This window comes from Vidua macroura, chromosome Z, assembly GCF_024509145.1.
Source record: "Vidua macroura isolate BioBank_ID:100142 chromosome Z, ASM2450914v1, whole genome shotgun sequence".
Classification (NCBI taxonomy): Eukaryota; Metazoa; Chordata; class Aves; order Passeriformes; family Viduidae; genus Vidua; species Vidua macroura.
The window spans coordinates 79,325,251-79,386,910 of record NC_071611.1 but is presented as its reverse complement, the minus strand read 5'-3'; the positions used below and the strand labels follow the sequence as shown (position 1 = coordinate 79,386,910).

General features: G+C 50.2%; 2 protein-coding genes across 2 annotated transcripts; both read left to right on the top strand.

The window, feature by feature from the left end:
• The first annotated feature begins 16,632 nt into the window (after positions 1–16,632).
• On the top strand, positions 16,633–19,222 carry LOC128822418 (uncharacterized). Its single transcript, XM_054004119.1, has 6 exons — positions 16,633–16,662; positions 16,712–16,855; positions 17,210–17,313; positions 18,253–18,391; positions 18,544–18,737; positions 19,105–19,222. The coding sequence occupies exons 1-6, from the start codon at positions 16,633–16,635 to the stop codon at positions 19,208–19,210; spliced, it is 717 nt and encodes a 238-aa protein (XP_053860094.1). The 3' UTR covers positions 19,211–19,222.
• Positions 19,223–22,846: 3,624 nt separating this feature from the next.
• Positions 22,847–33,929, top strand: LOC128822417 (serine/threonine-protein kinase PAK 3-like). The gene is made up of 7 exons (XM_054004118.1): positions 22,847–22,930; positions 27,096–27,205; positions 27,628–27,745; positions 28,574–28,673; positions 29,105–29,277; positions 33,192–33,389; positions 33,810–33,929. The coding sequence occupies exons 1-7, from the start codon at positions 22,847–22,849 to the stop codon at positions 33,927–33,929; spliced, it is 903 nt and encodes a 300-aa protein (XP_053860093.1).
• The last annotated feature ends 27,731 nt before the right edge of the window (positions 33,930–61,660 follow it).

Here is a 61,660-nt window from a genome sequence, read left to right as displayed (position 1 = left end):
GCCACAGTGGCTTCTGTAGGGAGTCCAAAATGTCTCTCCCAACACCAAAGGAGGAGGAACGTGTGTTACAGCCCGTGCTGAGGCACACACACTATAATACACTGCTCGATTGGACAAGGAATGCACAGGACGTACTCAGCAGCTTCAGGCACCTCCTCAGCAGCCTGACAGCCAGCCCTCTCCCACAGCTCCAGCCTGGCTCTTCAGGGGCTTCCCGTGGGACCTCCCTCCTTCTGAGGGGAAGCTCTGGGCTTCCCTTTCTCTTTGGGCCTGCAGCGCCATTCCTGCCTTCCTCAAACCTGCGCTCTGGTAGCCTCTCACCAGACCGCTCCCTGAAGACACAAAAATCTCTCCAGCACTGTTTACCAAGGGCCAGCTAAGAGACAATGCCACCCAGACAGACAGTGTCCAGAGAAACAGTGCCCAGAAGGAGCCCAGAGGAGTCCAAAACAACACACAAACTCTCTTTTCACACTCTGTGCCTCTTGACTCTCTCTGGTTCTTATCTTTTCTCGCCCAGGCTGCATGATGGCAATTTACTGCATCATCTCAAGCAGCCTGTTCTCCTGCTCCTTCTGTACCTCTGCCAGGAAATTTTCCCCTTGTGCCAGCAGCTGCTGTGCCTCCAGACGCTGCCCTTCCGACTCCTGGTGAGGGGAGGAAGACACCTCCACATGAAGTGCCAGCCAAGCTCCCCAAATAATCAGTGGAACCTTCATGCCTCGCACCACCCCCCACCTGAAAAGTGCACGTCAGTAGTGACTTTGTGCCCTCCAGCAATGCTGTCCCAAGCAGAAATTCAAAAGCAGGATCAGCAGGTGCGAGGAAAAGGAGATGCCACCTTCCTTTCCTGCTCTGATGGCTGCCTGTTTCCTGGCCCCTCTCCCCTCAGGATTTCTACCTGTTCTCACAGGTTCAGTTCTCCAAGTGCTCAAGTGGTCCTTGTCATCTCCTTTGCTTCCTGCATGACTTGGCTGCAGGGATGACAGCGATCAGGCTGTCAGAAGAGGCTTAAGAGAGGCTCTGCTGACTGGAGAAATGGATGCTGCCCAAAGGGGAAAAGGAACAAACCAAACCAAATTAAAAGAGAGAAAGGAAAAAGGAACCATTCTTTTCCAAACTGACTTCCTAACAGGGTCAAGCTGGATTCCTCTAGCCCCCAGAAATACACAAACATAGGCGGCCTGAGGTCACCATCAGCACATGAGCCTTCATGTCCAGGATGCTGGTAGCACAGGCAAACATGGCCCAGAACTGCACTAGTCCGTTCCTCAAGGTGTCATCACTTGCTGGCATTTTTGTCCTGACAGCACTGTGGGATTGCTGCTTGCTGTCCAAAGGTTTTGTTCCTTTCAGGAAACTCAACACACTTATTCCAGCTCCTCTTTTCTACAGACATGGGCTATTTGAGTGTCCAAAAGAGATGTGGGGCATTGGGCAGTCCTCAAGAGACTCCCAAGGGCTCTGAAATTATTGACCGCATGTGTTGTTCTCAGGAGCGCTGGACACGCAGGTTTTCAGCAGCAAGCCAGGAGCAAGGACACAAGCAGCAGGGCACAGCTGGGCTGAGCTCTGGCTTGCAGGAAGAGCAGTGTCTGCCTTGGCATGCCCCCCGCTCCTGTGCTGGCTGCCATCTTCCTTCTCAGCAGGAACAGCCAAGGAAATGGCCTGGTCACCAGCTCCTTGTCTGCCACAAAACCTGGCAGCAAAGCCGCAGCAATTCTCATCTACTTGAGCGGGCCAGGCAGCACATGGGGCTGGCACAACTCCTGCTCAGCTGTCCCCGTCTGCCTGGCAGAAACCTCTAAGGCTGGGGCAGGAGGGACAAGCTGAGTGCCCTCGGATGCTCACAGTGAGCTCCCCCACAGCCCCTGCCTTCCCACGGACCAATCTAGAACCGCTTGGTTCTAGACTGCTTTTGTTGTGTTCTTCAAGCCCCCGTCCCTGGCATTGCAATACTTCAGTTCCTTTGCTACCAGGTAAACATGAATACACCACCTGAGAACAAAAGAGGGTCACAGAAATGACCAGAAGCTGGGAGCTCTCCTCTGAGGAACGGCTGGGAGAGTTGTGCTTGTTTAGCCTGGAGAAGAGCAAGCCCCAAGGAGACCTTTCAATATTCGTAGGGCCTTCTAAGAAGAATGGGGACAAATCTTTTAGTAGGGCCAATTGTAAGAGGACAAGTGTAAATGGTTTTAGACTACAAGACACTCAATTGGCTCTAAGGAAGAAAGTGTTTACGAGGAGAGTGCTGAAACACTGGCACAGGCTGCCCAGAGAGCTGGGAGGAGCCCCAGACCTGGCAACATTCAAGGTCAGCTTGAATGGGACCCTGAGCAACCTGATCCACTTGAAGATGTCTTTGCCAGTGACTGGGGTTTTGGACTAGATGACCTTCACTGGTCCCTTCTAATCTCAGTCAGTCTTGGATCCTACTTGGTTTTCATTGGAAAAGCACCCAGAGTGGATATTACTATGTGGGGGGGCCCATCGGAAGCCCTGGAGTTTGGCCGAGGAACAAACCCTGACAGGGAACAGCTCTTTGGGCTGCAGCCGCTTTGCCTTGTACCTGCAGAAGTTCCTTAGCAGAACCTCGCCTGTCCACATCCATCTGCAGGCAGCAGCCCAGAAATTCACACAAGCCAGAGGGCAGCCTGAGCTTGTGCAGGTCTGGTACCCCTTGCTTGCCTATCAGGTAGTTAGCCTGAAGCCAAAGGAAACATGAGACTCTACGTGATTCTTCCATATCCTTCAGTGCTCACCTCGACCCCATCTTTTAAGCTCCAGCCTGCAGTGGCAATTTCTTGCCTAGCAGATGCTTAGAGATGAGCCTTCCCTCCCAAAGGAAAAAAGGCTCCAGTGCAGCCCCAGCTCTTCCAAGCTGCAACAGGTCTTGCCTTGACAGCTGATGCCAGCCCCAAGGACGTTTTTACAAATGGGCCTTGGTGGAAGCACTTTAAGCTGTGGGCATGGGATTTTGTCTAATGGACACACAGGAGAAGGACACCGCTCTCTGAGCGTATTTGCACCTTACCCTCTCACTGGTTTCCCGAATATAAGGAGCCTCTCCTTTGGCCATTTCTATTCCCACGATGCCAAGGGACCAGATGTCCACTTTGGGGCCGTATGGCTGTCTTCTCACCACCTCGGGTGCCATCCAGCAAGTGGTCCCGACCATCGACCTCCGTTTACTCTGCTCAGGGCTGAGCGGAGAACAGAGGCCAAAATCGGCTGAGGAGAAAAACAAACACTGCTTCAAGTAGGGAACCAAGGAAAAGGCTTCCTCACTCTACGTCTCAGAATGCAGTGCTGAATCGAGCTGGAAAAGCAGCTGGGCTCTCATTCCTCAGGGCTGCAGCCAAGGACATGGGCAATTGTCCACTTAGCAACCCCCCCACCCCAGGATTCCCACCCTGGCTTTTCCTCAGGCACTGGAACGTTTACACTGTAACTCTCTCCCTTTGGAAGGAACACACAAACCAAAGTTACTCTTGCTACCTTCTTGCTCTCTAGACCACTCAGCCCCTTACAGCTGCGCCCTGGGCTCCCAGAGTGCTCCCTGCCCTCTCACCAGCACCACTGCTGGGCACCCGGCAGCCGCTCAAAAGCAGCCCCACACCGCCTCCCCGGAGCGCTGCGCCTGACCCAGAACACCCACCCAGCTTGACGGAGCCATCCCGGCCCAGAAGGATGTTGTCACTTTTGATGTCTCTGTGGATCACCTGGTTGGCATGAAGGAAAGCCAGGCATTGCAGGCTCTGGGAGAGAAAAAAGAAACAGGAGGCCAAAAGTTAGCCTGATCTGATTTCATCACACCCAAAAGGACACTGCTCCTGAAGATTCACAGATCTCAAAGGAGCAGTGAGCGCTGGCAAGAGGAAGTGCTTGCTGCTGCAACACGAGGAGGAGAGCAGGATCTTTCCAAGGCAAGGCATATTAGCGCTTGAGAGGGAAACATCAGTCCTTGCTCAAGACTGTCCCCTGCAAAGCCAGTCAGAATGATCCCTGCTGCACTGGATGCGCTCTCCCTGTCTGGAGGACAAGCAATGGTTTGCCAAAAGAGAAAAAGTTCCTGCCTTGGGTACAAGGGGATCACTGTCGGGTGGGAGGCTGGAGGACAAGGGTTATAGGGCTTCCTTGACAGCAGACTTGGAAGGAGCTCATTTGTCAGTTTTCAGTAGCAAGCAGCATGGTGGGTGCCGTGCCATCCTTTGAAGTTGGGACTGTGACAGATGAGTCTCTCTTTGGCTTTGCTGCTGGTTTAAAACTTGGACACCAGCACCTTTGCACTTACAGGCAAAGAAGGCAATGCAGAAAGGGTTTGGGCAAAGGCTTGGAGAGGCAAAGTGCAGAACAGAAAATAGAAATGAAAACGAGACAGGGAGTTCAACAATGGTCTAGAAGAGTAAAGAACAGACTATAGTAAGGGCAGGGACACTGGCAGGCAGTTCACTCCCAATGCTCTTTCTTCTCCAAAGCATAAGAGCAACACAGAAAGAAAGCTCTGAACATGGAATCACTCGCTTTGCAGCGCTTTTGAGGGACGAGCCTGTCCAAGCCATCCCAAGCACAAGCAGGGCCCCTTACCTCCCGACACACTGTTGCTATGTGTCCTACAGCCATCCTTTTCATGCTGACCACATCAGCTAAGGAGCCTCCATCCATATACTCCAACACCACCAGGACATCCTCACTGACAAGGTAGCTGCAAGATGAACGCAACAGCGTGGAGCTGAATGTGAGCAGCTGAATTGCCGGATGAAGGAAAGACTGCAGCTGAGTTTTGTTTCCAGGTCACTGGTAAATGAAGACGGAATCAAATGAAGACACACTCCACCCAGGCTATCCAGTGCTTGCCATCTGTGCCGTCTGAATGAGGAAGGCACATCCGTGGAAAAGGAGGCTGTGGGTATTCTCAGCTCAGTCAGAGAGAAAGAGAAAGGTTTTCTAATCAGGCAAGAGCCTGGGAAACATGCTGATGGCTTAGTAAGAGAGCCAGGTTTCTGAGATCGATCTCCAAGCTATTTCTGCCAGGAAGCATTCATGGGGACAAAATGCAATCTCCTCCCATGCCTTGTGCAGGACTAGATTGATGTTAATTGAAAGATCCATTTTCTACCAGAATATTTACCTTTCTATGTAGGTGACAATATTGGGGTTCTTATATTCCTTCATGACCAGGATTTCCTTCAACACATCCTCGCAGCCCTGGCGCTGGAGATTAAGTTGCTTTACGGCCACCTACAATGACATTGAAAAGCCATCAGGAGCGGACATTACGAGAGCCTCTTTCTCCGTGCACTCACAGGCCTGGATGCCTTGTCACCTCGGTAGAAATGGACACTAAACCATCAACCACAAAGCGCTAACAGCACTCTCTGCACCTGCAGACTTCTCAAACAGACTTTGTTTATCACTACTATTATCATTTACACATCTTTTGCAAGCCAAAAGTAATTTTGCTCCTGTGAAGATAAATTGAAACCACTGGAAATACGTTAGCATTTCTAGGGGCTTTCACCAGCCTTTTGGAGATGGCTGCTATTCTTGACTGGGTGCCAAAGGAAACACACACCTACATGACGGGGAACATGCTGTCCAAAAAAGAACTCCAAGGCGACTCAAAGTTACAATCCTAGCACATCCTAACTTCTTCAGTTTGGGTTTCACAACTCTGAAGAACAATCTTGAACATGGTTTACACCGTGGAATTATTGTCATTTGTAATTCGTTAGTGGCTTTAAGAATGAATAACCCTTTATGTGGTACCCTATGGATGCACGGCAGGTCATAAGCAGGGCTTTGGGCTTTCGGACGCCTCCTCCACCTCCCTCCAAGTGCAGTTCCTGAGCGCAGCACTGCAGGTGGATAATGAACTACCAGAAAGATGCAGTTGTATTTGCCGAGAGCCAAAAACAAGAATCAAGGACTATGAACTTATCGTCCCAAAGAGCAGCGGCACTCTCCAAGACACCATGTCTTCAACACAGGATCAACACAAGGTTGTATTATTTAAGGCTCTTCATCAATTTCTTCTCACTGATCTGTGTGTGTGTGTGTGTGTGTGTGTGTGTGTGTGTTCCTAGGTTCCCTAGGACTGAAAGGCAAAACTCTGCTCCAGGCAAGATCTCTCCTTCTTTAGGACTTGCATTATATTTTCAAACTGAACCACGTGATGGAAAACAATGGGAAATCCTATCTGTGTCTGAACCTGGGCTTAAGAGGAATTGGGCTGGAATGACGGCTCTTGCCATCTGCTAATCTATGCATGTTCATCCAGGAAGTCCAAGCCAGCGTGTCCTTCTCTGAAAGGCACCACCGCCATCCTTGCATTCATTCAGGTAGGGAGGGAGGACAAAGTCTGTCCCAAATGCATTTTGCAGCCTGCCTCTGGACAGGCTGCTTCTGTGGGACAGCCTTTGCAGCAAAGAGTCAGGCGGCCCAAAGCTTTGGCCACGGATCACATCACAAGGGAAAGCACTCAAGGGCTGCAAAATCTGAATGGGCTGTTGGCACTTACCGCTCGTCCTGTAGCAGCGTTGAAGGCCTTATAAACGGTTCCAAACCCCCTGGAAACAGAACAGTGGCTAGAACAGAGAAGTTGGTCAGTGCTGAGAAGCAAAAGGCAGCCCAGGCAGGAGCTCTCTGCTGCCTGCAGTGTCTCAAAACCACCGGGCTTTGTCTACTCTTCAGCCAAAGGCACAGCAGCCCAGCAGCCCTCTGCCACGCAGAGTGTCCAAGGGAAAAGCTGGGTGCAACCAGAAGAGAAAGGGCTGCTACAAATCTCAAATGTACACACTAGACTGTGCATGCGGGTGTTTTCTTCGCCTTTTCCTTCTGGCATCTGTGCCTGTGGCGTGCCTTTCCAGGCAATGAAACATAGAGTCCTGCTGGGCCTTCTCACCACTCTCTTTTCATCCTACCTGCCAAACTCAGGCAACACCACACAGCCTTCCTTATTTTCCTGACCACGGAATGTTGTTTTCAGCAAAATACTACTAAGAAATGCTACTGACAGCTGCTATCTGACAGCTATCAGGTGGGACATTGCTCTCTCAGGTTCTTCTTCCTTCATGAGTGTGGCCAAATTACTTGGAATCATTAAAAACCATGTCTCCTGGGAAAATAGGCAAACTGGCGCCACATGTTTGAGGGACAGGAAGGCTTCCAGGTCCTGCTCCTTGAGGCAGGCAAGATGTCATCAGCATCCAGTGATCTTTCATGATGCCTTGTACTGCCTCAGCACTGAGACAGGGACAGACTAAAGCCAGGGGCTGAAGATGCTTGCAGCTTGCCTGACTTCCCACGTGATATTGCAGCACCAAAATACCTGGCCCATGGTTCTGTAGAAGTAAGCGTGGCTGCACTCACCCACTGCCAATAGGTCTCCATCCAGTGTACTTCTTCTCTGGATCTCCCACACTCACCACACGCCCTGAGAAACAAAATGCAAGAAGCACACTTCAAAACAGAGATCCTGACTTCCGGGAGATCTGAAACCCAGCTCCACTCACATCAACAAGAACAACAACAGCAGCCCCAGCAAGACAGGCAGCTCTGTAGCACACCTGGCCTGCACAGAGCCTGATTCTCCACACTCCATTGAAGGGTTGCCTTGAGAGGAAACTAAGCCCATGGAAAAAGCATCAGAGCAGACAGAGACCAGAAAAGAACAGGCACCAAGGCAGAAAGAGTATTGCAAAGTGAATTCCGGGAGAGGAAGGCACCTTCTCTACCTCTCAGCAGTTTGCCTAAAGAATGCCTTGACATTTTTAGAGAGCAGCAGCTCATGCTATAACCAAGAACAATGGCTCTAAGAATTAGGACCCTCTTCATTGATGAGCAGGCTAAGTTCTGAAGATGACTTTGCCCATTCCCCATGTAGTGAAGAACTACAAGTCCTTGTCTTCAGCCTGGCGTGCAGCAGTCACTGGCACTGGACTCAGCCCCTTGAACACCACCCACGTGCCCCATCTTCCCAAATGGGCACAGCCCAGACGGGGAACAAGGACAGCGCCGCTCCTCAGGCCCTGCCGTGACACAGACACCTGCACAAATGAGATGCTGATCCTTTCATCAGTCCAGGCAAAGCTGCAGCAACGGGACGGCAGCTGCAACCTCACAGCTAAGGAAGGCTCCAGCCTCTGCAGTCACACCAGCTGTCAGTGGCAGGGCAGGTATGACAAAAAGCTCGGCAAAGCCCACAAATGGCCACTGACAGCCACTGTGAAGAAGACAGAGCCAGACTGAGCCCCGTTACAAGCTGCTGACCTCACTCAAGACAGAACATGATTGTCTTTGACTTCAGACCCACGGAGCAGTAGATCAATCCACCTTTTGTCCCAACAGCTGGTGGCAGACGCTGAGTAAACCGGGCTCTGTTCTGTACCTGACCGGTTATTCTCTGACAGCACTGCACTGGCAGCTATTACCAGTGGCAAGAAGCAACTCAGTTGTACTGCAGAATCAGCAAGGCCTTGGTGTGCTTTCCTAGAGTACGATCTGTACAGGGATTGAGGCCAATGCTTAGTATTCCAGGAGTATTTACCAGCGGGCAGTAGCGGTACAACGTGCCTGGTACCAGAGGAACATGCAGCAGAGGCTTCCTTCTTTGATGCATCTTCCTAAGCATACAACTAAGATATCAAAGAGGGACTGTAAAAAGAGTATCCTGTTTTGCTTCTTTTGGGGCACTTTGAAAAGAACTCTTCCTCTCTGATTCCTCAAGATTCTTCTAAGAATATCATTTTTTAACTTTTAGGGCGTACTGAAAAGACCTCTTCCTCTCTTAATTGTGCTGACACCTGATGTTCATTTCAAGGAGGTCAGCCTAACCAAAATGGAGGATTCTTATCAAAACCAACTGTGGAAGGAATAGGAGACGTACTAAGAGTCATAAAAACAACACCAGCACTAAACAAGCTGCACAGCCAATCAAATTCACTGATGTATTCTGTCTCCAATGACTGGTGACAAGTCAGGAGTCTAAAGGGAATCTAGGAAGCCAACTGTTCTGATCCGTTTGGCCAGACTAGCACACACATGTTCACTCGGTCACTGCATAGGTTGCAGGCTACTGCGGCTCAGGACACAATCCCTGCTTTTGTCTTTATTGCACAGGGAAGCTCAGGCAAAGCCCACCCACGCCCAGCTGCCCTCAAAGGCAAAAGGAACGCCCCAAATGCTCCCTGGCTGCCTCCGAGCACAACAATGGCTTCTGTAGGGAGTGCAAAAGGTCTGTCTGACACCAAAGCGAGGAAGAACATGTGCTACAGCTCATGCTGAGGCACACACTATAATGCGCTGCTCGATGGCACAAGAAATCCCCAGGACGTACTCAGCAGCTTCAGGAACTGCTTCTCTTTCTCCCGGCTTGAGAGGGCCGAACTGCTCACGCTCGGGTTTTCGGGCTGCGGAGAGGAGGCTTCTTCGGAGGATGCTGCTGCAGCGGCAGCTTTGATGGCACATCCTGCGTCCATCTGGGACAAGAAATTTGTGTGTGTCAGAAAGGTGCCTGGCAGAGATGCCCCAGACAGAGCATTTCAAAGGCAAGCCCTTAGGAACAGCACTGGTGCTGTTAGGCTGCAAGCTGAGCTGCCAACTCTTCCACCTCCAGTCAAACCCAAACGAGCAGTCAGAGACCACAGCTTGTCACAGTCAGCCGTAGTAGAGAGTGCAAAAGGGAAAGAACAGTTTCACACTTCATCCCGTTCTGAGGACTGCATTCACCATGGACAGGGACAACTTGCTCAGAATCTGTGTGGGTCACCATGCTCGCCTGAGCAAACCCCTCAAAAAACAAAGCGAGCACTATGAGGCCAGCAGAAATACATTCAGAGGATTGCTGGCCCACCGGCCAAAGCACTAGCCCTGCTGCCCAGGGCAGCAGCTGAGATTCAGCGGCCCAGTAAGTGTCCTTCTGACCAGCTGCCATGGAGACCACAGAGCATGGCGGTCAGAGACATTGCCCCCATCCACCTGCTGCTCTGCAGGGGAAAGGCAGCAAGGGCAGAGACCACTTGTTGCACCACTGCAGTGCCTCCTGCTCTTTCACTCACCTGCTTTTCTTCAGCTGGGCTGTACTGCAGCAGGACCTTATGCATCCTTTCCATTTCTTCTTTGTGCCTCTTCTCCATGGCCTTCATCTTCCCCTGAGCTTCCTGCAGCTCTGCCTGCAGCTTGATATTCTGTCAAGAGGAATCTTACTGGCATCTGCAATCTCGCTCAGGTTTCCTCTTTTGCACTCTCAAAAGCACTTGTGTTCAGCCACTTCCTTCTGCTTCTCTACCCAGCTCTAACCCTTCCATCCTAGCTCTTCTGCCTGCTGCTCAGCACTGGAGCCTGCCAGGCTCTGTGCTTCCAGTGCCTGATGAGGGGAAGACACACTTCCAGATGAAGTCCCAGCAATGCTCCCCAAAGAAAAAAATGGAAGCTTCATCCCTCCAACAACCCCCGTACCTGAAGAGTGCACACTAGTGACTTTGTGCCCTCCAGCACTCCTGCCCTAACAAGAAACCTAGGAGGAGGCCCAACACGTGTAAGGAAAGGAGAGGTCACCTGCCTTCCCTGCTCTGATGGCTGCCTGTTTCCTGGCCCCCCTCTCTTCAGGATTTCTGTCTGTTCTCAGAGACTCTGTTCTCAAATTCCCCCTGCCCTTTGATCAAGGAAAAGCTGCAGATGGACTGCAGGACGAGGACGAGGCCAGCACCTCGATGACCCAGTCACAAGACAGGCCACCAGCTGAAATACCAGCAACACGGGGCCTGTTGCAACTGCTTCAGGCTCAAAGGGAAGACTTCTGTCCACTGTGGAAGGACACAAAGCAAGGAAGCCAGTTGCTGGCACTGCACTTGGCAGCAAGGTCAGCAGCAGTCTGCTGCATGGCACGAGGCTGTGGGGAAGACGCTGCCCCTTCGCTGCCATGCTTTGGGTGGCGACCACCCAGCCTCCTGGGGAACTTGGCTTATGCCCGTGCTCAACCTGTGGCTGCATATACTGTCCCAGCATTGTCCTCTGGGTCTTCACAGGCCTTCAAGTAGGAGCCCTTGAAGCCCTCTGCTGCCCGGCCCAGCAACGTGTAGCCTACAGCAGGTGCTTGCGACCATGTCACTGACTCAGGCTGCTCTTCTGCTAAGCCAGCCCTCCAAACTTGCCTGAAAACTTCAGGGATGTATTGTTCTTACCAGTTCTTCCTTCGCTTCCTCAGCAGATTGCCAGAGTCTCAGAGCCTTGCTGCACTGCTCTTCTGCCCAGCGGAGCTGTTGAGCCATGTCTTCACATTGCTGCTTGCTGAGAGATCTTACAGCCAGCAGCTCACGACGAAGGCCCTTCACATCCTCTGCAAACATGACACACGGCAACAGTCAGAGACTACACAAGCAGAGGAATCTGCTGACCTTAAGCCCTTTCAGTTTCAGGCCAGGAGGAACCTGCCCTCAGCTCCTTCACTCCTCAGAAGCCCTGCAGACAGAGCTGGCTTCACAGCAGCTGCACTAGGCAGGGCGATCCCCAGAAACAAAGCGCACGAGCCTCTCACCCAGTATCGCCTCCTTGGCCTGCGTGGCTGTGCGCACTTGGGCTTCCACACGGCTCCTGGCTATCTCCAGCTCTGATACGTGCTGCTGAGCCTCCAGCAGGCTGCTTTGCAGGCTCTCCTTCTCTGACCTACAAGTTGTGAAGACGAAGAGCAATTGTTCCTGGCACACAGGGGCAGTTTCTCCAGTATGATGTGCCTTAAGAACCCTACACCTTAGTATGGAAAACAGCTTGCATGGAAACTCAGGTACAGCAGGACAATTTTACCACTTCAAATAGCAAAGCAAGCCCCTCCAGGTGACTGGGCAGCCTTTCCTCATGATCTAGCCCAGCACAGAAAGCCCAGCTGCGTTTGAGCTCAGCGGACAAAGCTCAGATTGCCGTTGCCTGACTTATCACACACGGGTGGCTGTGCCCACAAAGTCTCTGCCAACGAGCAAAAGCCCAGCCTCTGCTCACAGCCCTCAGCTCATCAGCACTTCCAAGTCCCTCTGCAGGGGGACAGAACAGTGTTCTCCAGGCCGACCCGTCAATGTTTCATGCTATCCACGGTGTACGTATAGGTACTTTGTTTGCCAGGCACTCTCTAAGTAAAATGGACTGAAGGAATTCACCAAACGATATTATTGGAGTGAAACCTCCAGCTTCTAGCAACATGAGTAGGAAACCAGAACCAGGTTTTTATCTGAACAAGAACTGTGTAGGAAAGGGAGAGACAGACAGGTATCCTGCCATTTAAATCACTGGAAATTTGTGAACAAGAACACTTCGTGCCTTGGCAAGCCTGGAGAGGAGGCACCGGTGCTCGGGGCGGCTTTGTGCCCAGCCAGCTCGTGGCAGGGCTGTGGAATCAAAACGCCTAAATCCTGCGGTGCATGGGAAGATTGCCTTCCCGGTCAGCCTGCGCTTAAGCTGTGCTGTGCCCGGGCGCTGTCCATTGCCCTGGCGCTGTCCTTACGGACGGTCAGTCCCGTTTGTGGCTCCGCGCTGCTTCGCAGCTGCCCGAGGCTCTCCCCCCTCACAGAGGGGCCCCGCCCCGCCCCAGGCGCCCCCTGGCGGCTGCCCCGCCCCGCCCGGCCCGCGCAGGGGCGCTCCCTTCCCATGGCGCCCCCCAGCGGCAGCCGCCCCTCACTGCAGGCACGGGGGCGGGATCGGGCCCTGCTGCTCGTCCTGGCGCTCGGCTCCCTTTTCCAAGAGCGAGCGCGGCTTGAAAGGAAGCCTTTTCCAACTGTGTCCCTCTGCTTTCCTTTGAGGGGGCCGAAAGTCTCCCCTGAAGGTGGGCCTAGTGCGTCCATAAGTGCTGACGCAGGAAAAGGCCCATTTGTTCTCCCCCCAGCTGCCACTACTGGCTCAAAAGCAGCGCCCAGCTCTGGAAGGAGAAACAGCCCGCGGCACAGTGGTGCCATCCCTGTCCAGCCGGAGCTCTCTGGCAGAGCAGCAGCAGCAGCAGCAGCAGCAGGGCTTGCCTTGGCTTCACCTGGGAAGCCAGAAGCCTCCATAAATCAGCAGGTTCCCAGGCTGCATCGGCTCCTGATGCTGGGTGAATCCTGCTAGCTCTGACTGCTTCCAAAAGGTTATAAAGGCAGCAGTATAGACATACATGCAGAGCAACCAGCGTCCAATACATGTGTAAAACTATGGGGGTTTGTGTGCTATTATGAGGGCTGTCATGCTGATAGTGAGTGCCTCCTCCACAGCTTGTGTGCAGTACCATTGCTGGGCCACTTTCCTCCCCAAGCAGTCACCGCCAGCTTCGTTCTCTGGCTCTGTTGCATCTCAAAGCTCAGTTGCCCAAGCTCCTGTGTTCCAGCTCTCAGGCTGGAGCACCAACCCGTGCTGTTGCACATGAACAAATGGTCTGTCTCCAGTTCACTGTGCTGGCAGAAAGCACTTTTGCTAAGACGTAGGACGTAGAAAGTAGAGGAAAAAATTGGCTGGAAACTCTTGGGGTGGGGGCAGGCTGCCAGAGCTTTCTGTTGCTTTCATTTGAGGAAACAGCAGTGTTTTGTGACTGGGGGGCAGAAAACGGTATGCATAGCTCTGTGGACTGTTTTGTAAGCAGTGCATGCTTGAAACTACTCCCTGATCTCTAGCCCTGAGGAAATGAGGGTCACCCACCAACATTTTAAAGCTTTGGGATTAGGACACTAGGACGGTGCAAATGTGGTGTCTGTAGATGCAAAGGCATTCGTCATCTAATCAGTCATTTCTTGAGAATTGTCCTGACTTCCAGTCTGACACACAGAGGGAATTTGCATCAGGACAATATGCAGCCTAGAAGGAAGCTTCTGAACTTTGGAAGGCTTGTGGTTGCTCTGTTTTCCTGAGCCTGCCTTCCTAAGGTGTGCCCACCAGCTGAGCTATTTGGTCTCTGCCTCAGGGTCTCCTCCTTTTTCGGTGGGACTTGCCCATTTTGCCACATTGGTTTCCTCCCCCCACCAGCTTCTCCGGTGTCCCGCACTGGGATTTGATTTCCTGTTCCTTCTTTCTGTGTGTCCATTAGAGTCAGATCTCTGTGACTCCCAGATGTGTGCCCAAGAAAGCTGCCAGAAGTGAGTCACAGGCCCCAAAGGCTTCTTTGAGGTGCTGTGATTGTGCAGCAGCAGTGTGCTGTGTGTGCAGCAGGTTGGTTACTTGGCTTTTTCTCCCCACTTAGGTGTCATTCTTCCTTCAGCGAGCCCTACAATTTGCTGGTTGATGTCAGCCATGCAGTAAATGGGCAGGAATGGCAGGCATTCCAATCTAGGGAACTCTCTGGGATATTAGCAAAGCACAATTTCACCCACAGAATTTAAAAGCAAATTTAAAACTGGCTTTAGTCAGAAACACTGCTGGCCAAAAGGGCACGTGGCCTTTGGTTTCCTCACATCCTGGTTGTCTCTCAGTGTTCAGCTTGGTGTACAGGGTGGGTGTATGTGCTTGGTGCCTGTTTTGTGTTACTCTTGGTTCCTTTGAGCTGTGGGTTTTGGACTGCAAGGGGGTTTTGTGCTGCTTTGGGGCAGAGGAGAACTTTCCGGGCTTTTCTTCTGTCTTAGCTGCTGAGAAGGTTGGGTTGCCATGCATGAATTCACAGACCAACCCAGAGCAGCTGCTATTGTGATGTCAGCAGAGGGCTGCCACGTCACAGCGCTGTCAGCAGGAGGTTTCCTGGTGCCCGCAAGGCCTCAGCGTCCAGAGCAGCCCTTGGCACGCTCGTGGCAGGAGGATCACCTCGACTGTGCTGTTCTCAGATTACAGCGGGTGTCCTTTTGCTTCTGTATTTTCTTGCACAGTCCATAGAGTCGTGCAAGTGTCCTGTTGCTCCCCTTTTTCCTTGCACAGTCTGGGACTTGTGCAAGAGGGGGTTTTTTTCTATTTTTTTTCCTGGCCTACGGACTCGAGCAGCACTGCTCAAACGATGGAGCGAGTCCGTAGAGCAGTCAGCAGCGCCTTTTCATTGGCGGCTTCTCGGAAAGCTTTTCATCGTTTGACTGGTAAATAGAAGTTTTTCCTTGGGGCAGCACGTTGAAACAAAAATGGCATAAAGATGCCGTGTGTTTGGTAAAGCTCCTGTCAACAGCTTCACCTAAAAAGGGGGTGTCTCTTGCCCAGCAGGGTGTGGGAACCTCCCAAACGCAGACTGGGGGAGCTTTGCAGGTGTCCTTCTAGAAACTGTTTGGTTCTCTCCAGAGCTGAGGAAAAGCATCTTTTTTCTGCATACCATCCTTCAAGGACGTGCCCAGGGTCTAAGTGGACCCCCTGTGTGTGCTACCAGAGCGACTGGCTTTGCGCTGAAGGGCAAAGTGCCGAGCAGTTTGTGTGTGCTCCTGAACCCCGGAGCTGGGCCTGTGCTGTGTCCCAACAGAAGTGCAAGCGCTAAGAGGGGCTTGGTGGGAGCTTTTGTGGGGAATTGTTTACAGCAAGCATGTGGGACATGCTGCATGCAATTTACAAAAAGAAAGAGCAAGTCCAGGAAAGAGAGGAGAAAAAAGCTGCTTTAGCTGCAGGCTGCACAATGAGCTTCAATGTAGGCACTGACTGCTAAGGAACAATTTGCATCTTCTCAGCCAAGTTTCTAGGTCCTTAGTGGCAAAGCCGAGCAAAAGGTAGACACAGCCTAGGGTATTGGCCTGCAGTCTCGCTTGCTGTGCTAAAGAAGTGTTGCTCCTGGAGGGATTGGTTGTGAAAGGAAAATGCTCTCTGCTTGGGTGGACTTGTTCTGTGGGATTCCTCAAACAGATTTCTAACAGCACCTGGTTCATTTTCCCTTGTCCCCGGCAGGTCGCCTCAGACGTGGAAGGAATCAAGGGCACGTTTCGGTGAGTGGGACGGGCACCTTTGACATTCCTGGTGTCTGAGGATTGTGGAGAAAGCTGTGGCCTTGGCCTGTTGCAGTAGAGTGCCAGCCTGGCAGGCCGAAAGAAAGTCCACTAAGTCAATGTGTGCATGAACACTACCAAAAGGATTCCATCCGTTTCCTCCTCTCCACGGAAGAGGTTATAATTAATGAAAGTCAAGCTTTGCAGACAGGAGGCTGCATGCTGATTGTAGGCAGGCTGAAACATCTCCTTCAGAAGCATATGCAATCCCGTCCAAACATTAGTCTCATTAGTGCACTTGAATTGAGTTTGAATGACTGAGCATCCCACTTGTCTCCAAATTCATGACTTCTGCTGAAGAGAGCTGAGGATAGAGCTCAGGAGACATAAGGTTCTAAATGACAGGTTACTCCCTGTCCCTCACACTGCTGCCTGTCTGCAGAGCACCTCCTCTGGCTCTCTCTCTTCCTCTGGAGGCTAAAGGGGAGGTGTCCTGTCAAAGGACAACAAACCTCCACGTGTCGTCAGTGCAGGGCCTGAGCATCCTGCACCAAGGAGTGGCAGCTTTGGTTGGGTCAGTGCAAAGCTTTGGTGCAGTGCAGAGCTGCAAGGTTATGAGCAGGCAGCACTTGCCCTTTGTGGCTGAAGATGCTGTGGGCTGGAGTCCTGCCGTGACCTAGCTCTTCAGCCCAGCCACTGACCCGTGGGAAATGGGATCTGAACTTTCCCATGCAGGCACCATTTTCCTGGCATTCTCACAGGGACTGGGAACTTCCCTTGCTGTGAGATAAGCGGTAGCATGATGTCCCTTAGTGCTACTGGTGCAAAAGTCAGCCCCTTTGTGCACAGAGCCTGTGCAGGCTCCCTGTTGTCAGCAGAGGGAGAGGTCCCAAGGCGCAGTTCACCGCCTTGTGGGCTACGGAGGAGCCACTGCTGCCTGCAGGGACCTACCCCTCTCCATGCCCTGTCTAGGTAGCTACAGTCACTGCTTCGACTACACCCTTAACTGTGACATGAGCCAAGTTTGTTGAGAAGAATCCTGAGCTGCTCTGCATGGCAGAGACAAGGTCTGTCTGTGAAGGGCTGGAATGCAGTTCCTATTGGCTGCTCTCCAAGGCCTGAAATCCTGAGGGGAAGCCAGCTGACCAGAGCTGAGCAGGGAAGTATTCCCTGCTTCTACTCAGACACTTCCAGAGCAACTCAAGGGTTAGTTGGGACATAAACACCACCTAAACACCACCTCAACAGCCCCACACACAACAGATTTTGCCTTCACATGAGCTGTGTCTCTGCTTGCTGCTTCTGCCAGCTCTCAGGAGCCAACTTCCCTGCTCCTTATTGCTGCTTTGTGGTTTTTCCCTGCCCATTCCTTGCAGGTCCCTCAAGGACAGGTCCTCGCCAGTCAGGACTCCTCGGTCCAGGCAGGAGAGGCGGAGCGGCAGGAGAGCACGGATAGAGTGCGCGGCGCTCAGGAGTTCAGGTATGTGTTAAGCTTTCTCGCTTTCTCTGAGCAGGGGTGGGCATTGCTGGGCTTTCGGAGGCCCAGGGTCAAAGAACAAATTTGGCTTTCTCATAGTTTGACTTGCTCAGCACAGCCAGGAGAAGGCAGCCCAGGGCAGGTCTGGCTGCCGACTGACCTAGAGCATAGCTGCCTCCTGGGACTCACTTCTCAAACCTTGACTAAAAGCATTCTGAACTAGACGAGAGTTAAAACAAGGGAGGTTCAGGCTGAGCTTAAGGAAAGCAAAGCATTGACCTGGAAAGACAATCATGCAGCAGAACAAGTGCCTCAGAGAACATGTACAGATTCCACCCCTTGAAATTTGGAAGCCCCAGGTGCATAGAGCCTTGAGCAGCCTGTCCAGATGCTGACCCCAATTGCTTGGAGCTGAAGACTAGGCTAGAGGCTTCCTGGGGTCTCTGCCAGCCTAAACCATCTTGGGATCCTGTGATTATTGAATTGGAAAATCGTACCCACCACCTCCCCAAGCTGCAACTTGCAGGCTCTTTCCTTGTTTCACTAGTGAAAGCAAGAGTAATTGTGGGACTACTCATTTGGACTTACCAAGAGGGTCTTAGCCGAAGGAAAGCTTTTGCAAGTCTGGTATCCACTGTATGGGAAAGGAGCGTTAGACCTAGCAGGCAGGAAGCTGTTACACTGAGAGTACCAGAGCTTTCTGCAAATGTTCTGTGGCTTCTGGAAGCTTGTTTGACTTCCTCAGTGGCAACTCTTTCACCTGCACGAATGACAAAGAGAGATGCTGGTCTAGAGAGGGAATTGCAACATTCTCTTGAGGTGGAAGTAGAGGGCTGTTGGAAGGCCCCGAGACTGCCTTATGTGGGGCATGGTATGTAGTGCTGGTTTTGCAGGGAGACTGTGTTGCAATTAAAGGCTTGTTTGTCCGTCCCCTTGTTGTAGATGGAAGCAGTTGTCTGCATTTGAGGGAAAGCACCATTCCTCACTAGAGAGGGTGTTTGAAGTGGCGGCACAGACAACAGAGGAATCACAGCCTCAGAGGGATCTGCTGAAGGAAGCAGTTCCTCTGGCAGCGCCAAAGGTACACTCACCTTAATCCTAGGCAGCACCTGTGGGAGAGGGATTGGTCCTAGCCAGGCCCCCCTGAATGCTGCTTCTGGCAGCAAGCTAAGAGCGAGACTGTGTTGTTGTTGTTGTTGTTCCTCTTGGAAAATGGTGCCCCCCCACTTGCAGGTTTGCCGCCCGCAGCGGCCAGCCCACAGGGGTCTGGAGAAGCTGCTCCAGGAGTTCTCTCGCCAAGGGCACGCACTGTCCCAGGTGTGCAGAGAGAAGGCGGTGCTGGCGCAAGAGAACGCTGCCCTGGAAGCCCGACTGGCAGCCACGGAGCGGGACCTACGAGGCGTTTCAGAGCAGCTGGCAGAGGCCAGGTAAAGGCAGGGAGGGGACATGATTGAAGGTCTGGAATTACAAAGGTGGTGAGCATTATGTCAGGATTTACTGCCTCCTGTGTGCTCTCCTGATGTTTCTCAGACAGGGAGGCAAAGAGACATGAGAAAAAAGTAAAGGATACTGTGATCTGAATGTTATTTTTCTGCCAACTCAAGCTCTCCAAGCTCTTCTGGGTGCCTGCTTGGGACCTCTTGCACATTCCTGTGAAAAGTGCAAAGCAAACCAACTTGGCACTGAATTGAGTACCAAGGAAACTGTGCAGATGTTTTCTGAAACCAGAAGTTTCCCTCTGGTTTTGCTTTCTCCTTCGGTGCATCTGAACATCAATTTTTCCTTGCCAAGTAGTTTGACATGGGATTTTCAGAATTCAAGGCTCTTACATGGGAATGTTGTGAGTAGGGTGCTGATGCTTCAGCTGAAGATGGAAGGTCATGCTGAAAAAAAATCTTGAGACTCTTCAGAGCTCACTCTTGTGGAGTATGATGCAGGACCTAGAGTAGCTTAATAGCAGCAGCAGCAGCAGCAGCAGGGAAAGGTCTTGTGACTTCTCAACAGTCTCTAGGGATTCTTGCTGAGCACTGATACTTGCCCACTTGTCCACCCACCTCTGTAACCTCTGTCAAGGTCCCTTTGGCTGGTCCCTCTTCCTTTTTAAAGAGTGCCAAGTCATTTGGGCACTACTGGCTTAATTAGCCATAAATAAAGGTAGCAAGTGTTCTTGTTCACAAACTTCCAGTGATTTAAATGGCAGGATACTTGTCCATCTCTCCTTTTCCTACACAGTTCTGGTTTCCTACTCATGTTGCTAGAAGCTGGAGGTTTCACTCCAATAATATTGTTTGGTGAATTCCTTCAGTCCCTTTTACTTAGAGAGTGCCTGGCAAACAAAGTACCTATACGTACACCGTGGATAGCATGAAACATTGACGGGTCGGCCAGGAGAACACTGTTCTGTCCCCCTGCAGAGGGACTTGGAAGTGCTGATGAGCTGAGGGCTGTGAGCAGAGGCTGGGCTTTTGCTCGTTTGCAGAGACTTTGTGGGCACAGCCACCCGTGTGTGATAAGTCAGGCAATGGCAATCTGAGCTTTGTCCGCTGAGCTCAAACTCAGCTGGGCTTTCTGTGCTGGGCTAGATCATGAGGAAAGGCTGCCCAGTCACCTGGAGGGGCTTGCTTTGCTATTTGAAGTGGTAAAATTGTCCTGCTGTACCTGAGTTTCCATGCAAGCTGTTTTCCATACTAAGGTGTAGGGTTCTTAAGGCACATCATACTGGAGAAACTGCCCCTGTGTGCCAGGAACAATTGCTCTTCATCTTCACAACTTGTAGGTCAGAGAAGGAGAGCCTGCAAAGCAGCCTGCTGGAGGCTCAGCAGCACGTATCAGAGCTGGAGATAGCCAGGAGCCGTGTGGAAGCCCAAGTGCGCACAGCCACGCAGGCCAAGGAGGCGATACTGGGTGAGAGGCTCGTGCGCTTTGTTTCTGGGGATCGCCCTGCCTAGTGCAGCTGCTGCGAAGCCAGCTCTGTCTGCAGGGCTTCTGAGGAGTGAAGGAGCTGAGGGCAGCTTCCTCCTGGCCTGAAACTGAAAGGGCTTAAGGTCAGCAGATTCCTCTGCTTGTGTAGTCTCTGACTGTTGCCGTGTGTCATGTTTGCAGAGGATGTGAGGGGCCTTCGTCGTGAGCTGCTGGCTGTAAGATCTCTCAGCAAGCAGCAATGTGAAGACATGGCTCAACAGCTCCGCTGGGCAGAAGAGCAGTGCAGCAAGGCTCTGAGACTCTGGCAATCTGCTGAGGAAGCGAAGGAAGAACTGGTAAGAAACAATACATCCCTGAAGTTTTCAGGCAAGTTTGGAGGGCTGGCTTAGCAGAAGAGCAGCCTGAGTCTGTGACATGGTCGCAAGCATCTGCTGTAGGCTACACGTTGCTGGGCCAGGCAGCAGAGGGCTTCAAGGGCTCCTACTTGAAGGCCTGTGAAGACCCAGAGGACAGTGCTGGGACAGTATATGCAGCCACAGGTTGAGCATGGGCATAAGCCAAATTCCCCAGGAGGCTGGGTGGTCGCCACCCAAAGCATGGCAGCGAAGGGGCAGCTTCTTCCCCACAGCCTCGTGCCATGCAGCAGACTGCTGCTGACCTTGCTGCCAAGTGCAGTGCCAGCAACTGGCTTCCTTGCTTTCTGTCCTTCCACAGTGGACAGAAGTCTTCCCTTTGAGCCTGAAGCAGTTGCAACAGGCCCCGTGTTGCTGGTATTTCAGCTGGTGGCCTGTCTTGTGACTGGGTCATCGAGGTGCTGGCCTCGTCCTCATCCTGCAGTCCATCTGCAGCTTTTCCTTGATCAAAGGGCAGGGGGAATTTGAGAACAGAGTCTCTGAGAACAGACAGAAATCCTGAAGAGAGGGGGGCCAGGAAACAGGCAGCCATCAGAGCAGGGAAGGAAGGTGACCTCTCCTTTCCTTACACATGTTGGGCCTCCTCCTAGGTTTCTTGTTAGGGCAGGAGTGCTGGAGGGCACAAAGTCACTAGTGTGCACTCTTCAGGTACGGGGGTTGTTGGAGGCATGAAGCTTCTATTTCTTTTCTTTGGGGAGTATTGCTGGGACTTCATGTGGAAGTGTGTCTTCCCCTCATCAGGCGAGACAACAGCTGGAACAACAGAGGTTGGAGGCGCAGAAGAAGATGGAGCAGCTGGCAAAAGCCCTGACAGAGGTACAGAGGGGACAGGAGAACAGGCTGCTTGAGATGAAGCAGTAAATTGCCATCATGCAGCCTGGATGAGAAAGATAAGAACCAGAGACAGTCAAGAGGCACAGAGTGTGAAAAGAGAGTTTGTGTGTTGTTTTGGACTCCTCTGGGCTCCTTCTGGGCACTGTTTCTCTGGACACTGTCTGTCTGGGTGGCATTGTCTCTTAGCTGGCCCTTGGTAAATAGAAGAAAGAGAACAAACTGCTTTTGGAAAGCGTCAGCACGTCAATCTTGGTTGCCACACAAGTGATGTGTGGGACGTCTAAAGCCGTCTTCTCTTTGTTTCTGTGCAGCTCCAGTGCCAGAATGCTGCTCTGTGTGATAACATGTGCCAGCTGAGGCAGGAGCTGAACAAGCTGAAGAAAGGGCAGGTGAGCCTGACTAGCCAGGTAGCAGAGGGAAGGACAGGGATGGGGGCATGAACTGGAGATGTCAGGAAAGGGGAAGCAAGGACTACTGCAGGCACTGGAAGCACAGAGCCTGGCAGGCTCCAGTGCTGAGCAGCAGGCAGAAGAGCTAGGATGGAAGGGTTAGAGCTGGGTAGAGAAGCAGAAGGAAGTGGCTGAACACAAGTGCTTTTGAGAGTGCAAAAGAGGAGACCTGAGCGAGATTGCAGATGCCAGTAAGATTCCTCTTGACAGAATATCAAGCTGCAGGCAGAGCTGCAGGACGCTCAGAGGAAGATGAAGGCCATGGAGAAGAGGCACAAAGAAGAAATGGAAAGGATGCATAAGGTCCTGCTGCAGTACAGCCCAGCTGAAGAAAAGCAGGTGAGTGAAAGAGCAGGAGGCACTGCAGTGGTGCAACAAGTGGTCTCTGCCCTTGCTGCCTTTCCCCTGCAGAGCAGCAGGTGGATGGGGGCAATGTCTCTGACCGCCATGCTCTGTGGTCTCCATGGCAGCTGGTCAGAAGGACACTTACTGGGCCGCTGAATCTCAGCTGCTGCCCTGGGCAGCAGGGCTAGTGCTTTGGCCGGTGGGCCAGCAATCCTCTGAATGTATTTCTGCTGGCCTCTTAGTGCTCGCTTTGTTTTTTGAGGGGTTTGCTCAGGCGAGCATGGTGACCCACACAGATTCTGAGCAAGTTGTCCCTGTCCATGGTGAATGCAGTCCTCAGAACGGGGTGAAGTGTGAAGTTGTTCTTTCCCTTTTGCACTCTCTACTACAGCTGACTGTGACAAGCTGTGGTCTCTGACTGCTCGTTTGGGTTTGACTGGAGGTGGAAGAGTTGGCAGCTCAGCTTGCAGCCTAACAGCACCAGTGCTGTTCCTAAGGGCTTGCCTTTGAAATGCTCTGTCTGGGGCATCTCTGCCAGGCACCTTTCTGACACACACAAATTTCTTGTCTCAGATGGACGCAGGATCTGCCATCAAAGCTGCCGCTGCAGCAGCATCCTCCGAAGAAGCCTCCTCTCCGCAGCCCGAAAACCCGAGCGTGAGCAGTTCGGCCCTCTCAAGCCGGGAGAAAGAGAAGCAGTTCCTGAAGCTGCTGAGTACGTCCTGGGGATTTCTTGTGCCATCGAGCAGCGCATTATAGTGTGTGCCTCAGCATGAGCTGTAGCACATGTTCTTCCTCGCTTTGGTGTCAGACAGACCTTTTGGACTCCCTACAGAAGCCATTGTTGTGCTCGGAGGCAGCCAGGGAGCATTTGGGGCGTTCCTTTTGCCTTTGAGGGCAGCTGGGCGTGGGTGGGCTTTGCCTGAGCTTCCCTGTGCAATAAAGACAAAAGCAGGGATTGTGTCCTGAGCCGCAGTAGCCTGCAACCTATGCAGTGACCGAGTGAACATGTGTGTGCTAGTCTGGCCAAACGGATCAGAGCAGTTGGCTTCCTAGATTCCCTTTAGACTCCTGACTTGTCAGCAGTCATTGGAGACAGAATACATCAGTGAATTTGATTGGCTGTGCAGCTTGTTTAGTGCTGGTGTTGTTTTTATGACTCCTAGTACTTCTCCTATTCCTTCTACAGTTGTTTTTGATAAGAATCCTCCATTTTGGTTAGCCTGACCTCCTTGAAATGAACATCAGGTGACAGCACAATTAAGAGAGGAAGAGGTCTTTTCAGTACGCCCTAGAAGTTAAAAAATGATATTCTTAGAAGAATCTTGAGGAATCAGAGAGGAAGAGTTCTTTTCAAAGTGCCCCAAAAGAAGCAAAACAGGATACTCTTTTTACAGTCCCTCTTTGATATCTTAGTTGTATGCTTAGGAAGATGCATCAAAGAAGGAAGCCTCTGCTGCATGTTCCTCTGGTACCAGGCACGCTGTACTGCTACTGCCCGCTGGTAAATACTCCTGGAATACTAAGCATTGGCCTCAATCCCTGCACAGATCGTACTCTAGGAAAGCACACCAAGGCCTTGCTGATCCTGCAGTACAACTGAGTTGCTTCTTGCCACTGGTAATAGCTGCCAGTGCAGTGCTGTCAGAGAATAAGCGGTCAGGTACAGAACAGAGCCCAGTTTACTCAGTGTCTGCCACCAGCTGTTGGGACAAAAGGTGGATTGATCTACTGCTCCAGGGTCTGAAGTCAAAGACAATCATGTTCTGTCTTGAGTGAGGTCAGCAGCTTGTAACGGGGCTCAGTCTGGCTCTGTCTTCTTCACAGTGGCTGTCAGTGGCCATTTGTGGGCTTTGCCGAGCTTTTTGTCATACCTGCCCTGCCACTGACAGCTGGTGTGACTGCAGAGGCTGGAGCCTTCCTTAGCTGTGAGGTTGCAGCTGCCGTCCTGTTGCTGCAGCTTTGCCTGGACTGATGAAAGGATCAGCATCTCATTTGTGCAGGTGTCTGTGTCACGGCAGCGCCTGAGGAGCGGCGCTGTCCTTGTTCCCCATCTGGGCTGTGCCCATTTGGGAAGATGGGGCACGTGGGTGGTGTTCAAGGGGCTGAGTCCAGTGCCAGTGACTGCTGCACGCCAGGCTGAAGACAAGGACTTGTAGTTCTTCACTACATGGGGAATGGGCAAAGTCATCTTCAGAACTTAGCCTGCTCATCAATGAAGAGGGTCCTAATTCTTAGAGCCATTGTTCTTGGTTATAGCATGAGCTGCTGCTCTCTAAAAATGTCAAGGCATTCTTTAGGCAAACTGCTGAGAGGTAGAGAAGGTGCCCTCCTCTCCCGGAATTCACTTTGCAATATTCTTTCTGCCTTGGTGCCTGTCCTTTTCTGGTCTCTGTCTGCTCTGATGCTTTTTCCATGGGCTTAGTTTCCTCTCAAGGTAACCCTTCAATGGAGTGTGGAGAATCAGGCTCTGTACAGGCCAGGTGTGCTACAGAGCTACCTGTCTTGCTGGGGCTGCTGTTGTTGTTCTTGTTGATGTGAGTGGAACTGAGTTTCATATCTCCTGGAAGTCAGGATCTCTGTTTTGAAGTGTGCTTCTTGCATTTTGTTTTTCAGGGCGTGTGGTGAGTTTGGGAGATCCAGAGAAGAAGTACACTGGATGGAAACCTATTGGCAGTGGGTGAGTGCAGCCACGCTTACTTCTACAGAACCATGGGCCAGGTATTTTTTGGTGCTGCAATATCACGTGGGAAGTCAGGCAAGCTGCAAGCATCTTCAGGCCCTGGCTTTAGTCTGTCCCTGTCTCAGTGCTGAGGCAGTACAAGGCATCATGAAAGATCACTGGATGCTGACGACATCTTGCCTGCCTCAAGGAGCAGGACCTGGAAGCCTTCCTGTCCCTCAAACATGTGGCGCCAGTTTGCCTATTTTCCCAGGAGACATGGTTTTGTATGATTCAAAGTAATTTGGCCACACTCATGAAGGAAGAAGAACCTGAGAGAGCAACGTCCCACCTGATAGCTGTCAGATAGCAGCTGTCAGTAGCATTTCTTAGTAGTATTTTGCTGAAAACAACATTCCGTGGTCAGGAAAATAAGGAAGGCTGTGTGGTGTTGCCTGAGTTTGGCAGGTAGGATGAAAAGAGAGTGGTGAGAAGGCCCAGCAGGACTGTATGTTTCAGTGCCTGGAAAGGCACGCCACAGGCACAGATGCCAGAAGGAAAAGGCGAAGAAAACACCCGCATGCACAGTCTAGTGTGTACATTTGAGATTTGTAGCAGCCCTTTCTCTTCCAGTTGCACCCAGCTTTTCCCTTGGACACTCTGCGTGGCAGAGGGCTGCTGGGCTGCTGTGCCTTTGGCTGAAGAGTAGACAAAGCCTGGTGGTTTTGAGACACTGCAGGCAGCAGAGAGCTCCTGCCTGGGCTGCCTTTTGCTTCTCAGCACTGACCAACTTCTCTGTTCTTGCCACTGTTCTGTTTCCAGGGGGTTTGGAACCGTTTATAAGGCCTTCAACGCTGCCACAGGACGAGCGGTAAGTGCCAACAGCCCATTCAGATTTTGCAGCCCTTGAGTGCTTTCCCTTGTGATGTGATCCGTGGCCAAAGCTTTGGGCCGCCTGACTCTTTGCTGCAAAGGCTGTCCCACAGAAGCAGCCTGTCCAGAGGCAGGCTGCAAAATGCATTTGGGACAGACTTTGTGCTCCCTCCCTACCTGAATGAATGCAAGGATGGCGGTGGTGCCTTTCAGAGAAGGACACGCTGGCTTGGACTTCCTGGATAAACATGCATAGATTAGCAGATGGCAAGAGCCGTCATTCCAGCCCAATTCCTCTTAAGCCCAGGTTCAGACACAGATAGGATTTCCCATTGTTTTCCATCACGTGGTTCAGTTTGAAAATATAATGCAAGTCCTAAAGAAGGAGAGATCTTGTTTGGAGCACAGTTTTGCCTTTCAGTCCTAGGGAACCTAGTTCACACACACACACACACACACACACACACACACACACACAGATCAGTGAGAAGAAATTGATGAAGAGCCTTAAATAGTACAACCTTGTGTTGATCCTGTGTTGAAGACATGGTGTCTTGGAGAGTTCCGCTGCTCTTTGGGACAATAAGTTCATAGTCCTTAATTCTTTTTTTTGGCTCTCGGCAAATACAACTGCATCTTTCTGGTAGTTCATTATCCACCTGCAGTGCTGTGCTCAGGAACTGCACTTGGAGGGAGGTGGAGGAGGCGTCCGAAAGCCCGAAGCCCTGCTTATGACCTGCCGTGCATCCATAGGGTACCACATAAAGGGTTATTCATTCTTAAAGCCACTAAAGAATTACAAATGACAATAATTCCACGGTGTAAACCGTGTTCAAGATTGTTCTTCAGAGTTGCGAAGCCCAAACTGAAGAAGTTAGGATGTGCTAGGATTGCAACTTTACTTTGAGTCGCCTTGGAGTTCTTTCTTGGACAGCATGGTCCCTGTCATGTAGGTGTGTGTTTCCTTTGGCACCCAGTCAAGAATGGCAGCCATCTCCAAAAGGCTGGTGAAAGCCCCTAGAAATGCTAACGTATTTCCAGTGGTTTCAATTTACCTTCACAGGAGTAAAATTACTTTTGGCTTGCAAAACATGTGTAAATGATAATAGTAGTGATAAACAAAGTCTGTTTGAGAAGTCTGCAGGTGCAGAGAGTGCTGTTAGCGCTTTGTGGTTGATGGTTTAGTGTCCATTTCTGCCGAGGTGACAAGGCATCCAGGCCTGTGAGTGCACGGAGAAAGAGGCTCTCGTAATGTCCACTCCTGATGGCTTTTCAATGTCATTGTAGGTGGCCGTAAAGCAAGTTAATCTCCAGCACCAGGGCTGCGAGGATGTGTTGAAGGAAATCCTGGTCATGAAGGAATATAAGAACCCCAATATTGTCACCTACCTAGAAAGGTAAATATTCTGGCAGAAAATGGATCTTTCAACATCAATCTAGTCCTGCACAAGGCATGGGAGGAGATTGCATTTTGTCCCCATGAATGCTTCCTGGCAGAAATAGCTTGGAGATCGATCTCAGAAACCTGGCTCTCTTACTAAGCCATCAGCATGTTTCCCAGGCTCTTGCCTGATTAGAAAACCTTTCTCTTTCTCTCTGACTGAGCTGAGAATACCCACAGCCTCCTTTTCCACGGATGTGCCTTCCTCATTCAGACGGCACAGATGGCAAGCAGTGGATAGCCTGGGTGGAGTGTGTCTTCATTTGATTCCGTCTTCATTTACCAGTGACCTGGAAACAAAACTCAGCTGCAGTCTTTCCTTCATCCGGCAATTCTGCTGCTCACATTCAGCTCCACGCTGTTGCTTTCATCTTGCAGCTACCTTGTCAGTGAGGATGTCCTGGTGGTGTTGGAGTATATGGATGGAGGCTCCTTAGCTGATGTGGTCAGCATGAAAAGGATGGCTGTAGGACACATAGCAACAGTGTGTCGGGAGGTAAGGGGTCCTGCTTGTGCTTGGGATGGCTTGGACAGGCTCGTCCCTCAAAAGCGCTGCAAAGCGAGTGATTCCATGTTCAGAGCTTTCTTTCTGTGTTGCTCTTATGCTTTGGAGAAGAAAGAGCATTGGGAGTGAACTGCCTGCCAGTGTCCCTGCCCTTACTATAGTCTGTTCTTTACTCTTCTAGACCATTGTTGAACTCCCTGTCTCGTTTTCATTTGTATTTTCTGTTCTGCACTTTGCCTCTCCAAGCCTTTGCCCAAAACCTTTCTGCATTGCCTTCTTTGCCTGTAAGTGCAAAGGTGCTGGTGTCCAAGTTAAACCAGCAGCAAAGCCAAAGAGAGACTCATCTGTCACAGTCCGAACTTCAAAGGATGGCACGGCACCCACCATGCTGCTTGCTACTGAAAACTGACAAATGAGCTCCTTCCAAGTCTGTTGTCGAGGAAGCCCTATAACCCTTGTCCTCCAGCCTCCCACCCGACAGTGATCCCCTTGGTACCCAAGGCAGGAACTTTTTCTCTTTTGGCAAACCATTGCTTGTCCTCCAGACAGGGAGAGCGCATCCACTGCAGCAGGGATCACTCTGACTGGCTTTGCAGGGGACAGTCTTGAGCAAGGACTGATGTTTCCCTCTCAAGCGCTAATATGCCTTGCCTTGGAAAGACCCTGCTCTCCTCCTAGTGTTGCAGCAGCAAGCACTTCCTCTTGCCAGCGCTCACTGCTCCTTTGAGATCTGTGAATCTTCAGGAGCAGTGTCCTTTTGTGTGTGATGAAATCAGATCAGGCTAACTGTTGGCCTCCTGTTTCTTTTTTCTCTCCCAGTGCCTGCAAGGCCTGGCTTTCCTTCATGCCAACCAGGTGATCCACAGAGACATCAAAAGTGACAACATCCTTCTGGGCCGGGATGGCTCCGTCAAGCTGGGTGGGTGTTCTGGGTCAGGCGCAGCGCTCCGGGGAGGCGGTGTGGGGCTGCTTTTGAGCGGCTGCCGGGTGCCCAGCAGTGGTGCTGGTGAGAGGGCAGGGAGCATTCTCCCAGCGCAGGGCGCAGCTGTAAGGGGCTGAGTGGTCTAGAGAGCAAGAAGGTAGCAAGAGTAACTTTGGTTTGTGTGTGTGTTCCTTCCAAAGGGAGAGAGTTACAGTGTAAACGTTCCGGTGCTTGAGGAAAAGCCAGGGTGGGAATCCTGGGGTGGGGGGGTTGCTAAGTGGACAATTGCACATGTCCTTGGCTGCAGCCCTGAGGAATGAGAGCCCAGCTGCTTTTCCAGCTCGATTCAGCACTGCATTCTGAGACGTAGAGTGAGGAAGCCTTTTCCTTGGTTCCCTACTTGAAGCAGTGTTTGTTTTTCTCTTCAGCCGATTTTGGCCTCTGTGCTCCGTTCAGCCCTGAGCAGAGTAAACGGAGGTCGATGGCTGGGACCACTTGCTGGATGGCACCCGAGGTGGTGAGAAGAGAGCCATACGGCCCCAAAGTGGACATCTGGTCCCTTGGCATTGTGGGAATAGAAATGGCCAAAGGAGAGGCTCCTTATATTCGGGAAACCAGTGAGAGGGTAAGGTGCAAATACGCTCAGAGAGCGGTGTCCTTCTCCTGTGTGTCGATTAGACAAAATCCCATGCCCACAGCTTAAAGTGCTTCCACCAAGGCCCACTTCTGAAAACGTCCTTGGGGCTGGCATCAGCTGTCAAGGCAAGACCTGTTGCAGCTTGGAAGAGCTGGGGCTGCACTGGAGCCTTTTTTTCCTTTGGGAGGGAAAGCTCATCTCTAACCATCTGCTAGGCAAAAAATTGCCACTGCAGGCTGGAGCTTAAAAGATGGGGTCTAGGTGAGCACTGAAGGATATGGAAGAATCACGTAGAGTCTCATGTTTCCTTTGGCTTCAGGCTAACTACCTGATAGGCAAGCAAGGGGTACCAGACCTGCACAAGCTCAGGCTGCCCTCTGGCTTGTATGAATTTCTGGGCTGCTGCCTGCAGATGGATGTGGACAGGCGAGGTTCTGCCAAGGAACTTCTGCAGGTACAAGGCAAAGCGGCTGCAGCCCAAAGAGCTGTTCCCTGTCAGGGTTTGTTCCTCGGCCAAACTCCAGGGCTTCCGATGGGCCCCCCCACATAGTAATATCCACTCTGGGTGCTTGTCCAATGAAAACCAAGCAGGATCCAAGACTGGTTGAGATTAGAAGGGACCGGTGAAGGTCATCTAGTCCAAAACCCCAGTCACTGGCAAAGACATCTTCAAGTGGATCAGGTTGCTCAGGGTCCCATTCAAGCTCACCTTGAATGTTGCTGGGCTTGGGGCTCCTCCCAGCTCTCTGGGCAGCCTGTGCCAGTGTTTCAGCACTCTCCTCGTAAACACTTTCTTCCTTAGAGCCAATCGAGTGTCTTGTAGCTTAAAACCATTCACCCTTGTCCTCTTACAATTGGCCTTACTAAAAGATTTGTCCCCATCTTTCTTAGAAGGCCCTACAAATATTGAAAGGTCTCCTTGGGGCTTGCTCTTCTCCAGGCTAAACAAGCACAACTCTCCCAGCCGTTCCTCAGAGGAGAGCTCCCAGCTTCTGGTCATTTCTGTGACCCTCTTTTGTTCTCAGGTGGTGTATTCATGTTTACCTGGTAGCAAAGGAACTGAAGTATTGCAATGCCAGGGACGGGGGCTTGAAGAGCACAACAAAAGCAGTCTAGAACCAAGCGGTTCTAGATTGGTCCGTGGGAAGGCAGGGGCTGTGGGGGAGCTCACTGTGGGCATCCGAGGGCACTCAGCTTGTCCCTCCTGCCCCAGCCTTAGAGGTTTCTGCCAGGCAGACAGGGACAGCTGAGCAGGAGTTGTGCCAGCCCCATGTGCTGCCTGGCCCGCTCAAGTAGATGAGAATTGCTGTGGCTTTGCTGCCAGGTTTTGTGGCAGACAAGGAGCTGGTGACCAGGCCATTTCCTTGGCTGTTCCTGCTGAGAAGGAAGATGCCAGCCAGCACAGGAGCGGGGGGCATGCCAAGGCAGACACTGCTCTTCCTGCAAGCCAGAGCTCAGCCCATCTGTGCCCTGCTGCTTGTGTCCTTGCTCCTGGCTTGCTGCTGAAAACCTGCGTGTCCAGCGCTCCTGAGAACAACACGTGTGGTCAATAATTTCAGAGCCCTTGGGAGTCTCTTGAGGACTGCCCAATGCCCCACATCTCTTTTGGACACTTAAATAGCCCATGTCTGTAGAAAAGAGGAGCTGGAACAAGTCTGTTGAGTTTCCTGAAAGGAACAAAACCTTTGGACAGCAAGCAGCAATCCCACAGTGCTGTCAGGACAAAAATGCCAGCAAGTGATGACACCTTGAGGAACGGACTAGTGCAGTTCTGGGCCATGTTTGCCTGTGCTAGCAGCATCCTGGACATGAAGGCTCATGTGCTGATGGTGACCTCAGGCCGCCTATGTTTGTGTATTTCTGGGGGCTAGAGGAATCCAGCTTGACCCTGTTAGGAAGTCAGTTTGGAAAAGAATGGTTCCTTTTTCCTTTGTCTCTTTTAATTTGGTTTGTTCCTTTTCCCCTTTGGGCAGCATCCATTTCTCCAGTCAGCGGAGCCTCTCTTAAGCCTCTTCTGACAGCCTGATCGCTGTCATCCCTGTAGCCAAGTCATGCAGGAAGCAAAGGAGATGACAAGGAGCACTTCAGCACTTGGAGAACTGAACCTGTGAGAACAGGTAGAAATCCTGAGGGGAGAGGGGCCAGGAAACAGGCAGCCATCAGAGCAGGAAAGGAAGGTGGCATCTCCTTTTCCTCGCACCTGCTGATCCTGCTTTTGAATTGCTGCTTGGGACAGCATTGCTGGAGGGCACAAAGTCACTACTGACGTGCACTTTTCAGGTGGGGGGTGGTGTGAGGCATGAAGCTTCCACTGATTATTTGGGAAGCTTGGCTGGCACTTCATGTGGAAGTGTCTTCCTCCCCTCACCAGGAGTCAGAAGGGCAGCATCTGGAGGCACAGCAGCTGCTGGCACAAGGGGAAAATTTCCTGGCAGAGGTACAGAAGGAGCAGGAGAACAGGCTGCTTGAGATGATGCAGTAAATTGCCATCATGCAGCCTGGGTGAAAAAAGATAAGAACCAGAGAGAGTCAAGAGGCACAGAGTGTGAAAAGAGAGTTTGTGTGTTGTTTTGGACTCCTCTGGGCTCCTTATGGGCACTGTTTCTCTGGACACTGTCTGTCTGGGTGGCATTGTCTCTTAGCTGGCCCTTGGTAAACAGTGCTGGAGAGATTTTTGTGTCTTCAGGGAGCGGTCTGGTGAGAGGCTACCAGAGCGCAGGTTTGAAGAAGGCAGGAATGGCACTGCAGGCCCAAAGAGAAAGGGAAGCCCAGAGCTTCCCCTCAGAAGGAGGGAGGTGCCACGGGAAGCCCCTGCAGAGCCAGGCTGGAGCTGTGGGAGAGGGCTGGCTGTCAGGCTGCTGAGGAGGTGCCTGAAGCTGCTGAGTACGTCCTGTGCATTCTTTGTCCAGTCAAGCAGTGTATTATAGTGTGTGTGCCTCAGCATGGGCTGTAACACACGTTCCTCCTCCTTTGGTGTTGGGAGAGACATTTTGGACTCCCTACAGAAGCCACTGTGGCACTTGGATGCAGGCAGGGAGCACTTGGGGCATTCCTTTTGCCTTTGAGGGCAGCTGGCAGTGGGTGGGCTTTGCCTGAGCTTCCCTCTACAGTAAAGACAAAAGCAGGGATTGTTTTGGGAGCAGCAGATGGCTGTGACCTAGCCAATGACTCAGAGAAGGTGTGTGTGCTAGTCTGGCCACACTGATCAGAACACTTGGCTTCCTGGATTCCCTTTAGACTCCAGACTTGTCACCAGTCTTTGGAGACAAAATACTTCAGAGAAATTGATTGGCTGTAGGGCTGGTTTCATACTGCTGTTGTTTCTATGACTGTTTGTACTTCTATTATTCCTTCTCCAGATCACATAGGCCCCTGCCATCTAAATCCCAACTCTAAGGGCTTTTCAAATGAAAAGGAAGGAAACTTGCAGCGAAGCAATCGAGGAAGCAGAAGAGATGACCAGGACCACTTCAGGATTACTTCCTCCAAAGGCAGCTTGGAGCTGGACTCACAATAAAAGTCCTATACACCCCCAAGCCTGCTGGACGATTGCCTTCCTTGTCAGCCATGGAATAAGGCTCTACATTCCCTTCTGAATTGGCCATTCTTTCTTAAAAATGGAAAGTCCCTCTAAAGGGCATTCTGGTGTGTTTTGGATTTGGCAACAATCTCCTCCATTTATCAGCTCCAACCTACACTGCCTTTGGAATGCTGTCCATTGGCTAGCTTTTTCCCCAACCATGGATTTCTGGATGAGGAAGAAAGGGCAATTGCATTTCCAGCCAAAACCCAGTGAAGAGCAGGGCAGCCAAAACATCCTGTGGAGATACAGGCTTTCAACTGGGCACATAGAGGCTTTTGGTTCCTGCTCGGTGTAGCCGGCACGTCTCCTCTGTGGACTGCTCCTGCCTCCCACGTGGCCATGGCTAATAGGTACAAGGCTCTGCAAGTGGATCGAAGAAGGTGGGCACATCTGCTGGCAGTACAGGAGAGCAGAGAGGAAACAGCCTGGCAGGACCCTGGCCAGCAAGGCAAGGCACCCGCTGGACCTGCTCTTTGTCAACAGAAAAGGACTGGTGGGTGATGGCACGCTTGGGGTTGTCTGGGGTTCAGCAATCATGACAAGTCTCTGTGCTTGGCTGGGTTTGTTCCTCTTTCTGTGCTTTCTGTTGTCCCTGTGCTCTGCGGTGTCTACCCAGGGCTGTGTAGCTGCATGGCACAGCTAAAGAGCAGGAGGGCCTCATTTGTCTGCCCTTTGATATGGCTGCTCACAGCAGCCTTTTCAATCTGCAAGCTCCATCTGGAGAGTGACTTCCCCCCCTGTATTTGGTCTCGGAGGCCAGGGCCTGTCATCTGTAGTCTCAGGTGGCATTGAGGGCTGCCCAGTGCCTCAGGCTGCTGTGACCCTACCGCAGAACAACAGGAGACAGTGGCAGGTGGTTGTTTCCAAAGTCACATCCTTCAGGGGCCGTGTGCCATGTGTGTCCTTTGTCCAGCCCAGCCCCAGACCTAGGGATCAGACGCAGGCGCTGCTGCTGCTGCCACTGAAGTCAGCGAGGATTTGGTGGTTGGTTTCCATCCCAGCAGAACTGGTCACTTATGAAGCCGGCTGCTGATGGCGCCCTGCAGATCTCTGGGCTGCACGGCTGTGAGGGAGCTGTTCCTTGTTGTTTTTCTCCATCAGGGAAAGCTGTGCCGGCCAGGTGTGCGTCTACAGGGCAAACAGGGAGCGCGCAAGTCTCTTCCATCTGTGTCTGCTGAGAGTGGTGATCTTTGAGATTAAGTGGCACAAAGTCAATTGCTTGTGGTCCCTCTGTGGGTATCCATGTTAGGTAATGCTGCTAAATCTGCCTGTAGCACAGCAGCAGGGGGAAAAGCCTCTCAGCTCTGCAGGAGCGATAAGCTGCCATTGATGTGCAGAAAAACTGCATTTTGTCTTTATGAGGAAGAGAAGAACTGGCTTAGCAGCGAGAGAAGGTGGAATGGTTCTTCTGATCTTTCCTTCTGCCTCGTACAGGCAGATCTCTGTGGCTCATAGGTGTGCCCCTGACTGGCAGTAAATGGGGGAATCCCCGGAGCCATAGCCAGGTTGGGCCATGAGATGCCGGCTCCAACTGGGAGCACAGCCCTGGGTGGGCTCACCTGCAAAGTGTGGGCAGACTGTGTCTTGGAGGTCGGTGCCACAGGCAAAGTCCATCAGTTTTGCCTGTCCGGTGACCAGGTCGAGGAGGATGTTCTCTGGTTTGATGTCCCGGTGCAGGACCCCACAGCTGCTGCAGTATTGCATGGCCTTCAGCACCAGGAGGAACAGCCCCTGCACCACCTCCTCCAACATGGAGCCCCCATGGCAGAAGGAAATCAAAGAGGTTCTAAGACTGCTCAGGGCGCTCCATCACCAACACGAAGTTGTTAGGGAGCTGACACCAATCCAAGAGCTGAACAACACCATGGAACCCAGTGGACACCTTGTCCAGCAGCTCGATCTCCACGGGCACGCGGATTCCATTGGGCTGCAAGAAGACCACAATGCCATCAGTGGGGCTGATGCCGTGCCAGGGGTCTGGAAGCCCTCACCCAGTCCAGGATGCTCTGAGCCCTCCACTGAGCTCACGCCAGCTCTCTCCTGAGGCGTCCTGGCAGCTTCCACTCTCCCGGGCCTCAGCTTACCCCACCCGTCATGTGCTGTTTTCTGCCGCTGGCCCAAGTCATTCACCAGCTCGCCCTAATGACGGATGCAATCCCGCGACACACATTTGATGGCCACCTGCGAGCCAATGGGAGCAGCGGGCTGAGCTCAGATCCCACCCTGCCCAGCCCCGCCTTCCCTCTCCTCTGCCCTCCCCCTACTCCGCCCCTTGCCAGCCCCACCACCCACCGGGGCGTTGTCCGCCAGGCACGTCCCCAAGCAGACGGTGCCCAAGGCACCGCGGCCCTGCAGGTAACCCAGCGGAATCGCTCTTGCAGGGCCTTCCCTGCAGGTGAGGTGTGGCTGTTGGCGTTCGGGCCAGGGCTGGGAACGGTCCCCGACCTCCCCGCTACGGCCCCCCAGGCACCTCGGGCTGGGCATCCCCATCTGAACAGGGCACTGGCATCGGGCTGGGCGGCCACGCTGCCGAGTGGCAGAGCTCAGTCCGGGGAACCTGCAGCGGAGGCGGGAGTGAGGCCCTGCCGCGCGTGTCCTCCGCGGGCCCGAGAGGAGCCACAAGCGGAGTCGGGGCCGGAGTCGTGACAGACGGAGCTGAGGGGTGGCGATGCTGCCCAAGACGCAGCTACTGAGGCCTGCCCGGCAGCACCACGGGCAGTACGGCGAGGGCCACCAAGGAGAAAGCGCTGCCGACTGCTCTATGGACTCGCTCCATCATTTGAGCAATGCTGCTCCAGTCCACAGACCATGAAACAGAAAGGGAAAAATCACCCACTTGCAAGAATGCCCAGAGCGTGCCGTGAAAAGATTAAAAAAAAGGACTCTTGCAAAAGTCCCCAGATCATGCAACTAAAATGGTAAAATAAGGACGCTTACATGAGTTTGCAGACTGTGCCAAAAAAGGAGGATAAAAGGACACTTGCATGAATTCTTGGACTGCACAGCAAAACAGGGGAAAAAAAGAAAAGAAGGACACCTGCACAAATCCACAGAGTGTAAGGACACCTGCATGTGTCTGCAGACCCTATGAGCACAGAGAAAAAAAAAGGATGCCTTCAGACACCCTGCTGGGCAAGAGACACCCCCTTTTTAGCTGAAGCTGTTGGCGGGAGTTTTACCAAACATATGCCATCTTTATGCCAGTTTTGTTTCAATTTGCTGCCCCAGCAAAAAAACTTTTACTTACCTGTCAGACCATTAAAAACTTTGCGGGATGACACCAACAAGAATGCCCTGCCAGCTGCTCTGTGGATCCACTCCACCATTTGATCAGTGCTGCTCAAGCCTGCAGGCCAGGAAACAAAGAAGGAAAAGGAACCCATTTGCCCCAGACTGTGCAAGGAAAAGGGGAAAAAAGGGACACATGCAGCAATCGGCTGACTGTATAAGAAGAAGGCAAAAATAAAAGACACCTGCACATGTCTGCAGACCCTAGAATTGCAGCTGAAAATAAAAGGATGCCTGCATTTGTCCACAGACTTTATGGCATCAGGCGACAAAAAGGGCTCCTTTGACAGGGCACACACTGTCCCAAAGCAGCACAAAACCCGCTTGAAGTGCATAACCCATAGCTCAAAGGATCCAAGAGGAACGCAGAACAGGCACCAAGCCCACATACCCTGTCCTTTGGCCACCAATGCTTCTGACTAAAACCAGTTCCCTAAATTGGAATGCCTGTCATTCCCGCCCGTTCACTGCGTGGCTAACATCAACCAGCAAATTGTAGGGCTCACTGAAGGAAGAATGATTTTGTAGCGGGGAAAAGATGCCGACTAACAAATCACCCATATGTGTTTGCATGACACTGGAGCAGCGTTTATGTTGGCAATATGGCAGGGACACGTCCTCTGCACGGGGCAGTGCCCACGTCCTGTGCATGGCAGGGGGTGCCCTTGGAGCAACCCTCACACAGTGAGGGTGCACCCATGGGGGCATTTGCCCATTCTCTCCACTTCCACCAGCTCCCAAGTCAGCCCTTCTCTTGACAAACTTCTCCGTCCAACACTGAGCTCCTTGTGCCTTTGCCAAAACCCACTCCCGTTGGCTTGTGGGAAACCTGCAAGGTCAGATTCCCCATGGATGTGGGTTTGAAATCTCCGTCATGCCCACGATGGGTACGTGCTGCATAGTACTGCATTTTTCAGCCATTTGCTGCTCTCTCATTTCCGGCCTGCAGGAGCTGAGTAAATTGATCCTGGTTTTCCTGAGCTAACTTAGTCTTTTCTTTTCGGGGCCATATAGCTCACTGAACCACAAACTTCACATCTACTGCGGACAGTTGCAAGCACCAAGCAGGGCAAACGATCCAAAGTGCAGTTTCTGAAGAATTCTCCTCCGTCATTTCATTCTAGACTTCCTCATAACGTGCCTCAGTACCTCAGGTTTCCAGTCTCACGGGTAACAGGAGAAGGCCGCAGGTCAAGAACAGGAGTTCAGCCAATGGCTACAGGAAGCAGAGGAATTTGCAAGGCAGGTGAGTGCTGGAGCTGATGGAGGCCTGCCAAGCTGCCTGCTCTTGTCTTGCTGCTGAAACCCTGAACTTCAGTGCTCCTGAGAACAGCACTTGGGCCTAAATCCCACTGGAATCAGCATTTCTTAGAGGGATTGGCATTTGCTGAGGAACGGCGTACGCTGCTCATCCTCTTGGCAGTTAACCCAGGCAATGTGTTAGAAAGGACGAAGCTAAGTGAGTCTGTGGAGTTTCCTGGGAGGAACAAAGCCCTGTGACAGCAAGCAGCATTCCCAGGTTGCTCTCAGGGGGAAAATCCCAGCAAGCTGATGACACCTGGATAAAGGGGTGAATACAAATGTGAGCTACGTTGGCATACAATAGCAAGGTCTGGGACATGAAGGTAAGGGGCAAATAGTGTCATTGATGCCTTTGCTCAGGTGTTCCATATCAATTTAGCTGAAAATGTCAGTGGTAAGTCTATCATCTTATTACATTAGAAAAAAAAACAATAACAAAATGACTTTAACTTCTGTGGCTGCTTTGTCTCCAGGTTCAAATGTTGTTAGGTTTGAATTCTGATGCCTATTGGAAAAGTGAATGGAATTAGCAGAATTAATGCATTGTTTAGTTATTTTTTGGTTTGTGCTTGTTTTGAAGTATTAGCAGATGCTGCGGTGTGTCTAAAGTAGTGTTAAATTCATATGAACTGAGTGGTGGGATGAAGTCAGAAAACAAATTCTGTCTGGCCTGGATTTTAAAAATCATGTAAGCCACATTCACAGCACCTTTAGGTGAAAAAGAAAGAATGTTTTTCTTTGGTTTGCTGGTTTATTTGTTCATTTACTTATTCATTTGTAATTCTCAGCTGATAATAGGCACAGTGAAACCAGTGCAACTGCACTAATGATTGCTTCAGGGAAAGGCTTTTTGAGTCAAGTAGAGCAGCTGATCAGTATGGGAGCAAGTATCCACTGCAAATCCTCTAATGGCTGGTAAAAAACAAACAGGCAAACCAAAGCATAGATTTGTCAGTATACAAATGAGAAAGAATTTTCTTTAACATTTAAACTAATTGCTAACTTAACAGGCTACTGTAAGCAATAGTAAATTTTGACATTCGAAACATATTTGAACTTCTGTTTATCACATTGTATTCCTGAAATTATAAATTGAATTCAGAGTCTTAGGCTGTGTGTCTTTTGAAGCAAGAAGTTTAAAAAAGATTTCTGTGTATTCTTTCAGGATGGCTGTGGACTGGGCTAAGCACTTGGGAGAGACAGAGGTGGTTGACTTGTGGGAATCCTACAGGTAAGCTAAAACAACTTTGTAGAAACAGCTGAAGGGAAATGTTGAAGGGAAATTTGCATTTTGGCTTCTAATCAGAACAATTTTTAGCTTTTTGTGCCTTTAAGTCTGACCTAAATAGCAGGATTTATTGGAGACCAGGAATGTTTCAAAACCATGCTTTTTAAAAAAATGGTGTTTGTAGTCAGTGTATTTCTTTGATTATGTTTGATTATTGATTTGCACTTGATTATATGCAAATCCTAGGATAAGTATAGTTACAGTGGCATAGACTTCTTTCATGTTATTATTTTTTATCATTTTGATGCGGGCATTGCTATCATGATTATATGTCTAGGCAGGAAATTAGTCTAGTGACTTAGATAAATAGAGATAATGATTCTACTATGTACCATTTTAATTTCAGATGCTTATTTAGGAAACAAACCTGTTGTGTTTTTGTCTATACATTGTTGTCCATACATAGTAGCCATATGAAAGAAATTCAGTAGAAGTGACATTTGTACTAGGTCATTCAAGAATTGGTTTCTGATTAACGTACAGTTACAGTTCAGTTGTCGTTTTGCAGAGACTAGTATTTTTAGAACACTTTTTAGTGTAGTTTCCACTTGCATAGTACCTGCTTATGGGAGGAAAACATTTGGGAAAACATTGCTTTGAAATACTTTTTATTTAACAGGTAAACAAGTAGTGTCTTTATACTTTGAGTTCTGACACTTTGCTTATGGCTGTGTTTCAATAAAGAGTAAGAACTGAAAGTTATGCTAAAAATTGAAGTTTCATGCTTTGTTGGATTGCACTTAAACCAGTGAACAGTAAGAGTATTTTGGAGGTGCTGTTCTGCTACACTTGAAAATTAAAATTGGAAAGGAGTAGTCTTGTTGGTGTTGATCTAAGCTTAGTTGGTGGCTGAATGCAAACCTGAAACAAACAGCCTTGATTCTGGTCTGGTCTGTGCATTTTTCTATTTGCTTCAGCAGGTTTTGGAAATCTGGATGAAAGCTCCCTGGTCTGAGCAAGTGCTAGTGAGCTTAGCGCAGAGGACAGAGAACTACTGACAGCTTATCATCACAGTTTTGATGAAAAGGTGGATCTGGACCTCATTATGCACTCACTTCATAACATCTGTCATAGTTGTGAGACCGGTAAGTATAAACACACACTCCCAGCCAATGATTGTACTTTGAGCCTTTGATGAATCCTGCCCTTCTTTTGGAAACACTACATAGGTAAAACCTTCCAAATGCTACTCTGCACAGTACTGATGGATATTTTAAGCGAATTTGCTGCTTAACTCTGCAAACCTGCTTCTCTTTCAGGAGCAATTTTAATATTTCTTCCTGGATATGATGAGATAGCTTGAGGGACCACATTCTTTTTGATGACAGGAGATTTGCTGACCATGCGCACAGGTAAAGCCTCTATGGTTGAGGTTTTCACTGTGTCTTCCAAAAACACTTAAATGTGCATTAGATATCAGGTTTTCATGCTTCATTCAAATACTCCGACTTTGGATCAGAAGAAAGTCACCTCCTGCTGTGCGCAAGATAGTACGTTTTAGAGGACTTTGTCAGATATTGTATTAATCTCTTTTGTCTTTGCTTTTAACTATAGTTCTGGTTGTTTTAATTGCAGATTCTTTCTACAAATACAGCAGAAACCAGCATAACAGTCAATGATGTGGTATTTGTTATTGGCTCAGGCAAGGTGAAAGAGGTATGAGTGGTTAAAAGCTTCTGTGACAAGTAAACTTCCTAGTGTTATTCTAACATATGTAATAGGTAAATTTTAGAGTACTATTTTCTTATAGTAGGCTGACAGCTAGTGCATGTCAAGTAACAAAGATCACAGAAGTTTTGACATTCTTTTTATGACAAATACTGTAAAAAATTAGCTGTTAATAAACCTTGTAAAAGCTATTGTAGATTGAAATGTTGATGCATTTTACAGTTTCTGTTAGGTGTTTTAAAATGAGTCCATCTGTTTAGACTGCCATATTCCTGAGACTTAAGAGAGCACTGAGAATTCCCTTTGTCCTACTGTTGTGTCAAGTCAAAATCAAATCCATTAAGTTTTTAAGTATTGCTTATGTTGTGTTGAATGCCCATTCCCAAATGACATGTGAAGGAAAGGAGAGATAGTATGATGAGGCAGTTTAAGACCTATGTCTTTGAAAATGAAGTTGGATTTCATAGGGCAGATACATGCCAAATTTCTAAAGTTCCTGTCTTTTTCTGTGACTTTGCATCAAATGTAAGAAAATAAGGATGTGTTTTCTAAGTGAGACAAAGAAAGAAGACCTTAATCAACACAAGAACATGTTTTTTCCTGGTTTGTGATAATTCAAAATACAGTCCATCTATTTTATTGACTCAAAATTACCTACTGAGAATACAAAGAAAACTTCAAGTTAGGAAACCGTAGCACAAAGATAATGCAAAACGTGTATTATAAATTCAATTGAAAGGAGGTACTTCAGGGCATACCTCTGTGCCAGAAGCTGCTGGTGTTTGTTAAAATTATTTTTTCTATTTTTTTAAAGAATTTCTGTTAAAAGCTTATTAATAACTTCTTTATTTCATGTATCATGGTTAATCATGGTTTTATGTTCCTTGCTCTGCTTTTATAGAAGTCTTTTGATGCACTGAGTTGTGTTACAATGCTGAAAATGGTGTAGATTTCAAAAGCCAGTGCTATCTAGAGAAAAGGCAGGTAATAAATGCTTGAGATTTGTTTTTATTTTGCAGATTTCAGCCGTCCTGTATGTTAAGAGTGAAGTGCAAACCTATAGCAGCCAACTATTCCCCAGCCAAAACAACTGGGTAATATTTCTAGGCTAGTCCAGTATCATGTTGAACAATGGCTAATACTTCTTCTCTGCAGTAAATAAAGAGTCAGCATGTATTTTCTTGGAGTAATTTCCCAAGATACAGAAAAGCGGCCCTCAAGAATGTCCCAGAACTTACATTAGGTCCAGGTTGTTGTTCCCCCATGAACTGAATTGCTCTTTCTGCCACGTAGCACCAGCATGCAAAGTTGTTTGTCCGTGGGTAAAGGACTGCCTGCTGCTAGTTTTTAATTGATACCCTGGCGTCCCTTCTTTAGAAGTGACACTGAGCAGTGATTCCTTATTGACCATCTCCAAAGTACTCATAGATATTCAGACTTTGCATATTCATCAGGATGCTCAGGATCATACTCCTGTCAGCGCTGTGAGGGCTGAGAAGTTACATGTGTAGATAGCAACAACTGCCTGTAATGTTGTCATTATCCTCCAGGTTTCTGAGCATGAACTGTGAGCATTTGCTGTCTCTGTTCCTTCGTTCACACATGTTAGGGTCTTCATTCTACCATTTACATCTAGACTTCCATTTACCCTTTCCACTTTACCCGAGCTTTGTGGATGCCAGGGAGTATGATATTGCCGCTTTGTTCCTACTTCTTTAATTATTTTGGAGGCAAAGTGTGGGCCTCTGTCTGAGTCTATTACTTCTGCTAGTCCGTAGTGGGGGATTATCTCTTCTAATAGTATTTTTACTACTGTTTGTGTAGTTGGAGGTAGGGAATGCCTCTACAAAGTGAGTCAAGTGATCTATTATCACCAATAAGTGTTTATACCTTCCTACTTTAGGCAAATCAGTAAAATCAATTTGAATGTGGGAAAACGCTCTATGTGCCAATTCCCGTCCCCCCATTTCCCTTTGTCTCCATTGCCTCTTGTTGACCCCTTGACAGGTTAGGCATTGTTGTGTTATTTGTTTAGCTAAGGTGTGCATCTTCATACAAGTGCGTTTAATTGCAATTTGGTCTATTAATGCCTGGGTACCCCAATGTGTTTTTGTGTGAATTGCTTCCAGGATTTTTCAAGCCACTGACTTTGGGAGTACCTCACGGCCATCTGGTAATTCTTTTCTATTTCCCTTCTCTATGATCCCCATTTCTCTTAGTTTTTCCTGCTCCTTTTCGGTGAACACCAATATCTGGATTGGTCCGTGTAGTATACAATACTTCTTGTGGGGATTCTCGCAAGCACAATTTATTCCACACATCCCAAAATCTTTCCAACAGTCATGACAACGTTTGCCCTCTAAATCAGCTGCACAATCGGGGCAGTCTTCCTTAACCCTTTTGGTAATTACAGTTTCTTTTAACGCTCTAAGAGCCGCATTTTTGGCCTCTTGATCAGCGACATTGTTTCCCCTTATTTGGTTACGTATCCCCCTCGGGTGGCCTTTTACATGAACTACAGCGATTCCTTCAGGCAACCTTAAAGCTCTCAGTACTCTCCTAATTAAAGCCTCACGAATTAATCCCTTTCCCTGTGAAGTAATCAAGCCCCTTTCTTCCCATATCTTTCCAAATGTATGTATTACCCTTTCCAAATGTCTGTGTTATAAGCATATTTTGAGTCTGTATAAATGGTTCCAACCTTTCCTTTTAACAGCTCTAAGGCCCGTAATACTGCATATAACTCACAAGCCTGTGCCGACCACCCTGAGCTTAATGGCCCTGATTCTATTACCTTCAAGGTTTTTCCATCAATTACAGCGTAACCTGATTTTCTTTTTCCATCTATTACTCGAGACGATCCATCCACAAATAATTTCTCACCATCTTCTAGTTCTTCTTCCTCCAAATCAGGCCTTATCTTTGTCTGTTCTTCAAGAACTTTTAGGCAATCGTGTGTCAAGTTTTTGCTAGGTTCTCTGTACAGAAATTGAGTAGGGTTTTGGAGGGAAGTGGTTTCTAAGCTTAATTTTGGTGAAGAAATCAGGATTCCCTCATATTTTAGGAGCCTAGCATCTGTGATCCATTTCTCTGCTTTTTGCTGTAACACTCCTCGAATGTTGTGGGGAGATAGTACATGTAATTCCCCTCCAAAGGTTATTTTTACTGTTTCCTCTACTAACAGTGCTGCTGCAACTATTGTTTGTAAACAAGTGGGCCAACCCCTAGATACTGGGTCTAGCAGTTTTGATAAAGAAGCCACTGGTTTTTTTCCTCCCTGCCCAATCTTGAGCTAATACTCCGTATGCTGTACCATCCTCAATGTTTACAGAAAGATAAAAGGGCCTTTTTAAATCAGGAAGACTGAGAACCGGTGCATTTACTAATTCTGCCTTAAGGTCCTGTAGTTTTTCCTCATCTTCCTGAGTCCACCTAAGCAAGCCTTCTTTTGTTAGTTTCTCATATAGGAATTTTACTTTCCCGCTAAATCCCTCTATCCATTGTCTACAGTACCCAGATGATCCTAGCAGCTGTCTAACCTCCCGCTTCGTCCTTGGCCTTGGCATAGCCAAGATTCCCTTAACCCTTTCTGGGTCTAATTTCTTCATTCCTTGACTCAGTCTATGTCCGAGATACTTCACCTCTTTTTCCACAAATTGTAGTTTGGATTTTGACACTTTGAGTCCTTTCAGGCTTAGAAAATTGAGTAATCTCATACTCTCTTCCCTGACAACTTCCTCCTCTTTTCCAGCTATTAAAAAGTCATCTACATTCTGAATCAGGACAGCCCCTTCTCTCAATTGAAAACCTGTAAGTAACTGCTCCAGTGCCTGGCCAAATAAATTAGGGGACTCTGTAAACCCTTGTGGGAGTACCCTGTGGGTGTCTGGGTCTTCCCATTCAAAGGCAAAATAGTCCCTACAACTCTCTTTGAGGGGACATGCCCAGAATGCATCCTTTAAATCTATAACACTATACCACTGATATTCGGGGCCTAACTGACTTAATAAAGTATAAGGGTTAGCTACTACCGGGAATCTTTCTACAGTCCTTTTGTTCATTTCTCCTAAATCATGTACCAAACGGTATTTCCCATTGGGTTTTTTAACAGGAAGGATAGGAGTATTAAAAGGGGACATGCAGGGTTCTAATAACCCTTGTGCTTTTAATCATTCGGTTTCAGGTTTGACCCCTTTCCTTCCTTCATTTGGAATTGGGTATTGCTTAACTCAAACTGGGACTTCAGGATTCCTTAACATTACTTCAAAGGGCTTTATGTCCAGTCGGCCCGCCGTTTCTGGGGTATACCATACTTCAGGGTTAATTTTCTGTTCGTCCTCTACCCAAAGAGAACATAATTTAATAGTAGCTTTTTGTCATTTATGTCGATTTCAATTCCTAATTCAATCATCAAATCTCGTCCCAGTAAGTTATAGTCAGCCTCTGGAACGAATAGCAGTGACCCTATACCTATTTTGGAGCTGGTTTCAAAAATCACATCTTCAATTACAGGCACTTTAAAGGCTTCCCCTTTTGCCCCAACGACCTGTATTGTTTCTCTTGATAATTTACACCCTGAGGGAAGGGTTTGAACCGTTGACCTCTCTGCTCCTGAGTCCACAAGGAACTCCTATTCTTGCTGCTGGGGACCAATTCTCAGTTTTACCAGGGGTTCTGTTCTTTCCTGGGTCCCCAGCAAATAGAGCCCCTGACTTCCTCAGTCTTCCTTGAATTGCTTTTCATCTGCCAACCTTTTTCTGCATTCCCGCCGAAAATGCCCTCTCTTACCACAATAAAAGCAGCTTCCCTGTCCACCCTCCTTTTCTCTTCTCCCTCCTTCCACCCTCTGGCCGCTCGGCTTACTTCCCTGGAACCGATGAGGCGTTCCCTTCTGCCCTTCACGTACCACAGCCATCGTTACTCTCGCTCCTTTCCTCTGTCCTTCTTCCTCTCTCCGGACATACACTTTCTGAGCTTCCCGCAACAACTCTTCCAGGCCTCTACCATGCCAATCCTCAATCTTTTCCAACTTTCTCCTAATGTCAGGCCAGGCTCTGGCCACGAATTGGGTCTTTAACAACATCTGTCCTTCCGGAGTGTCAGGGTTTACTCCGGAGTACAGCTGAAAAGATCTCCGGAGCCGTCCTAACCATTCCGTGGGATCCTCATCTTTCTTTTGACTCTCACAAAAAGCTTTATTCATGTTCTGCCCCTTAGGGACTGAGTCTCTGATGCCTTGGATAAGAATTGTTCTTCAGTCTGCCATATGTGTCCTATGCAGGGGATCCTGTTTATCCCAATTAGGACGCTGTAAAGGCCACTTAGCATCTGCTTGGGGTCCTGCCTGATGGTCTCTCTCCCAAATCCTCATACCAGCCATCCTGATCATCCCTCGCTTCTCAGATGTGCATAGATTCCCCAGTATTGACTGCATTTCATCCCACGTACACACGTTGGGCCCCAGAAACTGATCCACCCGCTCTGCAACTCCGAGGGGGTCTTCCAATAGGTGTCCCATTTCTTTCTTGAACTCCCTCCCATCTCCTGAGTTGAGAGGTACCTCCACATAACCTATTCCTGGAATTTGGGCTGGTTGTCCCTGCTGACCAGCATTGGGGTTAGGGATCATTCCCAAAGCTACTTCCCTTAATGAATATAGAGCTTGCCCTTCCCTTTCTCTTTCCCCCCGTGTTAGGCTACGAGTAACGCGGCGATTTTCCTCAGAGACCGGCTCCGGGATTTCTACCTCTTGGTTATCAAAATCTCCCCCTTGATCCAAATCGGGGTAGACTACAGGTGGTACTGGTGGGGGTGGAGGAGGGGGAGGTATGTATGGTAGAGGGGGTGCAGTTGGAACTTCCTCAGGCTTTTTATTTTTCTTTTTCCCTCCCTGGGTGCTTAAGGCAAGAAGTTTTGCTCTTGTTTCCCCCACTATCCAGAGAGCAGCATACTTGCTCTCTTCCATATCAAAAGGTTCTTTAGAGTTTCCATAAATGTTTAATGTCTGGCAAATCCAGTCCTCAAAGCTTCCAGACACTGGCCAAAATGAATTATCACCACGGATCTGTTTCCCTCCCCATACTTCCATACAATAATGTACCATTTCTGCCCTATCCTTCCCTTTTCTTGAAGGATATTCATCCCAAGATTTTATCATTAGACCTAACAGACTGTCAGGTGGTATCTGGGGAAGCTTTACCAGGGTCCCCATCCCCATGGAATCAGAGGGCTTGCTTTTCCTCCGTCCCATCTTCCAGGACACCTTCACGCACACACACTCGCGGCCCCGTTTGTGGCCCAGCCCCTCTCGGGGTCTGGAAACCGCACTACTTAGAGGTCCACACTTGCCTCGTCCTAAAAGGACGTCTCATAGGTTATGTCCTGGGATCCCAACCCCAACCGAGCGGATTCCCACTTTTATACTCACGCTGTTCTGCGTCTTCACCCAGGCTTTGTGCACAAAGATTATGGGGTTACCGGTATCCCTTTTGCTTAATACCAAATTTAGGTTCATTGGTAAGGGTCCGGGAAGGCAAAGCCTGCACCAGGGCCGCTGCAGAGGCAGCGGGGCGCCTCCCTGATGAGGAATTCCCACCCGGTCGCCCTCATCCGAGTCACTGCACCAAATTTGTTATGGACAAATTCAACTGGGGAGGCCCAGAATTATAGAAAAATCAATTAACAAGAATTTATTAAGCAAGCGGTAGTGAGCAAAAGACAGCGCTGGGCGTCCGGAGAGTCTCTGCTCTACCACGGCGTGCCCCCCCACCCCTTGCCCTTTTTGTTTTTATAATCTTTTTTTTTTTTTCTTCTTTCCAGGTGACGTATTTTCTCTCAATGCACTCTGCGCCTGTGCAATTGGTTGCTAGGGGTTGTGGGGGAGGTCCTGGAAGTGCACGGCCTACCTGCCCCCCCCCACACCAAGCACCACGCTCCATCTCCTTCTCCTGCTCAGCGGATTTTTGGGAAACCAGGGGTTGGTATGTATTATTGGCCACTGGAACTAATGGAATAAATTTGCTTTGCAAGCCCAGTTGTGTCTTAGATTATTTTGTGCATGAGTCTCCTCCTGAACCGGTGGCAATGACCACCAGGGACCTACAGGATACTCCTACTCTGCTGTCAATCAATTCTGAGAAATGATTTAAAGATGTCAAAGAATTGGGAGTAATGTTTAGTCTGTGAGTTTCAGCAAAGTATTGACTCTGTCTTAGTTCCATGGATACAAACTAGTAAGTGAGATTGCTGGGTGTGCAGGTGTTAGGGAAGTGATTCCCTATGCACCGAGTACTGAAATAAACAAATGCCTCCTTTCTAAGCCTGAGCTGGCAGCAGGGATCAGGCCCTTCTTGGTAACTTTCATTTTGGCAACTTCTGTGAACAGGTAAGAAAGGTCAAAATGAAACCTTTTCCAGTTATTCCCCTCTGCTTCATCTTTTTAGATGCCAGAACTCTGTGCCACAGGTGGCCTGGCTGTGTGCAGAGCAATGCAGCCCCCACAAACCCCTTGATTTCCCCACAAGCTGCCATGCCTTGTTCCCAGGTGTGCCCAGCTCTGCCAGGAGAAAGAGCCTGCAGCGCAGTGGGCACCGTGCCCTGCCCAGCCAGGGCTCTCTGGCACAGAGCAGCAGCAGCAGCTCCAGCGCCTTTCAACCCACTCCTGCCTTGGCTTCTCCTGGGACACAGAAGCCTCTGGAAATCAGCATCGCCAGTCGCATTCCAGCTTGGAGCAGCTCCTGCGGGCAGGCAGATGCTGCCAGTTTGACTGCTTCCAAAGGGGAATAAAGGCAGCGATGTACGTGCTCAGGAGCCCTGGGCATATCCAGTAAACATGTAAATATGTGGGAGATTTGTGAGGAATTATTTCAGCTGTTATGCCAACAGTGCCTTCTCTCCTGGTTCTGTGTGTTCTAGATGAGTAATGTAACTGTTGGCTCTCCCAATTGAGAGGTAGATAGTATGTGGATGTTACAATGTATAGTGATGTTATTGTAATATATCCTCCCATAGCCTTATTTCCCCTCCCCCTTGTAACAGCCTTGGTAGTCAGGGCTTTTGGGGAGGGCCGGCTTGTGACCAGGAGGCGCGGTGTAACAACACCTGACCTCCAATCAAGATGTAAGAAAGTAATCTCCACCAGTGGACAGCAGAGAAAGAGTTGACTGATAAAACTTTGGAGGGGCTAAGGGTATAAAAGGCAGAGCATCCGTTTTGTAGATGAGCTGCTCGTAATGGTCATAGAGACTCCCAGTGCTGCAATTTTTCCTTATTCAGTCCTCTGTTAAGGTTTATTAAACCTTTAACATTTTAAAAGTGAGGGTCATTTCTCAGATGTGCAGTGCTTTGGGCTATTATATTAGTCAGCTTTCCTTTGCTTGGGTCCCATCTGAGTGCTTCGTTGGGGTACAGGCTGTAGGTACTTGGTGCGCTCTTGGAGTTACTCTTGGATCCCTTGAACAGCAGGGTTTGGCCCACAAAGGGAATTTGTGCTTCTTTGTGACAGAAGAGAACTCCCCAGGCTATTTTGCGTTTGCTGTACGGATGGTTGGTTATTGCTTTGCATCAATTCACAGGCCAATATAGAGGGTTTGCATTGTGATGTCAGGGCATGGTTGCCATGCGGTCATGGTGGCATCAGAAGGTTGCTGAGGTGCACAAAAGGCCTCAGCGTCAGAGCAGCCCTAGGCCTTGCTCAGTGCAGGATGCTCAGTGCATCCTCCTGGTTGAGGCACGTGTCAGTGGGCAGCTGCACACTGACAAGAGCCTTGTTTTTTCTCGTGTTGGAGTGAATCTGCGCAGCAGTGCTACAATGATTGAGCAATTTGCTGCTGCATTTGTCACTGCTTACGGCGTTTCTTATTCCGCCTATTACCTGACTAACCTGGCACGTAAGTAGAGGTTTTCCCTGGGTGTAACCAAACCTGGCTTTTGTATGTCTTCCTGCTCTTAGTGACTGAGTTATTTTGAAACAGAAGGAGCATTAGGGTGCCACTGGTTTGGGAAAGCTCCTGTCAAGAGATTCAGCTAAAAAGGGGGTGTCTGTAGGCACAGGGGCAGCATTTGCAAGGGAACCTGCAGGGGTTCTGTTCCCTCCACGGGAGAGTCTGAGGCAGCAGAATCTGTCATTTCCTCAGATTGCTGGGACAAGCAAGACAGCTTTGAAAATGTAAACTGGAGAACTCCTTGGAAGGCCTTCTAAAAACTCTGCAGTTGTTCCCAGAATTCAGGGAAAGCTTCTTTCTTTTTACATTTTGTCATGAAAGGATTTGACTGCCTAACTTGACCCTTGTCTGAGTGCTAAAATAGTGATTCCCTTTGCAATGAAATGCTAACTCCAAAGCAGTGACTATCTGCTCCTGAATCCTAGAGCTGCTGCTGTACTGCATCACAATAGAGCTGCCACAGCTCAGTGGAGTTTTGGGGAAGCTTTTCTGGGCAACTGTTTCCAGCAAGTTAATGAGAATTAGTTCATACCATTGATTAAAAAAAAAAAAAAGGTACTGGAAGGAGAGGATTTTAAAAGATATTTCATGTGTTTGGTATAAGAGGAGCATTGAGTGTGAAAGAACAATTTACATTTTCTTGATCATGTTTATATTAATTTACTGGCTAAACAGGCCAAAGTGTAAGCACGACCAAGAATATGGTCCTGATCTCTTGCTGGTTGTGTGAATGAAATGTGTCTCCTGGAGGGATGTTGTGAAGCGGAAAATACTCTGTTTGCGATTCTTGTTCTGTGGGATTCACCAGCCCAGGCAGTTTTCTGACAGCATCTGCTTCATTTTCTCTTGCCCACTTCAGGTCACGTGAAGCATGTATTCAGCGGTGCTGATGCTAAGGTGAGTGACCAAGGAACATTTCATGTTGGTGGTGTTTAAGTATTGTAGAGAATGCTGTGAGCTTAGCCAGAACAAGTAGACTGTACAGGGCCAGCCATGCAGGCCAAAAGAAAAACCAATTTCATTCCTTCAACAACAAACACATAGGCAAATCTGGGTATTTCCTAATTTCCATCTCAGAGCCTTGAAGACTTAAAACTAAGATTTGCAGAGAGAATATTGCTTGTTAAAACCAAACACGGAAGAATACTTAATAAACAGCAATTTCCTGTAAAGTTCAATTAGTGCATTTTAATAAAGCCATAGTGACTTACACTTTCATTCCAATCAAACATCAGGACACTTCCTAAGAAGATGTGGTTGTACAACAAGAAGGACAATTTAAAATTGTGAATACAGTATTTGAAGTCAAAGGGGCAAGTTTGTGGTGGGGGAGCTGCGTGGGCCCAAAGGACCCAGGGGTGCCGGTCAAGAGCAGCTGAAGGTGGGCCAGCGCGTGGCCAGGGAGCCAAGAAGGCCAAGGGTGTCCTGGCCTGTGTCAGCAAGAGTGGGGCAGCAGGAGCAGGGCAGTGAGCGTCCCCCTGGGCTGGGCAGCGCTGCGGCCACAGCTGGGAGTGCTGTGCCCAGTTGTGGGCCCCTGTGAAGCAGAAAGTCCTTGAGGGGCTGGAGCGTGTGCAGAGGAGGACACGGGAGCTGGGGAAGGCTGTGGAGTGCAAGGCCAAGGAGGAGGTGCTGAGGGAGCTTTAGCCTGGACAACGGGAGGCTCGTCAGGGCCCTTCAGGCACACTTCCATAGATCCATAGAGGACAGCGCTCACCCCAAGGCCTGCTTCCCTGCCAAACATCCCCGCTCTGCATCCATGTGCTTTAGCCACCTGAGCAGGTGACACTTCCAACTTTTGGTTTCTTGGCTTGCTAGGAGGAGAAGCCCTGCTGATTTTCTCTCTTCCCAGCAAGCAAAGATGCTTCTGCACAAGCTTTCCTGCCCTTTTCATGCACGGCATGGGATTCTGATCCACTTTTACTTTTCCATGTCTGCCGCAGCAATAGCAAAGGCCTTGCTGGCTATTTCCTACTTTTCCATTTCACAGCTTTCAAGAGCTAAAAGCTCCCTTGTGCAGAGGCTCTGTGCCTTGCAGATAGCAGCCAGGGAGGACTATCAAATTCCTAGGCAAACAGAGTTCTCTTGAATTAGCCCATTTCAATCTGGTCGGAGTGACTTAGAATGCCATTGCTAAGAGAGCTGATGATTTCTCCTTCCAAGAGGTGGTTGTAGATGTGAGGAGAAAGGAGGTTCTAAACCATAGGTAACGGCCTGTCCCTCATGTTTCTCTCTTGCCACAGATGACAGAAGCAGCAGCAGTCTCTGCCCCGGCTCCCTCTGCTCCTGGAGAAGAAGCCAAAGAGGAACAAAAGGAGCAAGACGACCACAAGCCTGCAGCTGTGGTCACAGCAGAGCCTGATGGTTCCAAGAGAGTAAGTGCCAATTGTGGGTGGTGCTGTCTTTAGTGCAAGGCAGAGCTGCAAGTTTCTGAGCAGCCAGCACTTGCTGTTGCTGGCTGAGGATGCTGAGTGCTGGAATCCCGCAGGACGCGGCCATTTCCTGCAGGCAGGGACAGCTAGAAATTGGCCTTTGGCCTGTCACCTTCAGGCACCCAAGAGCTGGGGGCTGCGGTTCAGCTTCTGCCTGCTTGGCTCAGTGAAGCTCTGTCTCTGGGCTTCTGCAGGGCCGTGGCCAAGGGCACAGGTGCTCGTGCTGGAGGTCACAGGGCTTTCTTTGGTTGTTTTCCCTTTGTGGAAAAGTGTGTTTGGCTTGTGGAAGTGTTCTGCAGTTTTCTGGAGCAGTCCTTCACTTCTAAAGTCTCTTATGACCCGGCGGTCTTTTGGCTTTTGATAAGCTGCAAGGAGATGATTGCGTTGTCCATGAAGCTGGGGCAGGCCATTCTTGTGAGGTGTGGCCAAAGAAAGCAAGTGCCTCGTTGGGAAGGCTTCTTGTCCGGCAAAAAGCAGAAGGGGCGAGTTTCTGTGGATGCGTTTTGGGATGAAGGCTGCAGCTTTGGAAATGGCATTAGTGCCTCGCGTGGGGGTGAAGCTGCAAGTCCTTGACTGCTGTCTTGTGTTGCTGAGAAGAGGAAGGATATCTTGTAAATGTGGGTGCTCTATTTGAAGTCAAAGGGGCAAGTTTGTGGTGGTGGGGGAGCTGCGTGGGCCCAAAGGACCCAGGGGTGCCGGTCAAGAGCAGCTGAAGGTGGGCCAGCGCGTGGCCAGGGAGCCAAGAAGGCCAAGGGCATCCTGGCCTGTGTCAGCAAGAGTGGGGCAGCAGGAGCAGGGCAGTGAGCGTCCCCCTGGGCTGGGCAGCGCTGCGGCCACAGCTGGGAGTGCTGTGCCCAGTTGTGGGCCCCTGTGAGCTGAAAGTCCTTGAGGGGCTGGAGCGTGTGCAGAGGAGGACACGGGAGCTGGGGAAGGCTGTGGAGCGCAAGGCCAAGGAGGAGGTGCTGAGGGAGCTTTAGCCTGGACAACGGGAGGCTCTTCAGGGCCCTTCAGGCACACTTCCATAGATCCATAGAGGACAGTGCTCACCACAAGAGCTGTTTCCTTGCCAAACATCCCCTCACTGCATCCATGTGCTTTAGCCACCTGAGGAGGTGACACTTCCAACTTTTGGTTTCTTGGCTTGCTAGGAGGAGAAGCCCTGCTGATTTTCTCTCTTCCCAGCAAGCAAAGATGCTTCTGCACAAGCTTTCCTGCCCTTTTCATGCACGGCATGGGATTCTGATCCACTTTTACTTTTCCATGTCTGCCGCAGCAATAGCAAAGGCCTTGCTGGCTATTTCCTACTTTTCCATTTCACAGCTTTCAAGAGCTAAAAGCTCCCTTGTGCAGAGGCTCTGTGCCTTGCAGATAGCAGCCAGGGAGGACTATCAAATTCCTAGGCAAACAGAGTTCTCTTGAATTAGCCCATTTCAATCTGGTCGGAGTGACTTAGAATGCCATTGCTAAGAGAGCTGATGATTTCTCCTTCCAAGAGGTGGTTGTAGATGTGAGGAGAAAGGAGGTTCTAAACCATAGGTAACGGCCTGTCCCTCATGTTTCTCTCTTGCCACAGATGACAGAAGCAGCAGCAGTCTCCGCCCCGGCTCCCTCTGCTCCTGGAGAAGAAGCCAAAAAGGAGGAAAATGAGCAAGACGACCACAAGCCTGCAGCTGTGGTCACAGCAGAGCCTGATGCTTCCGAGAGAGTAAGTGCCAGTTGTGGGTGGTGCTGTCTTTAGTGCAAGGCAGAGCTGCAAGTTTCTGAGCAGCCAGCACTTGCTGTTGCTGGCTGAGGATGCTGAGTGCTGGAATCCCGCAGGACGCGGCCATTTCCTGCAGGCAGGGACAGCTAGAAATTGGCCTTTGGCCTGTCACCTTGAGGCACCCAAGAGCTGGGGGCTGCGGCTCAGCTTCTGCCTGCTTGGCTCAGTGAAGCTCTGTCTCTGGGCTTCTGCAGGGCCGTGGCCAAGGGCACAGGTGCTAGTGCTGGAGGTCACAGGGCTTTCTTTGGTTGTTTTCCCTTTGTGGAAAAGTGTGTTTGGCTTGTGGAAGTGTTCTGCAGTTTTCTGGAGCAGTCCTTCACTTCTAAAGTCTCTTATGACCCGGCGATCTTTTGGCTTTTGATAAGCGGCAAGGAGATGATTGCGTTGTCCATGAAGCTGGGGCAGGCCATTCTTGTGAGGTGTGGCCAAAGAAAGCAAGTGCCTCGTTGGGAAGGCTTCTTGTCCGGCAAAAAGCAGAAGGGGCAAGTTTCTGTGGATGCGTTTTGGGATGAAGGCTGCAGCTTTGGAAATGGCATTAGTGCCTCGCGTGGGGGTGAAGCTGCAAGTCCTTGACTGCTGTCTTGTGTTGCTGAGAAGAGGAAGGATATCTTGTAAATGTGGGTGCTCTATTTGAAGTCAAAGGGGCAAGTTTGTGGTGGTGGGGGAGCTGCGTGGGCCCAAAGGACCCAGGGGTGCCGGTCAAGAGCAGCTGAAGGTGGGCCAGCGCGTGGCCAGGGAGCCAGGAAGGCCAAGGGCGTCCTGGCCTGTGTCAGCAAGAGTGGGGCAGCAGGAGCAGGGCAGTGAGCGTCCCCCTGGGCTGGGCAGCGCTGCGGCCACAGCTGGGAGTGCTGTGCCCAGTTGTGGGCCCCTGTGAAGCAGAAAGTCCTTGAGGGGCTGGAGCGTGTGCAGAGGAGGACACGGGAGCTGGGGAAGGCTGTGGAGCGCAAGGCCAAGGAGGAGGTGCTGAGGGAGCTTTAGCCTGGACAACGGGAGGCTCGTCAGGGCCCTTCAGGCACACTTCCATAGATCCATAGAGGACAGCGCTCACCCCAAGGCCTGCTTCCCTGCCAAACATCCCCGCTCTGCATCCATGTGCTTTAGCCACCTGAGCAGGTGACACTTCCAACTTTTGGTTTCTTGGCTTGCTAGGAGGAGAAGCCCTGCTGATTTTCTCTCTTCCCAGCAAGCAAAGATGCTTCTGCACAAGCTTTCCTGCCCTTTTCATGCACGGCATGGGATTCTGATCCACTTTTACTTTTCCATGTCTGCCGCAGCAATAGCAAAGGCCTTGCTGGCTATTTCCTACTTTTCCATTTCACAGCTTTCAAGAGCTAAAAGCTCCCTTGTGCAGAGGCTCTGTGCCTTGCAGATAGCAGCCAGGGAGGACTATCAAATTCCTAGGCAAACAGAGTTCTCTTGAATTAGCCCATTTCAATCTGGTCGGAGTGACTTAGAATGCCATTGCTAAGAGAGCTGATGATTTCTCCTTCCAAGAGGTGGTTGTAGATGTGAGGAGAAAGGAGGTTCTAAACCATAGGTAACGGCCTGTCCCTCATGTTTCTCTCTTGCCACAGATGACAGAAGCAGCAGCAGTCTCCGCCCCGGCTCCCTCTGCTCCTGGAGAAGAAGCCAAAAAGGAGGAAAATGAGCAAGACGACCACAAGCCTGCAGCTGTGGTCACAGCAGAGCCTGATGCTTCCGAGAGAGTAAGTGCCAGTTGTGGGTGGTGCTGTCTTTAGTGCAAGGCAGAGCTGCAAGTTTCTGAGCAGCCAGCACTTGCTGTTGCTGGCTGAGGATGCTGAGTGCTGGAATCCCGCAGGACGCGGCCATTTCCTGCAGGCAGGGACAGCTAGAAATTGGCCTTTGGCCTGTCACCTTGAGGCACCCAAGAGCTGGGGGCTGCGGCTCAGCTTCTGCCTGCTTGGCTCAGTGAAGCTCTGTCTCTGGGCTTCTGCAGGGCCGTGGCCAAGGGCACAGGTGCTCGTGCTGGAGGTCACAGGGCTTTCTTTGGTTGTTTTCCCTTTGTGGAAAAGTGTGTTTGGCTTGTGGAAGTGTTCTGCAGTTTTCTGGAGCAGTCCTTCACTTCTAAAGTCTCTTATGACCCGGCGGTCTTTTGGCTTTTGATAAGCGGCAAGGAGATGATTGCGTTGTCCATGAAGCTGGGGCAGGCCATTCTTGTGAGGTGTGGCCAAAGAAAGCAAGTGCCTCGTTGGGAAGGCTTCTTGTCCGGCAAAAAGCAGAAGGGGCGAGTTTCTGTGGATGCGTTTTGGGATGAAGGCTGCAGCTTTGGAAATGGCATTAGTGCCTCGCGTGGGGGTGAAGCTGCAAGTCCTTGACTGCTGTCTTGTGTTGCTGAGAAGAGGAAGGATATCTTGTAAATGTGGGTGCTCTATTTGAAGTCAAAGGGGCAAGTTTGTGGTGGTGGGGGAGCTGCGTGGGCCCAAAGGACCCAGGGGTGCCGGTCAAGAGCAGCTGAAGGTGGGCCAGCGCGTGGCCAGGGAGCCAGGAAGGCCAAGGGCGTCCTGGCCTGTGTCAGCAAGAGTGGGGCAGCAGGAGCAGGGCAGTGAGCGTCCCCCTGGGCTGGGCAGCGCTGCGGCCACAGCTGGGAGTGCTGTGCCCAGTTGTGGGCCCCTGTGAAGCAGAAAGTCCTTGAGGGGCTGGAGCGTGTGCAGAGGAGGACACGGGAGCTGGGGAAGGCTGTGGAGCGCAAGGCCAAGGAGGAGGTGCTGAGGAAGCTTTAGCCTGGACAACGGGAGGCTCTTCAGGGCCCTTCAGGCACACTTCCATAGATCCATAGAGGACAGTGCTCACCACAAGAGCTGTTTCCTTGCCAAACATCCCCTCACTGCATCCATGTGCTTTAGCCACCTGAGGAGGTGACACTTCCAATTTGTGGTTTCTTGGCTTGCTAGGAGGAGAAGCCCTGCTGATTTTCTCTCTTCCCAGCAAGCAAAGATGCTTCTGCACAAGCTTTCCTGCCCTTTTCCTGCACCGAAAGGGATTCTGATCCACTTTTACTTTTCCATGTCTGCCGCAGCAATAGCAAAGGCCTTGCTGGCTATTTCCTACTTTTCCATTTCACAGCTTTCAAGAGCTAAAAGCTCCCTTGTGCAGAGGCTCTGTGCCTTGCAGATAGCAGCCAGGGAGGACTATCAAATTCCTAGGCAAACAGAGTTCTCTTGAATTAGCCCATTTCAATCTGGTCGGAGTGACTTAGAATGCCATTGCTAAGAGAGCTGATGATTTCTCCTTCAAAGAGGTGGTTGTAGATGTGAGGAGAAAGGAGGTTCTAAACCATAGGTAACGGCCTGTCCCTCATGTTTCTCTCTTGCCACAGATGACAGAAGCAGCAGCAGTCTCTGCCCCGGCTCCCTCTGCTCCTGGAGAAGAAGCCAAAGAGGAACAAAAGGAGCAAGACGACCACGAGCCTGCAGCTGTGGTCACAGCAGAGCCTGATGCTTCCGAGAGAGTAAGTGCCAGTTGTGGGTGGTGCTGTCTTTAGTGCAAGGCAGAGCTGCAAGTTTCTGAGCAGCCAGCACTTGCTGTTGCTGGCTGAGGATGCTGAGTGCTGGACTCCCGCAGGACGTGGCCATTTCCTGCAGGCAGGGACAGCTAGAAATTGGCCTTTGGCCTGTCACCTTGAGGCACCCAAGAGCTGGGGGCTGCGGCTCAGCTTCTGCCTGCTTGGCTCAGTGAAGCTCTGTCTCTGGGCTTCTTCAGGGCCGTGGCCAAGGGCACAGGTGCTCGTGCTGGAGGTCACAGGGCTTTCTTTAGTTGTTTTCCCTTTCTGCAAAGGTGTGTTTGGCTTGTGGAAGTGTTCTGCAGTTTTCTGCAGCAGTTCTTCACTTGTACACTCTCTTTTGGCTTTTGATAAGCTGCAAGGAGATGATTGCGTTGTCCATGAAGCTGGGGCAGGCCATTCTTGTGAGGTGTGGCCAAAGAAAGCAAGTGCCTCGTTGGGAAGGCTTCTTGTCAGGCAAAAAGCAGAAGGGGCAAGATTCTGTGGATGTGTTTTGGGATGAAGCCTGCAGCTTTGGAAATGGCATTAGTGCCTTGGGTGGGGGTGAAGCTGCAAGTCCTTGACTGCTGTCTTGTGTTGCTGAGCAGAGGAAGGACATCTTGGAATTGTGGGTGCTGTATTTGAAGTCAAAGGGGCAACTTTGTGGTGGGGGAGCTGCGTGGGCCCAAAGGACCCAGGGGTGCCGGTCAAGAGCAGCTGAAGGTGGGCCAGCGCGTGGCCAGGGAGCCAAGAAGGCCAAGGGCGTCCTGGCCTGTGTCAGCAAGAGTGGGGCAGCAGGAGCAGGGCAGGGAGCGTCCCCCTGGGCTGGGCAGCGCTGCGGCCACAGCTGGGAGTGCTGTGCCCTGTTGTGGGCCCCTGTGAAGCAGAAAGTCCTTGAGGGGCTGGAGCGTGTGCAGAGGAGGACACGGGAGCTGGGGAAGGCTGTGGAGTGCAAGGCCAAGGAGGAGGTGCTGAGGGAGCTTTAGCCTGGACAACGGGAGGCTCGTCAGGGCCCTTCAGGCACACTTCCATAAATCGCTGCATGATAGTGCTCAATACAAATGCTTTTTTTTCTGGAAATATCTTCTCACAGCATTCAAGTGCTTTTGACACTTGATTTGTTCACTCTTTCATCTTTTGGTTTCTTCCTTTGTTAGGAGGACATGTCCTGTTCATTTTCTCATTTTTTAGGAAGGGAAAGCTATTTTCCTCCATGTTTCCCGTCCTTTTCCAGCTCTTGTCGATATTCTGCTAGCTTTTTCTTTTGTAAGGTGACATTTCTGGAGGATGCAGTATTTTTGCATGAGAACACATTGTTTGGGGCAGTGAGCTTGGTGCAGAAGGAGCTGTTCTGGTGCCAGGCCAGTCAACAGGGCCTTGCACTTCGCGTTCATATTGACAGTACCTCTGCTTTTTTGCAGCCCAGGGAATCAGTAAATGTGGTTTGGGAATTGAGCAGGAAATCATTGCTCTTGCATTCCAGCTGGTCCTCAGAGATCAGAGGAGCTGGAAGGAGCTGGGCTTTATTTCTGATTACAGCCCCGTTAGCACTCTCAGTGTTGTCAAGTCCAAGAGAAGCACTTGGCCGAGCACAGATGCTGCAAGAGTGCCATTCCCAGTGCAATGCTCTAGATCTGGTTGCATTCCATAAGGACCTAAATGCTCCAGATTCCCCGGGAGTGTGGTTTATTGAAGCAACAGGAGAGCAATCTCAGGAGTGCTGCTGATCAGGGCAATGGCTACCAAGTGTGTGTAGCAACAGAAATGATAGGAAAGAGAGATTATAAGAGTGAGTTCTATCTATCTATCTATCTATCTATCTATCTATCTATCTATCTATCTATCATCTATCTATCTATCTATCTATCTATCTATCTATCTATCTATCTATCTATCTATCATTTGTATAATTGAATCTTCTTGGCTCTGGTCCAAAGCAGTTGGAGGTGCAAAGTTCACTTAAAGCATCCCTTTCAGGAGAGGATTAGAGACACGTTCTGTTGACCGATTCCGAGCAGGCAGAGCTGTTTTCCCCTCCAGATATGGTGGTTTTTTTTCCCCTCAGAGCTGTTTTCCACCTCCAGCCTCTTCTTCCTGAAGCCCCCAGTTATTTTTTAATTTTCTGCCTGTCCCAGAGAGGTGGAAGTATTCCATGTTTTAGGTGGTGAAGAGAACATGAACTCCAGAAGTGTCTCTCATAAAGGGTGAGCTCACCCAGGAAGCCACCTGCAGAGGCAGGATGGAGCTGTGGGACTGGGCTGGGTGTCAGTCACTACTGAAAGACAAACAGGACATGGCAGGAGCAGAGGGAGGCCCTCACCAGACCCCTGAGAAATGCCACACCTTCCCTGTCAGCTGCCTGAGAGGCTGTTGGAGCTTCAGCCCCAGATGGCCCCTGATTGTAGTGCCAGGGTCACTTTGGAATCTGTGCCTCCCCACGGGCAGAGAATGACCCAGGAGAGCAGCAGCACAGTGCTCTGGGAACGTGTGAGCCCATCAGTCCTTGAGTCTTGGCCCACAAATGTCCTATGGAAAGTTGAAACCCATCTTCTCTTGCTTTCTGTGCAGATCCTTCCAGAGAAAGAGCAGGAGCAGATTGCCTTATCAGAGATGCCATGCCAGACTCAGGGAGAGCTGAGAGCCCGAGAGCAGGAAGAGCAGCTCAGGCAGCAGGTGGAAGAGCCACAGGAGAATGGCCAGGTAAGCCTGACTCGCCAGGTGTCAGAGGGAAAGGGCAGGAAGAGGGGCATAAAACAGAGCTCTTGGGAGTGAGGAGGCCAGGAGTCCCAGAGGCACTGAAAGCACAGAGCCTTGGAATCTGCAGGGATCAGCACTGGGACAAGAGAGCTCCATTGGAAGCAGGTGTGGGTAGGGAAGGAGAAAGAAGTGGCTGAATAAATGTGATTTTGAGGCTGCAAGAGGAAAAAGCTGAGCCTTATGGCAGCTCCCAGTCACTTGCTCTGCATTTGTGTGTACAGAATATCAAGGCAGAGCCACAAGCAGAGCAGCCCGAAGCTCAGAGTGCCATCACAGAAGTGAAGAAGAGGAACCAGGAAGACACGAGAAGAATTCAAGAGGAGATGAATCTCCATCAGCAGAGGGGCGATCAACAAAACCAGGTGAGTGAAAGAGTGGCAGCCACTCCACTCATGAAACATCCTCTCTCTTGTATTTTAGAGAACTTGAAGGAACAGCTGGACACAGACTTTCAGAAGGCTCACGCTAAGATCAAGGCAAGGGAGAAGAGGCAGGAGGAAGAAATGAAAATCATCAGAGAAAAATTTAATCCCCTCCCTCAGGCTCTACAAAAGCAAGTGAGTGAAAGAGGGATAGCCACGGCAGTCACCAAACTGGTGGTTTCTGCCCTTCTGGCCTTCCCAGTGCAGAGCAGCAGGGAGCAGGGTGATGCCTCTGAGTGCCATCCTGCTCTAGTGTGTATCACAGTCACTCAGAAGGACATTTCCTGGTGTGCTGAATCTCAGCTGCTGCCCTGGACAGTGGGACTTGTCCTTTGGCCTTTTGGCCAGCAGTCATCCAAATTGATTCCTGCTGGCCTGTTCCTGCTCTCCTTGTTTCTTGAGGTGTTTTTACAGGGGAAGATGGTGACCCAGATGGAGGATTGAAACAAGCTGTCTGTATCCCTTGTAAATCTGTTCTTTCCTCACAGTCAGTGACTCTTGACTGACAGGGACAAGCTGTAGTCTCTGACTGCTTTGTTCTGTTTGACTCGAGGTGCAAGTGTTGACATCTCACCGGGCAGCCGGCAAAGACTTCCGGCAAATGAGTGGCACTGAAGAGCCCCGAGGCTGGCGTGAGGCACAGGAAGTGTCCCCACCAAAGGTGCTACAGGTTGGGCATGACCTGAAGATGGTGCAGGAAAAGAAGACACAGTGGGGGGAGGACGAACACTTGAACAAGGAGCTGCACGTGTGTCTGAAGCCCTTGGAGGGGGAAAGGAATCCTTGAGTGGAAGTAGAATGGTCATTGTGGCAGTGATCCTTCAGAAAATCCATGAAAATGGACCATGAATCTGGCCATCCACTCAAGTAGAACTACCCTTTGGTTTTGACCCATCCAGTCTGAGAAGTGGACATCAGAAAAAAACCACTTAAGAGCCCTGCATGTTGCTGGCAGCACCTTCCTAAGGGCTTGCATTTGAAATGGAATCTCAGGCTAATCTCTGCCAGCCACCTTTCTGACATAAACTCATTTCTTGTCCCAGATCTACAAGGGCTTTGTCACCAAACCTGCTGCAGCAGCAGCATGGTCTAAAGGAGCCTTTGCTCTCCACCCTGAGAAGCGGAGCCGGGGCGGTTTGTTCATCTCCAGTGCTGACCCAGCTGCTGCTCAGCAACAGGAGATCAAGGATGACTCCCTGGAGCTACGGAGTACGTCTGCTGTATTTCTTGTCTGAGGAACAGTCTATGGTGTGCAGGTGCCAGCATAGCTGTACCAAATGTTTTTCCTGAGTTTGGTGTCCCAGGGACATTTAGAGACATTTCCCCACAGGAACTGCTGTAGAAAAGCAGTCTCTGTGCTGGCCACCTGTGCCGCAGAGCTGTCTGCCTGGTTGTTGTTGTTACCCA

What these genes read in the sequence shown, in the direction of transcription:
- LOC128822417 (XM_054004118.1), top strand. Translation starts at nt 22,847, where the DNA reads ATGGACGCAGGATCTGCCATCAAAGCTGCCGCTGCAGCAGCATCCTCC. An exon ending in ATTGTCACCTACCTAGAAAG is followed by an intron (nt 27,206 to 27,627) that starts GTAAATATTCTG and finishes TTCATCTTGCAG; the next exon opens with CTACCTTGTCAGTGAGGATG. An exon ending in TAGCAACAGTGTGTCGGGAG is followed by an intron (nt 27,746 to 28,573) that starts GTAAGGGGTCCT and finishes TTTCTCTCCCAG; the next exon opens with TGCCTGCAAGGCCTGGCTTT.
- LOC128822418 (XM_054004119.1), top strand. Translation starts at nt 16,633, where the DNA reads ATGATGTCCCTTAGTGCTACTGGTGCAAAA. An exon ending in TTAGTGCTACTGGTGCAAAA is followed by an intron (nt 16,663 to 16,711) that starts GTCAGCCCCTTT and finishes TGTTGTCAGCAG; the next exon opens with AGGGAGAGGTCCCAAGGCGC. An exon ending in CGCGGCGCTCAGGAGTTCAG is followed by an intron (nt 17,314 to 18,252) that starts GTATGTGTTAAG and finishes CCCTTGTTGTAG; the next exon opens with ATGGAAGCAGTTGTCTGCAT.